This window comes from Protopterus annectens, chromosome 1.part0 (genome assembly GCF_019279795.1).
Source record: "Protopterus annectens isolate FY-2018-M chromosome 1.part0, PAN1.0, whole genome shotgun sequence".
Classification (NCBI taxonomy): domain Eukaryota; kingdom Metazoa; phylum Chordata; order Ceratodontiformes; family Protopteridae; genus Protopterus; species Protopterus annectens.
In genome coordinates this window covers 995,035,622-995,107,710 of record NC_056725.1, presented here as the reverse complement: position 1 = coordinate 995,107,710, position 72,089 = coordinate 995,035,622, and positions in this window count along the sequence as shown.

The window sequence follows — 72,089 nt, the reverse complement described above, 5'->3', positions numbered from 1 at the left end:
TTATTGCTCTCTTGCTCAGCCATTAACCTTGAAACAGTTGCACATAGCTTCATTGTGTAGGTGAGATTTTAATATTTTTTAAACTTCATTCATTGTCTTTCTCTATTGTTTTTATTTCAGTTGAGAAATGATTCCATGTGGCAGGTCACAGGTGGCAGAAAGCTTTTTAAACTGTTCTTGTTTTGAATGAAGGCCATATTAGGAATGTCCACGAAGGAGTGCATTTGTTCACTTAAATGGAGATATTTTTAGAAGGGGGCAACATTCTGTCTTTAGGATTTTGAATCGTAAGCAGCTGAAGAGGTGTGAAGCTCTATGTGTAACTGGGAGACACAAAACACCTTTTATTAGAATTTTCTAGAAGAGCAAATCTGACAATTATTATCTCTGTAATTTGTATTCCCTGTGTATTATATGATCACTGGAGAGTGAGTATTGTTAAACAATATTCAAGTTTATGTAATAGTACATTCTTAGCTGTGGCTGGACTAGCTATGGGTTATGGGAGATATGACATCCTATAGTAAAGTTTTAGTTGTGATAGTGATGTGGGGTGGCAAAGTCTCCCCGGCGTACCCCTGTAAGTAACCCATACCCTTTTCCTCCAGTACCGCTAGTCATACAATGCTTGATCTGGGTTCCTTAGCTGGGGTTTATTTGTGTATGTGAATATATATATATATATATTTATATATATATATATATATATATATATATATATATATATATATATATATATATATATATATATATATATATTTATATCTTCAAACATACAGAGAGACACACACACATATATCCACATATATATCTATATGTATTGCTTGTCTCATGAAACAACAAACGCTCAAATGAGTAAACCAAAAAAGATCCTTTTAGAATGAATAAAAAAATAATGAAATAAGCACCATTTTATGTAGGGGGGCAAGTCCACCTCCGCACCTTCTGCTATCCCAGATCTCTCTGTGCTGCAGTCTTGCATGCAGAGCAGCCAACAACCAGCAAAAAAATGTTGACTCTTATTGAGATTTGTTCTAATAAACTACAACTATTCCTATATATATATATATATATATATAGCTATATATGAAGAGAGAGTGACATACACGCAAATGCACACACTCATGCACGCACACAGACACACACACACACACACACACACACACACGCGCGCGCGCGCATGCGCGCACACACACACACACACACACACACACACACACACACACACACACACACACACACACACACACACACACACACACGGACAGCTCTCAATACCTACCTGTAGTAGGGCGAATAGGTGAACATCCTTTAAAAAACATTCACTTTTTCTTTCCAATGGAAACATTAACTCAACAGAGCAATTCTCTTAATCCATCATTTGTCACAATCTCTGGAGATGAACACATGGCTTACCTTCTGGGGGGGGGGGGTGAGCACATGGCTTATTTGCATTTGCCACTTTCTGGAACAGCACGGCTGCATTTGCATGTGGCTTCACTAGTGAGACTGCTCTCAATTATTACATCCATTTATGTAGTGGCAGAGCTATATATGAATGGCTCATGTGTATGCTGATATGGAAAACTTTAGAGTTAAGGTATTTCTATTGTGGCATGCCTTTCAGAAGGTCAGAGCATGCTTCTCTGTAGCATGCAACTGTTTTTAAATTCTGTTTTTCAGTTTTTTAATAGTCTTTCTATCATATTGTGAAATTAAAAACAGTCTAGCATTGTGGATAACTTTTCCTCCTCTGAAACTCCAACAAAGTAGTGAAAATCCATATTTGTCCTAGTATATTGTCATATTGGGTGGGGGAGTGCTTGCCTAAGACTGCCCAATATTACTTCAAAGCCATAGATGACCAGAACAAATGATACAACAGGATGAGAGAATAAGATTAAAATAAATTAATTTTAAATTAATCTAATTACCAATTCTCTAGGGATGCATTGATAACATTGATTGGCTGAAATATAGAATGATATTACACTGAGCAAAAAAGGTCAAAAACAGTAATTCAGTGGGATGGCAATACAGTAGGGACTGCTGTTTTCCCCTTTCCATTTCCCCACTGTAGTGCAATCTCGGAGATGGTAAATATCATTAGCAGTAGGTATTGGGGGGTGTGCAGGAGGGGCCAGCATAGAACATGTGCCCATTTTTTTTGTATTTTGAATTTCAACCTTTTTTTGTTGAGGCAATGCGTGTATGGATCATGTTCTAGAGCAAGTTGCAGCAAACCTTTGGAGTTTGGCATAACCTCCTTAGCATATACAAAACTACATTATGTGGTTGTGGTGCAAAAAGTTGATAAGGACAGCTGTCTAATTTTTTTCCCTGATAGCTGAAAACCCTGCCATAATATCATGAAAGACTATGTCTACAATGCCCCACTATCTAAATTAATGCATAGGTTGCTATATTTCCATACTAAATACATCAGCAAGAATTACGCACATTCCAGAAGGACACCTTACCAACTAGTTCTTGCAGAAGAAACATCTTGTATTGAAATTTAATGCATGCAGTGATGTAGTAGTGAAACTATAATGGAACAAAGAAGTGACTCCTTTAAAGAGGTAACTTGGCACTCATTACCATAGTGCTTTGCAGCCATATGCAAATCATCGTGCAATATCCACCATGACAACATGTCATGGTTGTGGTTGTGGTTTAGTGAAAATTTGAGTAAACAGTGAAACTAACAAGATTTAACACCACAATACAATCTTCATTTTTTGAAAAATAATTTTCAACTTTAAAATGAGGAGTATAATGAGAAATAAAATTAATTGTAAAACAAATAAACAGATGAATGTGAGCAATACACATTAAGCTTCTTTTCTTCCCTTTGTTTTCAGAAGCTGAGTAAGAGGTATAAAGAAATGCATTTTGTAAGATTTAAGATATAAATCAATAAACTGTTAAATATAAGCAGATAGCATACTTGAACACAAGGACAAAGTTATCAACAAAAGAAAGATTATTTTGTTTTCATTCTCTGAGCTAACAAAGTCAGATATTACTCAAAATGTTCTGTAAAATGTTGGAAATGTAGTCTGCAAGCAATGCTGCCCATTCTCCAATTATGCATCTAGTAGCAGTTTAGCTTCCCTTTTGAATTAACATTGCTTGAAATTTGTAGCTTTCCCTTATGATGGATTAACAGCTTCTCCTGTATATCTATTCATATGGTTAACTACTGCCAAAATGTTCATAATTTTTCAGACAGATGAACGAGATGTCTTGTCACTGAAAGACAGTGTGTTGGATGTCTCTGAATGCAGGTTTATGATCACTGATCAAGTGGAATGACACACGTCTCTCTTCCAAAATGGAAATAAAAGAGTCCCTAAAAACATATTTTGTCATTTTAGAAATGTTATCTATGAAAAGAGGCTGATCTAATTTTATAACACAGCTGCTTATTCAACTAAACTAATCCTGCGTGACATGTTTTTTTTTCTTTGTAGTAAAAATAAAATCATCCTTGAAAGATTACAGTAGCTAATTTCAGCTAAAACATGCGTGATTGTTGAGACAGTTGAATGAGACCAATATTGTACTTAATGCTGCAGCCACAGAAATGGCATTCTATTTTCTTTTCCCTGCATATAATGTACACAACTATTAATATTTGATACAGTTTGTACCTTGATCTGTGTGATGATATCTAGTCACATGTCATTGTGAATGACATACTAGAGGCTCTTCTGGTGAGCAGCTTCATTTCATGGGAAAAAGTGGTATGTAGGAACCAGAATACATTCTGCACTCAAACAAAATGTGTAGCAGAAGTGAATAAAAGGTCTGCAGGATTAAAGAGTTTTTCATTTTAAGGAGTCCATATAGGAATTCTGCTGTTGTTAATGACATAATTAAATAATTAGTGTACATTTACCTCCAGCTGAGCATGGTAACGATCAAAGACAAGAATGTAAAGATATGTGATGGCTGGAGCAACAGGGTCTCAGTACAGATGTAGGACTGTCATCAATGTTATAAACTGTTGTACAGCGTTATCATGAAATGTCACACCACAAGCCAGTTGATAGCTAGCAGGAAGGCAACAAACTCTTAAGGTTCAAGGATAGAAAAATAATCACTTATCAGTGTTTCTCCTCTCATTGTGTAATAAAACCAGAACTAGTTGTAGTAAATGAATGTAGTACATAGGGTTCTCCCAACAGGAAAAGCAACTACAGAATTTCCAGTCAAGCATATGCCATCTGCCCAAATATTATTAATTGTATCAGCTCTTGTCTGGATGTCATAGATATAGAAGGCAGGATAAAGGTCAGAATACTGTTGCATGAAAAGTCAATCTTTCCTCACAAGAAGGTTGTCTTCAGATGGAGAGGCATTGACAGTAGTACCAAACTGCTGCTACTAATGACAGACAACAGTATAGAATCCTTAAAAAAGTGCATTCTGTAGTGATTCTTAGCTCCAACACTGCAGACAAGAATTACGTGCACAATCCCCATATTTTACTTTCTATCCTGTTTGAATGTGCCCTTAAATTAGTACAGGCTATATTGATGAAAGTTAGACAACATGCACCCTCCAGTCACACTTGGCTCAGAATGCCTCTGTCACATAGCTTACATTATGCAGACCACGCTGTTACAATGCAGTGCAACTTTAAATTGTTCTCAGATTGGAATGTACACCATGAAGATTTTCTACCTCATAGGTTCATAGGTTAAGTACTAGGCCAGTTGCCCTTACAGGCCATTTTAAACCTAACCAATTTCTCCTTTTGTGCTTTAAATTTGGTTATAAATTGGCATTACTCATCTGATGGTCAATAATTATATATTTCCCCTAATGAGAATATTTGGGATCATACCACAGAAAATTTGAGAGGACTCATGCATTGGAGAAAGTATTTAAAAGATGCCTGTATTATTAGCAGTACATGGGGCAGTCCTAAAATAAATTTTCTGTTTCCTGTCTATAGGTCTAAGTTATTCTTGAATACGGACAAGGATGAACTTTGCTTTATGTGGATGGGGAGTCTGCTCCAGGGCAGCGTATCCTCTGCGAGATATACCCGTCTATCCAAGTCATTCTGCTGATGTTGCAGAAGAGGTTTAGACCTTAGACTCAGTATTTCTGGTGCCATTTGGCTTGCTGCCGTGCAGTAAATCCATCAGTAATGAGTTGCAGGATGCCTTGTAACACTGCTTAGCCAGTGTAAAATAGTAGCTTAACTGATTTCTCATTCACACTCATACAGGCATACACTTGCACACACTAACACATACACGCATGTATTTTATTTTACACTCACTAAACAGCAAAAGCGCTGCTTGAGTGGAAAATAGTAGCTCAACCTATGTCTCTGTCACACTTACACATGCATACACTTTCACACACATATACACAGTTTCCTTTTTACTTTTATTTTATTTTACACTCACTAAACAGCAGAAATGCTGTTTAGTGAGTGCAAAATTATGGCAGCCATTCCGTTTTCTTAGTCTGAGCTGCGCTGCGGCTTGATATGCTGCAGTGAAGCAGCGGACATGTTTTTCAGTGGGCATTGCTTGTACATTAATACCCTGCTGGCTAGGGTACTGATGGATAGTAAGCCCATTCTCTAAATTCATTTAGCAGAGATACAAGATAAATTAAATATTAGATGACATGTTTAAGTCATATAATAGTTAACATTACTGATAGCTTTTAAACTCATGCAGTTTTCTGTGTTTTTAAATGATGTTTCTCATTCTGCAATCCTCCTTTGATTGACTGCTCTGATATTGAAAGTATAGTCTTCACAGTCCATTTTTATCATGGAAATCAAACTGAATCAGATCAAGTATTACATTCCTATAGAATATTGTTTTTTACAGTTCTAGTTCTGATTTTATTTCAATTCGCACACGACTTTCAGTGCCTGAGTTAGGTACTAGGAAAATAAATAATTAAATGCAAACACACACGCATGCGTGCATACATGCATATATACATACATAAATTAAAAAAACATAATCATCATAGGTTAACATATAAATGATTCACAGTTTTAAATATTGCAAAAAAATCAATGCATTTAACTTACAATCTAGCTTATTTTTGTGATAGTATAACACAAATAGAGAATGTTAACTATTACTAGGGATAATACAAATGATTACGATTGCATCCCTGATCATAACAAACAAATCTGTTTGAGACTTGGGATGCAATTCTAAAAAAAACTTTGGCATGGAGTAACTTTCCCAAATGAATGTGTTATTTCATATGTACTTCGAAAAAACTTGAGTTTCTTTCGTCCCCTGTCAGCATATGGTGATTATTGTTTGGTAGAGCATTATTCCTTATTCCAAAAGGGGAACTATAGGTCATCTCACCAAAATCAGACAGCACTTCTCATTGACTTACTAATATACAACTTGAAATCAATTGTGAATCTCACTGAAATGAACAGACTTCCTGGCAAGCCAAGATTTCCACCTGTATGTTGAATTAGGTACTGCAGGCAGTGCAAGTTGGGTAGCCAATTGCATGAAGTGCCTAGTTCCTCATGCAGCTGGACCTGTACAGCAGGTATTGAGAACTAGGGAGAGACACTTGCCTGGGACCACATGCATGTTCTTCAGTGAGTAGATTGAGCAATCCTCCAAATTACCTGGCAGACAGCTTATTCTTGTGTGCTTCATTAAAACAGACTGAAAGCTATGCTAGGCTAATGGCCCCATGTCTCCATCCTTCTTCACAGACATAAATACAGGCAATATGACCATGCTGGCCAGCATTCCTGCATTCATCAGTCCACTCCACAAATAGAGCTTTTATTCTAAACGGCAGCATGTCCTTACAGCTCCCTGGTTTCAATAACAGCTTTGATATACTCATGAGGCTGCTGTGACTGATAAATTTGGTTGTAATTGGCAGGCCCTACCAAATAGCTCATTTTCAACAATTCCTTCAGAAGATGTATTGATATTCATTAGTAGAACATTAATGAATATCATTATCGTTTTTTGAGTGTAGAGGGCTTCCATTCAATTCAACCCCTTGGTGTAAAGACATATTGAACTGGGCAGGATGAACATTAAAATTCAGTGGGGTGAGAGTGAGATGGTGAAGGTAGTTCACTGTCACTGTGCCTGCTTTATAGAAACTTGCCTGGTCTCTATGTTGCATTTGCATATTGAAAATCTTTACAAGCTACACAGTAGACTATGATGTTGTGTTGCTCCAATTAAATATTATTTTTAGTCTTTGGCAGGGAACTAAGGCTTGTATCAAGGTGATTTCAGGGAAACTACATTTTCAGAGAGAGCAGTGGCAACAGTCTGGGTAAGTGTGGTAACCTAGCACTAAATCAAACTACTAATATATTGGCTATATCCTTGAGATCTGAATATGTGATATTATGGATGGACTAAGTGCGTTGTTGGGCATTTTATTTTTTAATTTACTGATATTGCTGAAGAAAGCTTTGTACTTTTCTTTGATGTCTTAGTGAAAGACTTATACTTTTCACTGTTACCTGTAGTGACCTAAAGCTTGTGCATTGTCTAATAGTGATCTTAAATTGATTGCTGACATTTTTCAGTTTGAACTCATAATTTGCCTTCTTTTGTTATGCATTTGATTAATATGGGAGCTCCTGCTAGAGATTTCAACAAGAATTTAGCATTACATGGGAAGTGATTTTTCTGTGCAGCTGTTTAGCTGCTAGCAAAAGACAGAGCTAAATGAGACCAACCTATGTATTGGGTCCATTTTTGGGGTATTGTTGGGAATTTTCCATAGGTCTTTTACAAGTTGAAGTGGGTTTTCCTAGGAGAACTTCCTTATGATGAACTCATTTGGTGGTGCAGTTATACCACTAAACCTGACAGAAAAGATGACTGATTTGCTATCAGATTTAATGAGACATGATGAGATGCATGATGGATACATTAGTCATTGATGCATATACAGCTGTCTTTGTGGCTATATCAGTCTTCTAAATTTCTTTAATGTATCAGGTACAGGAATTGTCCATTAAATCTGATTCTATCTTGTCCGTAATGGGAACTGTTTGTTTTTCTCTGCATTTAGAGTAGGAAAGGCATTCTATTCTATTCTATTCTATTCTATTCTATTCTATTCTATTCATTTGTGTTCTGTTTTGTTGTATCATTTTTTGGTTACATATATTATAGGCTGTGTTCTAGCATAGATGGATTACCATATCTCTCAACCTCTTAGTGCAAGAAATCTAGACAAGCCAAACAAAATGAGGGGACAATGGCCCAAAATAGGGTTGTATTTTAAATATTGCTCTTATAAACTTATAAAGTTGGTAGAGTAACAGGGTTTGTTTTTAAATAAATTTTCTGTAGGATTTGAAGTCTGAAACCAGTATGTATGTCATTATATAATGACTTCAGTCCTCAGATGATCCCAGTGATTTGCTAGAAAACCAAAAATTTAATGAAGACAGAAATAATATGAGTGAAATAGCTGGAAATTCTGCAAAAATCTGGACAGTTGAGAGCTATGTGGATTAGCATTGTAGAGAGCCTCGGCCAACCTGTAAGATTGTTTAAAGACTGATGGATATCCCAACCACCATGCATGACATCATCCTGAAGGTTGGAGTAAGCCCAAAATAATTCCTTGTAATGCCATATAAGTTACTGCAAGTGATGCCAGTGGCAGGTAATATGATTCCTTACACATTACCCACTTCATGTGTAGCCCAGTCGCTGTCAAGGCCTTAGCAGGCCCATGAAGTCTGCAAGAAGTAATCTAGAACTGCAGCCCCTCCTGCACTATAGTTGCCAACTTGCATTACAGTATAAAATATAGGATAGATGCAAGAATACATGCATTACACTACAACCTGTAGGATGCATACGAGAAAGCTTACACTACAATACAACCTGTGAGATGGATGCAGAAATATATACATTACAGTACAACATGTAAGATGGAGGTACGAATGCATGCATTATAATACAACCTGTAGGATGGATGCAAAAATATATACATACATTGCAGTACAACCTGTAGGATGGATGTGCAAATACATGCATTACAATACAACATTTAGGATGAACGAACAGATACATACTTTACAGTACAACCTGTAGGATAGTTGCACACATACAACCTGCAGGATGAATGAATGAATACATGCATTACAGTACAACCTGTAGTAAGCATGAGCGAATACATACATGACAGTACAACATGTAAGATGCATGTAGGAATACTTACATTACATTACAACCTGTAGGATGGATGCACAAATAGATACATTACAGTGCAATCTGTAGGATGAATGAATGGATACATACATTACAATACAATCTGTAGGACTGATGCATGAATACACATACTGCTATACAACCTGTAGTAAGGATGAGCGAACATATACATCTTGTACAATGATTCTGAGAATGCATAAATCGAGTACAACCTCTACGATGGATGTCAGAATGCATGATTACCGCATAACCTCTAGGGTGGATGTGAGAATTCCTACATTACAGTACAACCTGTAGGATGGATTTGAGAATACTTACAGGTAGCACAGCTGTCATGCCACCACTCTCACCATCCAACCTGGGGTAAAGGCATGTTCAGGGGTTCCTTAATGCAGACTGTGTACATAATGCAAAACTGTAGGCTGGAGACATTTTCATTGAAAATTGGAGACAGCTCCATAATAGACTACTAGGCATGCATATGGTACTTGGCCAATCATCCAAATGGCTTTTATCATTCTTCACAGCCCTACTCATATGTGGAACTTGCTACTGCAAGTAATGTGGCTTCCCATCATGTATTACCTGCAGTACTACTTCCATCTTACAGTGAAAGTATACCAAAGCTGCAAATGAACTTTGATTTCATTGGATTAGTCTGTTGCTTCTGTGTTTTACACTGACAAACACAACCATTTGGAATTTCAAAGTGTTGATATTGTGAGCCTGATTACTCTTTTGGTCTTGGACAATGGGGTCCTCATTAATGCATTTCTAATTATGCTGGGCAAATTCCTTGGTTTATAATGTTGCATGTGTTCAAACACTAATGTACTGTACTTCCTTCAACTGTTGAACTACACATTATATTATATTATATTATATTATATTATATTATATTATATTATATTATATTATATTATATTATATTATATTATATTATATTATATTATACTATGTTATATTATATTATATTATATTATATTATATTATATTATATTATATTACACTATGTTATATATTATATTATATTATATTATGTTATATTATATTATATTCTATTATATTATAATATATTATATTATATTATATTATATTATATTATATTATATTATATCATATCATATCATATCATATTATACTATGTTATAGTGTTACCTATTTCTTAGGTTATGAATAGCAGTCTATATTTAAATTACTTAATTTTTGAAATATTGGAAACACCCTTGTTTAACACTTGTTTTAACTTTTTCTTTTACCTTTTTCTTTTCCTTTTGTTTTGTTTTTCATTGTTTTTTCCAGTCCCTCATGATACACAGTAATATTAAATGATTAATTGAATTGACAACAATTAATTCTACTTGGTGTTAAATCTTTTTATTGATGTTAGTAGTGAGACCAGCTATGTTATATGGGTTGGAGACAGTGGCATTGACAAGAAGGCAGGAGTCGGAGCTTGATGTGGCAGAGTTGAAGATGTTAAGATTTGCACTGGGTGTGACAAGGATGGACAGGATTAGGAATAAGTATATTAGAAGGTCAGCCCAGGTTGGAAGGTTTGGAGACAAAGCCAGAGATGCAAGATTACGTTGGTTTGGACATGTGCTGAGGAGGGATGCAGAGTATATTGGGAAAAAGATGCTAAGGATGAAGCTGCCTGGTAACAGGAAAAGAGGAAGGCCTAAGATAAGGTTTATGGATGTGGTGAGAGAGGACATGCAGGTGGTTGATGTGACAGAGCAAGATGCAGAGGACAGGAAGAAATGGAAACAGTTGATCTGCTGTGGCAACCCCTAATGGGAGCAGCTGAAAGAAGAAGAAGAAGATTGATGTTACATCTTGCTAGCTTTCTGTTTTTACTAGCTGAAATGTTGAAATATGGTTGCTTTAACTGCTGTCCTTCTTCAATGAACACAGCTTACTATTATTTGCAAATCATTCTTTTCCATTTATTTTATCCCTCCTGCACATTCCATTTTTTGTTCCTACTTCCATAAGTGCTGCAAATTCTAATCAAGCCCTATTCCCATTCTACAAAATCATGTGTTTCATTCAGCAAAGCACTGACAGTTAGTATTCTTTTTGATCCACCTTTCAAGCTGTTCAGGTGAGTATCTACACTGTTGTTTTTCTGCTATCTGTGTATATTGATAATCTGTATAACTACATGTGTTATTAGTGCAGAGACTATAACTTTGTAATTAAGGTTTATTGTTGTCTTGCTTGAGATAAGCACATATATTTAGAAGAACTTTTTTCTCTTTCACTCTGTCGATCACTAATGTATTTATAGCTGTGCTTTGTATCAATTTCTTATTTATAAACCACACCAAAGCACTGCAGAGGTATCAAACATAAAAGTTATTCACTGGATTGCCCAAAAAGATGTTGACACATACATTTATTAAAATCAGAACACAATACTTTCTGATTTGGGAATGATTTTTAAGGACCCCATTAAATCTGTGTTTATGAAGGGGCACAACATTAAAGAACTATTAAAACTAGATAAAAGTAAAAAATATATTTCTAGTAAGAAAAGGGTTGGAACATAAGAATGTGGTCCTGCACTCAATGCCCATTCATTATTAGTAATGATTCAGTGTACATTAGAGGTAGAGACTGGTTTATCCAAAGCAATGCTACAGCTAATTGTAATAGTAAAGAGGTGATATATGTGGCCCAGTGTAAAAAGTGTGATGCCTTCCACGTGGGCAAGACTGAGCGTATGCTCAAACGCACGATCTATAAACACCTCTATGATATCAAGACTAAGGATGTAATGAAAGCATTCTAGAAACATACTTTAAGGTGTGAACAGGCTATTTTTACTTATTTTGTTTTGGATGAGGTGGTACAGGATGTGAAGGGGAGTCCTTGGGAAACAAAAATTGAGTATAAGGAGATCTATTGGCAACAAACTCCCAAGCTTGAACAGTCATTTTTCCCTGGCTGCTATCCTTATACTTCGGTTATAAGGCGTTAAGACCCTAATGGTTAACAATAGTTTAGTTTTTGGTGACTTCATTTTTTTGGCCCACTATAAGGATTTGTGTACCACTATTTAATATAATTGAATTGTGTGCACGTGCATATTTATCAATATTAAATATATTACTAGATGAATTGTTATTAATTATTAATTATTTGTGATTTATTATATTCTGCTTAGAAATGTCATACGTTATGGTGTTTTACATATTTTTTACATTTTAGGAATTTAAGAGTATTATAGAAGTTGATTATTCCTTTTTATTTTAGTTTTACATTTTTTAGCCCTTTCTGACACTAGATGGTGCCATTGTTCCTGTTTGAAGTATTATAAGTTTCAGTTTTAAATTTGTTTAAAGTTTTTTATTAGTACATTATAGACAAAATTATTATATTAAATACATATTTTGATGTTTTTATGATTAAACGTGTTGGTCTATTTTGGTCATTGCATAGATTATACTATCAAACAATATATTACATGTTTGTATATATATATATATATATATATATATATATATATAGCAGTATTTATAGGAGGTGTAAGAATATTGCACCTATTTATAGATGTTTTTAGCTTTGTGTTTTGTATATGTATATAAATGTATATTTTAAATGTGTTTCAGATAAAGGATTTTGTTTAGGATAATAAGGTTTTATTTAAAATAACTGTACATGCACTTTTTTTGGTGTGATGTTACTTTTTTAGTGTGATGTTCCTTTAAGGTAATGGTAGGGGTTAACTGCCCCTAATTAAATTTACTGATTGGGACCATTTGGCGTATATAGGGTCATAGTTTAGTACTAAGCTAACTGCCCTTGCGTGCCTTTTTAAGCCTAGCCAATTATCCCTTGTGAGACTCAAACCCTGCATCTTGTGTTTGTAAGGCAAACACCTTAGCCATTATGCCACCCTCCCAACCAATGATGTAAGTAGTTCAGTTTTTTTCTGAAGTCCTGGGCACAGGATGAAAATGATGTGATTAAGTAAATGCCTTAAAGTATTGTGTTCTGGTTATAATAAATTTATGTGTCTACACCTTTTTGGGCGATTCAGTGAATGACTTTTATGCTTGATACCTCTACAGTGCTTTGATGCGATTTTTGAGTTTGCTACAAGCTCAGGCCTGTAGTTTTGCTTTTGTCATTATTTTGTTTTCCTCCTTTTTTCGATTTATCAATTTCTTATTTATAACCTTTGCAGGATTGTAGAAAGTACAACTGTTTTCAAAGGGATAGTAGCCTGCATCTGGGAGTTCTTGCACTTATAAACTGTAATTCTTCCTCATTTTCTGAATGTGTTGTGTCACAGTTGCCTACACAAGTTGCTTCTGTATTATGTATACCTGGTAGTGGATTAATCGACTACATTGATTTGATAGCTTGCTTCATTTTCTATTCCCACCCATGAAATTTTTCTTTTTTTATAATTAGATATATCTTATTCATTATACATCATCTCTATTTCAGAATATAAAATCCTTCCCATTGATCCCTCTGATCCTATCTGTGGGTATCATCTAAAGCTGCATTGACTCCCTACTTTGATTCTCAGCTGTTTCCATATTTCTCTACTGTCGATTCAGTTTTTCACCTGTTTAGACAGCACATATCCTGCCTAAACTTAAACTGTTGTCTTATTTTTAATCCGTGTTTAAAAATATCCTTCTGTGTATATATCTACTACTTTTAAAACTTTAGTAAACTTCTGTCCCCTAAAACATTGTTAAGCCTTGGATCCGTACCTCTCAATCTCTTACAGCAAGAAAACTGGACAAACTCATACATAATGAGGGAACAAAAGCCCCAAAACAGGGGCAGTTTTTAAATATTGCTCTTACAAATTTAGAAAGTTGATAGAATAACAGGTTTTGCATTAGCGTGAATTTTCTGAAGGATGCAAAGTCTGAAACTCAAATATCTGCTATTAGTTTTTGACTTCAGTCCTTAATGATTTACCAGTGATTTGCCAAAAAAACACAATTATATGAGAAAGAGACCCAAAATATGTGGCAAAAATTTGGACTTTCTGAGAAAATCTGGACAGCTGAGAGGTATGTTTGGTCATCAAGTTTTCATTAATTTCCACATGATTACTTCTATAATAATAAATACAGTAGTCTTTTTCCTTCAAGTTGAGATAGCCAATATGCAGTTAGCTTTGTTCCAAATGTTTTCTTTACCATTAGTTGAGAATTACAGATATGTCCTTCAGTACCTTCAAAGTGCCTTCTTTATAGTAGTTTCTCCATTCCTCCCCGATATTTCAACATCAATGTACTTCTGATCTCTGTATTTCTAGAGGAACCAAATTACTTTCTTGCACCATTCTTCCTCTTGCTTCATTATCAGTTTCCTCCACCCACTTTTAGCACACTAAATGACACTTTGGTGACAGCATGACATTCAGAAAATTATAGACATCTTTACTTCTTTCTCTTGCACCACCCCCCATTCTTCCTAATCACTCATTTTTCTCTGCTACACAATTAACTTTTTTATTACTGCTTATTTAACCCTTTTTTCTTATGATGGTTTCTATCTTTCATACCTCCAATCTATGAATTCTGAATATTAACAAAGCCAAGGGTTTAATCAGCAATTAACATCTTTAAAGGAAGAGTTGCAATGAATACTGATTCTGTAATCACATTACCATGGCTGTGACGGCTTCCTTGCTTGCTGTACTTTCCAAAGCCACATTCTTCTTTAAGCTAGTGGCCTCTTTTGCCATCACAGTTTCCCCATTCACTATTTTTCATTAATGTGTATCATCTATATCCTTCTCAGCTATTTCGCTGCTTTTCTCGACTTTCCTTTATTTTCTTTTTTCTTTCTTTTTTTTCTGCTCCAGCTGCTATTCAAACAAAAATAAAAAAGTCACTTTCTTTACATTTGCATCATTGTTACTTTTATGACTTTTTTTCACTTTCTACTCAGCCATTTTCCAAAATGCAGTATTCTAACCACTTTTGTAACTTTGCTTTTACGAATTCTTCAGGTAATAATGCATTTACCTTCCTACTCAAATCAGACCTTTATCTATTTTCTAACCTGGCTATGACATTATTCATTCACAAAAAACGTAACTTAGTACATTCTAAATTTAACATCTTCATCATTTTATTTACTGATGATGACATCAAAATCAGTACTGATCCAGTCTTTTATTCTTGCTAAAAAATGAATGCATTCAACCCCTATACACGCCTTTATCATCTTCCAGTTTTCCATATAAACTGCACATGTTTTTTATATAAAACTGAAATCCTTTATGTCAGAATCATGGGATGTAAATATGCTCTGCCATTATAATAGCCTGGTCATAAGATCAATATTATAGTTCATCATTTATAGAGAATATCTTTTATTTTTATACAGGGAAACACTCAGTCTTCACATGTTTTTAGAAATATTGCTCAGAGTTAAATAAATACTTAATAATGCAATCTTAACTTAGTCATCTACTACCAATCACACAAATCTTTACTAGATTATAACCAGATTTATTGCTGGATATCCCACTGATCTCAATATACATACCACATACTGCTACCCCCATCGTCTCTCCAATGTGTTCACTCCTTTCTTGAACTGCTTACTCCTCACTAAGTGAAATAACTCATAATGCCTTGCAATCTTAATGTAAATTAAATTGTTTCATCTCATTAAAGAGTCACCCTACCAAGTAACCAGCATTTTTTACTTATTACACCTTGTTAACACAACTACTCCTTTAACTTTATCTAATATCTTAACTCTGATGTTGCTAACACATTCTTTTCACTGATGTGCCAAAAATGAAATTCTTCAAACCTTTTCATTTTGCTTACTGTTTTAAGGCTAAAACTGCACTATTATTCATCTTAGTTTAAACTTTGCCATTTCCAAAGAAACTAGCTTAATTTTAGCCAGTGGAAAACTAACATGTCTCTTTTATACAAAAAACAGCTAGGTCTGACTTGTTTCTTACCATCCCAAGTCCTGAAAAGTATAGTGTGAATATACACGTGTGTGTGTGTGTGTGTGTGTGTGTGTGTGTGTGTGTGTGTGTGTGTGTGTGTGTGTGTGTGTGTGTGTGCACGCATGTGAGTGTGGTTATTTTTTTATACATATTTCTCTCTCACTCTCTCTCTCTCTAGATATATATATATATATATATATATATATATATATATATATATATATATATATATATATGTATATATATACATTTGTGTGAGTGTGTGTGCATAAGTTTAAAGATAAAATCGTGACTCATTAGAAGAGCTTGAAATACAACTCCTGTCCTGTTCAGTCCCATAATTTGAAAAATGATTCAAATCTTATAATAAAGTTACCAGATCAATTCCAAGTTAACTGGAAAGAAAGCCAAGCTAGTATTAAAACTTTGGTACCAACATTTTTGGATTGATGAAAGAAAAACCTCGGACTCACCAGGAAATAAACTAAAATGAACTTTAATTGGTAAGCGCTTTCACGTATCAACGATACGCTTCCTCAGACCATGACAAAATGTTAAAAACAGCAAGCTTCTTTTTTTGAGAAATATTGTCTCCAATAACTGGAAGATTCTAACCATTGATCAACCGACTCTCGAATTGGTGGGGAGAAAACCCATTTTTACCTATAGGAATAACAGCAATTTAAAAATGTTGTTGTGTGATAAGCTACCAGAACCGTTACATTTGAAACCGTCCGGTTACACCAGACAAGGCACCTATCCATGTAATAGTTGCAATTATTGCAAATTCATCTCTAAGGAACAATCTTTTAGACACCCCACTGTTAATTATTCCTTTGAACCTAGGTTTGAAGCCACGTGTGAGACTATGGGCTTAATATACTTAGCAACGTGTGTTTCCTGTTCAGCTTTCTACATTGGCTTGACCAAGAGGAAGCTTAAGAACAGAATATACAATCATTATTATGACATTAAGAATAAAAACGAACTGAATGCACTGGCCAAACATGTTATTCTTTTTCCTAACCATTCTTTTGTTTTTAGAGTATTGCAAATAGTTGAAAAGAATGAGAAAAGTGGGGATTTTATGAATTTGTTAGAAACTAAAGAGTTACGTTGGATTTTTAAACTGAAAGCACACTATCCCCCTGGACTGAATTCCTATGTCTCCTTACGATCACATTTAGCCTTGAGAAAATGATTTGTCTCCATGTTTTCTCTTCTATTTTATTTTGTTTCAGGGTGCATTTACATTTTACAGCTTGTCCTTGGTTATAATGTTCATTTGGTATTTAGTATTATATGCATATATACTGATATAAGTTTGGTTATATTTTGGGAGTTTAAGTACATGTTTATGTATACATATGTTATATGCATTAACAATGCTGCACAATTTTATAAAAAAATTATAGCTTCATTGTGCATAATGAAGTATTTTTTACTATTATTAGATTAGTACAGCCCTTTAAATGAGTCTTAACCAGGTGAATGTTTTTATCAAGTTTGTTCTAAAGAAGGTTTTGCTGCTAGTCTTAAATGTATTGTGATTCAACATGTATTCTTTCACTATTTTTTCATCATTTTTTATTATTTATTAAGTTATTCTGGGCATACCCCTGTTGAATTTTAAACTTAATTTCCCTTTTAAAAATGTTGCTTCTATTTCAAGCTTAATTGGATAATTGATTGACTAATGATGCTCAAGTAATTAGGATATATCACTATTTAAGGTTGCTGTTTTTAACATTTTGTCATGGTCTGAGGAAGCGTATCGTTGATACGTGAAAGCGCTTACCAATTAAAGTTCATTTTAGTTTATTTCGTGGTGAGTCCGAGGTTTTTCTTTCATCATTCATTCTCATTATTTACTGAGGACTCCTTGGCTGGTGCAGTGTTTTCGTTTGAAACATTTTTGGATTATAATAATATGACATTTGTTAGGCACAACTGGATCACTTCATTTAGTATCCTCTTCTCCAACTATTATTTGAATAAAAACATATTGTTTAATTGGAGCTAGACCTAAAGAGTATTTTCAGAAAATAAACAAGGGTAGGAATTCTAACAGCAGATTAATTTAAAGGACCTCTCTCTGCAATCATTAAAAAGTAGGTGTAATAAGTGGGCCCATAAAATTACAAAAGGTTTGCCATTTTAGTAGAAAGCATACAATGCTATGAAACTTGTGTTTTAAGATTCTAATGCTAATCTAGTTGAGAAAACAGTAAATAAAACAAATGACCGTGCTCTTGTGGTGAGATCATATTGCTAAATAAAGGTAAATAAAGGGGTGGGGGGTGAAGATAGGATGGGATCAATTAATAAACTGCTGGCAAGACCACATTCTAATACTGTGCTACTGCAAAACTCATGGAGTGCCTAATTGGAAGAAAAGGCAAGAACTACAGGTGCGTTTTGATTCTGGTGATACAATTACTTCAGTATGGGTGCAATACTTCTTTAATAAGAAAGCCATTTCACCAAATGTCCATTGAGGTGGTATGTATCCATGGGGAAGAAAATATGTTACCTGGTTATGCAGGACAAGGTGCAAATATAATTAGGGAAGGTCCTGCACCTAATTACCATGGTTCTCTATGTTATCTATGATGTAATAACTAGGAAAAGCTTCCCATTTTTCAAGAACCACTGGAATAATTGAAAAGGAGATAACACTAGGGAGGCTATAGCGTATGAAGTAGAACTGAAGCCAAGGCAGATCACCAGGCTTCGGGATAGGTACATTCCCACCAGCCTGGAGGCATATGAAATAAGAGGTTCTTAATACCTGGCTAACAGCAGAGAACCCTGGGTGTTAGTGGTGGTGATGGGGGAACTGTGCTTTGACAAATCTGGCTAGAGAAGAGGGGAATGCAAGCCTATAGCATACAGAAGACACCAAGTATGGGGTGCCAAACACCCAGAGAAGAGACAAGGTCACAAGAGCCCAAGCAAGGTTTAAAACCACAGGTTGAGAAGAATGATTAAGAAGAAATACAAAGACAGAGTACAGATTAATGTCAAGGGGTTAATAAAAAGAATCATTTTGAGAACTTGAGAAAGAGGTATTTCCTTGGGAAGAATGGGACGTAGATATTGATATCTGTTTAATATTTATATATTGTGGATATTGCTGTGAGAAAGAAAGAATACTTTCAGGAATTCCTGATCCTGGAGGATATGCTCTGCTTATCCAGAAGTAAATGGTGGTACTGGATACATAATACCAGTAGATGAGATAACTGTGGCAATTAAAATGTTCTGTGGTACAAAGCCTGCAGGAATAGTTGTAGCCCATCCAGTACTGTTTATAGTTTCATAGCCGAATACTAGTCTGACTGCCCTGAAGGGTAATTTTGAGTCTAGCCATGTTATCCCCTTAGCTGCTCAAACTACCCTTACCCTGAATTTTATTCCTGTACTTCTCCTCTGTGAATGAAGGTTTCTGAGATCATATTACTGAGTAGTTAAAGGAAATTCTGATACAGGTTAAGGCATTTAGGCAATGCCTCTGTTTGTTTGTAGCAGAGAGGGACAGTCCAGGGGTAAATTTCCTTATTCCCAACTATTGATTTAAGTTGCAAAGACCTCAAACTCCTTACCTATTTCCATCAGATCAATAACCTCCCACCAGTCCTTTAAACATGTTCTGTCTAAAATCTGGCACTCTTTTCTTGCTCAGCCCTAGGATAAACTATATCCCCAAAAATGAACTAGTACCTATTCATACCTTATACCTTCTTACTCCCCCTTCTTTTCCCACTTCCTAACTTCAATCAATTTCTATTCCTTGACTTTCTAAGTATACCATACCCTTTTTTTCTCTCTCACTTTTCATTGCAATTCCTGTTCATAATGTGTTAACTTCCACTTAATTTATCTAACCTGGCTAACATTTTCTCTAAATATTAAACTATACTGTTGTATAAGTTGTATCTGTTTTAACTTATGTTGTATAATTTTGGTATAATTATATTTATTTATCATTTGTTGACCGGGAAAGTCCGACTAGGTTCCACAGAGCCTATTTTCAGCGGAGGCCCGGGGAGAAATGCTCCAGATTCATGTCTTTGGAATGTGGGAGGAAACCCACGTGAACACAGGGAGAACATGCAAACTCCACACAGAAGGCACCCCAGCCGAGAATCGAACCAGAGAACCTCTTGCTGTGAGGTGACAATGTTAACCACTGCACCACTGTGCCGCCCAATAAACTGTAGATGTATTTACATTATTTTAAAAGTTGTGAAATTATTATTCTTAAAATGTTTTTGTAATACTTTGGAGCTTTTATCCTTGGGCCACTACTGAAAATAGGCACCAGTCAGACTTTACCAGCAATCAAACATCAATAAATAAATAAATCAAAATGAAGGTGACTTACTGCAGGTTAAGTGTGCAATGAAAGCAGAAAATGTATGCTTTTAGCATGACTTTTAAAAGAAAAATCACTGTTTGAAATGCAGATCATGCAGTAAAATAACAATACTCCTACTGTTGTGAGTCAAACTACAGGCTGTGGCACCAGAGCCCACTAAAGTTACAAAAAACTTTGCTTTTGATACACAGTGAGACAAGTGGCAGAAAATGCAGAAATAAATCCATCAAAATGAAGGTGATTGTAAGTACAATTTAAATAAATCATATAAAGAGCCACAAAATATATGAAATGGAAGCTAACTCAACCATTCACAGTCTAATGGGAGGGTCTTCCCAGTTTGATCTGCTGTGCCCAGTAAAATAAGAGGAAGAGATGAGACTGGGAAGAACTTCTAAGACAAAGTATACAGGTATGCGGTAGGGGTGGGTAGCTCAAAAGCCACCAAGTTTAAAACCAAAGGGGGGAAAGAGTGGGTGAGAAACAAAACTGATTGGTAAGATAAATACAGTTGTTTAAATGCACTTTCTTGGAGTGAAATTGAATCCAAATGTTTTGTTTGCTTTTAACTTTGGGAGTGCTTTGGGTTTCAAGAGTCTTTTTTTACTCAAATGATTTTTATTTTGATGAAATAACACAATAATTTAATTAATTCATAACAATCAATAACTATTTCCAATATTTACCTTCAGCCTGACAAAAAAGATTCAGATAAAAGCATTTGTTGTTAAATAATAAGTTAATATATAAACTATGATAGTTAGGAAGAGTTTGGTTCCATCTGTAGGGTATCAATCAAATTCAAAACTTTCCTCCATATGCTATTAACCAATGGCTTAGGAAAAGTTCTTAACTCTTTAGTTCTTTTCCCCATTAGTATGCATTTCTTCAGTGATGATGGGAATTCCTCCATTGTGGGTGCTACATTAGAGTTCCATCTTCTAGTTATACATTTTCTGGCTATAACTAACATTGTCCACAGCAAATACAGGTCATCTTTCTTCATATTATTACTATTAACAACATTCAATAAAATTAAATAAATAAATAATAAAGTAAGAATATTTAGGAGCTGTCTTATAAACAATTAAAGTGTTATATAGATATGATAATTAATTCTTAACACTGATATTATTATATAGAATTCCAAAAATCCAGTTTATAATTTTTGGTATGGTTTTGAAGGATGAGTTATGTATTATTCTACACAGATCCTCAGTGTATGCTGTGACACTCTGAAGAATCAACCAGTCTTTAGGGGATAGGCCATAGGTTGAGAATTTACTTTGTGTGTTTAAAGCTTGTTGGTTTTCAATGCATTGCAACCAACAAAATAGGTTATTATTTTCCCAAAAACCAAACATCTCTCTATGTGTTTTATCAGGGAAATCCCTTGTAATAATAAATGGTATTAAAACTCTATGCCACAGTTTTATATCTAAATTTGTGTTAATGAATTTTCTGAACACATCAAAAATATTATTTATTAGTGTTAGTTTAGTTAATTTTGTTGTACTATACTGTAAGTTTAAACTTAAATAGTGCCATATCTTGTTATCTTTGTTAGTAACCAAAGCATTATTTGATAAACGATTTCCATCCATTAGTACAATGGAGTGTAACTGTTTCCAATTGGAAGAGTATCTAGGATTTATCTAATTCATCACTATTTTAGTTATAGATGCCTTTATATAAGTTTCAAGCTCTGGGAATTTTAATCCCTCTTGTTCCCATTTTCTGATATGATGAGAATATGCCACTCTATTCCTTTTGGGGTATCATAGGAATTTTATCAGAGTTTAAGTGAATTATTTAAGGATTTTCTTTCCTGGTGGAAGTATAAGGGCTTGTGCTATATATAATATTTTAGGTAACAAAACCATTTTATCAGTTGTAACCTATCATCAAATGTTATAAACAAATTATCCCATTTGCTTATTAATGTATTGATTAAGTCTATGGCTTTAGCATAGTTAAGCTGTAAGGTTTCCTCTATATTCTTGCCTAGAACTATTCCTAAATAGTCTAGAGTTGAAACTTGGTTTCCAATAATATGGTTAACTGGAACCTGTATGTTCTTTTTTTTATTTAATAATAAATATTTTGATTTAGATTTGTTGAAGGAGAGCCCTGAGATTTTTTGGAAATTTGTTGTTACTATATCCACTTCACCTAATGCTTTCTTAGAGTTGGGTAAGGTAAGTAAGACATCATCAGCAAACATCATTATCTTAGAAATATATTGGTCATATATATTTTTATAGCTCTTATCTTTGGGTTATTACATATTAACATGGCATGTATTTCTATAGCCAGAACAAATAGGATAGGGGATATGGGACATCTTTGTCTGGTACCTCTAGTGATTTGGATTGCTTTGGAAGTAAAGGGACCTAATTTGACATATACTAGATTATTTTCATAGATTTTTCTTATTATTGTTGTAAAAAGGGAGGGGGTCAAATAACTGTAAGACTTCAAATAAATAACCCAAATTTAAGGAATCGAAGGCCTTTTGAATATCTAGACCTATTAATGCTTCATGGTTTCCTCTATTGAGGTAATCTATCAGAATTAATACTATTTTAATATTATCCTGTGTGTGCCTGTCATGTATGAAACCAAGGCTTCAAGAGTCTTAAAGACAAAAATGGCTGACTGCTCATGTAATATACCAGGTGCGGGGAAGATAGAGACTGGACATAGATTAAAGCTCTAGACAATAGTGAATCTCTTCCAATGAATTGCATAAATACCATGCTGCCAATTGGTTTAAATACCGCAAGTGCTAGATAAAGCTTGCACAGCTTTCCAAAACTGTGTGTTATACATTTGAAAAGTGACTAAGGTGGAGTAATAAGATACAGCAGTGATGATCAATTGACTTCAGAAAAATAACAATGCAAACTGTGAAACCCAAATCAATTTATAACTGAAGCTTCAGATTCAGAGAAGAAATAGTAAAAATGAGTGAGCCTTCTCAAAATTGATATAAATGCCTAGGCATAGCACAGAACCCACTTGATAAAGCAGTGAAAACTGCAAAATGTCTCCTATTAACCTCAGACTGAGGACAATACAAAATAAGAACCACACAAAACTGATTTAAATGGTAAGATAAATGCAGTAGTTTAAATGTACTTTCCCGTAAGCAAAATACATTCCAAATGCTTTGCTTGCTTTTTGTTTCATGAATGTGCCTTTTCGGTTTTACATGTAATAAATAAGTCAGCACCAAGGATGTGTTATTTAAAAACCCCAAGCCAAATATAAAAGCAGAGAGGTAACCAAGGCTTCTCAATAATCCATTCATAGAATGCCTGTATCTGCAACTGGGATGTTTTCCAAAAACCAAGCTTAGATATAAAAGCAAAATAATTTATTTAAATAAAATTGTTGTCAGTGATATAAAAGCAAAAGAATTTATTTAAATAAAATTGTTGTCCGACAACATTCCAGTTGCAGATACAGGCATTCTATGAATGGATTATTGAGAAGCCTTGGTTACCTCTCTGCTTTTATATTTGGCTTGTTCTTTACTGTTTGGTTTCTGAACAGAGGGGGATTTACACCATTGGATACGAATTTTTGGCTATTATTTAAAAACTCCACTTTATTGCACTGAAGACAAAATTCCATAGTATTGCATCCAGCTGATTTCCATATTTGAATGGTAAAAACTAAAAAAACAATGCAGCCAAGCTGGAGTTTGCAATGTATGATTCCTTAAACCTGCGGTATTAGAGGAACATGGGATATATGCAAATGACACTTTATAGGTATTTCAGCTATACGGCAGTTCCGAATGCCCCTGACTTTTTTTTTTAAGTCCATAATGGATAGATTCAGGTCACTAAAGTCAAACCCCACTAGCTATGGACATGCATGTTTCGGCCTTCTTATGGTTTCATCAGCACAGCATAAGTTGACTGTTTGGCTAATTTTTAGAAACACAGTGTTGTCATACCCAGCTGATGTCCATAACCATTAGGGTGTCCACAAAAAATATCCCAACAAACAAACTAAAGCAATGAGTAAAAATGTCACACAGACAAACCAATCAAGACTTAATGTGATTACAAAATATAAGTGGACTGGCTGACTGTGAAATTTCATACTGCAGACATTTCAAAACATGACATAAAGCTTCACTTCTCAGAATATGGTAATTGTGTTTATAATGTTTAGAACATACAAGATGAGAGAGTGTGTACCAGGGTCTGGAAGATTTGTCATTAAATATAACTGAAGGCAGGTTTTTACATGTACCAAGCATTGTAATAATTACTGGCACAAAGAGAAATGTAAGGTATTTGGACTAGCCTAAAACTTTTCTTTTTAAGGAGAAGGTAAATTGGTGCAGGAGTTTCCTAAAATTGGTATTCAAAATGTAGAGTGCAGGGCCATTGCAATGAACTCTCTAATGAAATGTTAAAAATGTAGGAAAAAAAGAGCACAAGTATGTTGATTGCCCCAAGATGCAGAAAAAATAAAATAGTAAATATAGGACAGTCGGGGGGAGATGTAAGCAGTTCAGAGTGAAGAAATTAATTAAAATGAAGAAAATGCAAAAAGCGATATATTTTTTTACAAGATAACATGCACAAAGAAGGTGGTACTGATGATATGGTTGATGAGGACCAGGACAGAAATTCTATGTTTAATTTCAATACAGATAATCAGTCTGGTATATTAAAAAGGGAGGAAGATAAAGATCTATTAAATAACGGGCAAGGAAGAAATACACATGGTAATGGGGTAAGAAATTACAAAAATAAAATTCTATTTAAGTATAAAACACTGCAAATAAATAGGAAATGACAGTATAACTATGGTTTCACTGAATGTGAACTACATCAAGAGTGACATGAGTTGGATCTGCACATGTAGTTGGTATACAGAGGTTAAAGCTTATGTGATTTTTTTACAAGCTACATGGTTATTTCAAGAATAATTGTGAACTTTCTGGGAAATAAATAGCAGGGAATTTTGGAAAAGAAATGTGTTTAGATGCTGATTTTCTTTTTGAAAAAATTATTAGGTAAAACAGTTAAGTACTGTAATATGAATACCAGATATGATGACTATTTGCAACACATGAATAAAAAAGTTTTGAGGCTAGTGTTCACATATGCTTATGCAATGGCAAGTGAAACATTGAGAATGTTTGACAAAATCAACAACTATATCCTGATATCACATTGATCAGTGACATTAATTATAATTAACAAATAAGGTAACAGGGTAAATTGCGACATTATGATACGAAGGGAAATGATGAGATATGGAAGATTACAGCTGGGGGTTTCGGACAATTTTGCATAAAAGGTGGCAGCATTAGAAAAAAGATAGATTATATATTGTATTATGAAAGTTTAAATGGTGTACAGAGAGTAAGGAAGGAGTTGTATGTTTTTCTGGTCATAATGCGATTGGGTTAAGATATGAGAAAAACAAGACATTAGAGAAAGTAAAGGCATAAAAAACAGGCACAGTTGTAGAATCAGAAAGGTTTCAAAAAGAGTTGAAAGCATGATGGTATGAACATGTGCAAGTAAAGCCATTTTATAGTACATGGGCAAAATGGTGAGTGATGTTTAAAAAGATTTATTAAGGCAGATTTAAGACAGAAATGAAAACAGGGACATAAGGAATCATAAATGAAGCATAAACGAAGTCCAGGAAGGGAGAAAAAGAGGTGTACTTAAAAGAATGGGAAATTTAGAAAAACATAAGAAATCTGATATATAAACTAAGATTTGTGCTGAAAGGAAAAATATGTCTACACTTTGGTTTGGGGAGGATAAGAGATATGAAGAAGATTATGTGTTAAAGATGTAAATGGAAGGATAGTATAGCGGCAGAAAAATATTATGGAAGTAATGGCAGGGTATGTAAAAAAGAATGTATAAAAGGTGGCAAGAAAAGAAGGTATGGGAAGTGAAGAGAATGAAGAAAGATGCAAATAAAGAATGAGAAACGGTATTAGGAAAGATGAACTTAATGCAAAATTGTGAAAAGGAAAGTGCACCAGAACTGGATAGGTTGACTTATGAATTTTATGTTTGAATGTTTGAAGAAAATATACCAATTTTTCAGGAAACACTGAATGAATGATTGAGGAAAGGGATGAAGTAAAAGATTTAGTGAAGAGGAATTAAGTTTATTTTTTACAAAAAGGAGAGGAGAAAAGGTAGATCAAATACAAATATGTGACAGGCATATCATTTCATGTTACATAATGCTGTTTAAGAAATATTTATAAAATCTTTGCAAAAATGTTTACTAATGTAATAGCAAATGGATGCATGAAGAGGTGCTTGGCTTAAAGAAAATAACTGAAGGACATGTTGGCCATAAACAAAGAAGTAGTAAATAGTCTAATAAGAGAGATAAAGGAGGTGGAACATAGTGGTTTGTGATAAAACTACAGCTTTTGCTAGTAAGGAGGATGAACATATATGCAAATTGTTAAAAGATTATGGGATAGGTGAGAAAACAGAGAGTCGTTTAAGGATGATGTAAGAGAAAACATGGACTAGGGTTATGGCAAATGAATTATTAATTAATTAAATACACACACAGAAACATATACAACAGGGAATCCTCATGAGTGGATTACTGATCTTGTCATTTTCAAATGCTGTACTCCTATGGTGTCAATAAGTGATAATGTGGCAGAAGGTGAGTTAACAGAGGGGCAAAGATTCTACTTTTATGTGAATTATTTGGATAATCTGGAAAAAGTTACAAAGAATGAGGGATGGATGAAGGAGAGTGTTATAGAAGTGAAGGAGTATATAAGACATGTGGGATTATATCTGAATAAAGAGAAACGGAATGCATTTGAGAAAATAGGATAGGATACATTTTTGAAAAATGCTATTATTATGTAAAGAATGAGTAAGAAACAAGAGATTTATTCAAAACAATGTGAAGAGATTACAGAGGAGATAAGACATACTTTGAACTTGTGAAACCACTCAGCTTTCATACAGAAAACAGGTATATTTAATATACCCATATGTCTTTATGAAAGTAGGTTACTTGAGGGAGTGTGACTTCCGCTGAGTAAAGAGAAGGAACTGTTAGAGGTTGTGTTTGTTATAGTCAAAGTTAAATCCAGTAAAAAAAGAAGTATCTCATACTATAAGAGGGAAGATGGTGGTTTGGTTCAATAAATTCATTGGTACATATTGCATTGTTACACCTGTTACACAAGTAAATAAAATAGAGCAGAAGGAAAAGCATATGGCTAGACAAATATTGTGGAATAAGTATAAAAAGTTTTAGTAAGAAGTAAAAGTACGTGAAAGGAAAAGTTGTTTTAAAAGTAAAGATGCTAGTAGGATTAAACTATGGAATTAGAAGTAGGAGGAGGTAAAATGAAAAGAGATGCCAGTTGTGTAAAGATTATGGAACATTATATTATGGATAGTCATGAAAGGAAATGGGGAGTCTCAGGAAAAGGGCAATGCATGCAAGACAAAAAGGTTTATGGAAGTGGGAAAAGTTCATAGGTTCATAGGTTGGTACTAGGCTATCAGCCCTAGGGCCTATACAAGCCTAGCCATAACAATTCCCTGGCTATTTCTTCCCACATTATTTACTTTCCTGGACCCCTGTCTAGCAGGGCGACTGACATGATCCCCAGGGTGAATTTCCTTTCTCCATCCAATCGTCAAGGTTCCTTTTGAAGAGGGCCAAAGAGGCACTCTGCTTGACATGTATGGGCAATCTATTCCAGAGTCTGGGGAGTCTCTGGTTCAGGAACCTATCCCTCCAGCATGTTTTGTTTACTGTGATGACAAGGTTTAGATCCCTGGAGCATGTGGCTTTGAGGGATTGGGATTTCTTTAAGTGTAGCATGTCCAACAGCTCTGGATTTGACATGGCCTTGTATGTTGAGCAGAGATTGCCTCTGAGTAGACTATATGCGACAGAGTATAGCTGGCGTTTTTTAAGGCGGTCAGCGTAGTGCATCTGCTTTAGGCCTGTGATTCTTTTAGTGAGGTATTTCTGCGGCCTTACCAGTTGTTGCAGATGTCTTGAGAGGTACATACCAAACAGGGCATTGTATTCTATAATGGGTCTAATGAGGGATGAGTACAGAGGGACAATGACCTCCTTTTTTGTGGATGAAAAGCCCTTAGTGATGAGGTGTGCCACATAGAAGGATTTCCTGACTGTTGTGACGATGTGTTTATCGAAGGTGAGACCACTGTCCAACTGTGTCCCTAAGTCTCTTATCACACTTACAGTGTTTAGTGTACTGCCACCTATATGGTAATTCATGGGTACATGTTTTTTCCCAAAGGGGATAACTATACATTTCTTGGCATTGAGCTTGAGTCCATGGCTCTGGCACCAAGCATCTGTTTCTGTAAGGCCCTTTTGTAGAGTATCCACATCATTTGGGAATTCAGTAATGGCTCCCAGTTTGCAGTCATCTGTGAACTTTGTTAGCCAGAGTCCCTTAGTGTTGGCTTGTACTTCAGAGAAGTAGATGCCAAACAAAAGCGTTCCCAGGACTGAACCCTGAGGTACTCCACTTGTCACTTGTCTAGAGCTGGATTTGGAGTTGGCTACTTTTACAGTGTGGGTTCTATCAGTAAGCCAGTTGGCAACCCATTGGGTGATGTAGGGATTAATGCCCAGCTTAGTAAGTTTATCTATGATTCCAGAGTGGGGGATGGTGTCAAAGGCTCTGGCAAGGTCTAGATAGGCTGTGTGGACCATCATACCCTTGTCCATGGCTAGATAAAAACACCAGATCGAAGACCACCACGATGCTATAAAACCTTCTTTTATTAGAACAGAACAAGATAGATAAGCGCTTTCGCATACCAGACCCAGTACGCTTCCTCAGATCTACTTTTACATTGAAAAAACATCACTTTTATACAAAAAACATTAGGCTTAACAAGTATCAATTAACTTAATGAGTATCAATAAATCAATTAAAATAGCCAAAACGGCTAAAAGATGTATAGCTCCATAAATATAACTGCATGTTCAATGAAGAATTATTTACTTGATCCTTTTTTAGTATATGTATCTAATTAAATCAGAATCAATGTATAAAAATGTGTATAAAAGACACAAAAACATAAATCTATGCAATTTTATAAAAAGTGTAGGAGACGTGAGTATATGATATAAAATAGAAAATAATAAAAGTGTATATAATATAAATATTCATTTAAACACAAACCAATTTATGCTTTTGGCTACAACGGACTATATATATACGGAAAAGAATACCATAGGAACCATTCCAAGAATATGTCTCAGAAGATAAAACAAATATATATGTCTAAATTGAATGTATGTGAAAACAACGAGTTAATCATTGTAATATTTCATCATGAAGAATATATATAAGCTTCAATAATAGATGACAATAAAATATGAAACCATTTTCATGTATGGTAAGAAATGTAAATACATATGTATAAAAATAAGGAATGAAGAAAATAACTAATGAAAATAGAAAGGGTTAAAATTATTAGATCAAGCACTAATATAAAATATAAAATATATATATAGTAAATTAATATATGTTGAAATGTAAGTAGCTAATATGTTTGTTGATAGATTAAACATTTTAATTGTATATAGTTCAAAAGAACCATTTTATAAAGTAATAAATCCCAATTAAATAATTATGTACGATTATGAAAAATAAAATCATTAAATGTACCATTTCATAGAAATATATAGTATAAAAATGTATAAATAAAAAATGCTATATGGAGAATATTGCCTAAATATTCTTAAGTAAAACATATATATATATATATATATATATATATATATATATATATATATATATATATAAAAATGTACAATACCTTCAAATTAGAAGTCAAAAACGCTATATAACTCCTCACATTAATATATATTAAAATTCTTATTTCAAACTTCGTTTCTTAAATGTAGATCTGATACTAATGTATTGGTTGAGGCCAGGTGGATGTTATGCTTTAAATCGTAGCATCCAAGATAGCTCTACATTTTCTAATTCATTAAATATATCACCTTTGCGTATGTTAGGTTTAGTGATTTGCAATATCCTAAACCTAAAGGTGTGTCCAACATTATCCTTTATGTGTTTAAATAGTGCGTTCTTAATATCATTCTTTTTTATATCATGTAAATGATTATAAATTCTCTCTTTTAGCATTCTTGTTGCCATGCCTATATAAAACGCATTGCAATGACAACAGTTTGCGGGGTATATCAAATTAGAGCTATTACAAGTACCTTTAAATTTGGGTCTAAAATAAAGGTCCATAAAAGGATGTTTAAATTCTTGTTCCTTAGCGATATATGGGCACATTTTACAGGCATTGCATGGGTGAGTTCTTGTTTTATGTACTAAAGACCTCGGGACAATGGGTGGATCAACTTCCCTAAACTTCTCAATGCATAATAATCTTTTTAGATTCTTGCTATTTTTGTTCACAAACACAGGTCTTTCTCCTTTACATTTTTTAATGTCTGTGTCAGTTTGTAAAATGTGCCAATTCTTTTTGATGATATTAGTAATATATTTATTATCGCTAGTATACCTAGTCTGAAAATTTATTTCATATTTATTAACTTTCTCATTATCGTGTGGCATGTATCGTCGCATACTGCCTTCACATGGTGTCTCGGTTAACTTTAGGGACTGTTTAACAGAATCAATTAATGTTTGATCATAACCTCTGTCTATAAACAAATGTTCTAGATTAATTAACTGTATAGATAGATCTTCAGGGTCGCTACATATTTTCTGTGCCCTCATGAATTGACTTTTTATAATATTCCTGAAGACATGTCTCGGATGCATGCTGTTAAATGCTAAAAGCGTATTTTTCCAGCACGGTTTCCTGTATATGGAGGTATGTAGGAAACCAAGTGCATCTTTTGTGATAGTAATGTCTAGAAAGTCTATCATTGTGTCAGAGTACTCCATCGTAAACCTAAAAAAAGAAGTAGTAGATTCTAAATATGTAACAAAAAGTTTAAATTCATCTATAGACCCCTTCCAGAAGATAAGGACATCGTCGACAAAACACTTATAAAGTAACATTTTTTGAAAAAGGGGGTTGTTAAAAAGATATGTATTTTCCCAATAGTGAACGACCAGGTTCGCGTAAGTGTTTGCTCAAGGAGTGCCCATGGCCACTCCCCACTGTTGTAAAAAAAGTTCCTTACCATACAGAAAGACATTGTTGTTAAGTACAAGTTGTAAAACAGCATTAAGGAGAATTTAGTCCTCATTGTTAAATGATCCACTGTTGTTAATAAGATGTCTAATTGCTTCACACCCATAATTATTCGGGATAGAAGTAAAGAGACTTTTCATATCCATGGTAATTAACAAACAATCTCCAGGGAGACCTTCATCAAAGTGGGTTAAAATCTCTAACAACTGGTATGAGTCCTTAAGAATGGATGGAATCTTATTAACTATAGGTCTAAGTTTCTTTTCAATATAGACGGACATAGTTTCAGTGATCCAACCGTTGCCTACAACAATGGGGCGTAAAGGAGGTGGTATCATATTCTTGTGGACCTTGGGTAAACCTTTTATGTATGGTATCCTAGGGTGCTCAACTAAAAAGTAGGAGTATAAATCATAATTAATTTGACGACACATTAGAAAATCATAAAGCTCTTGGTGAACTTCATATATAATTCTATTTAAGTCAGAATGTTCAATTTTAGTATATGTGGCCACATCTTTTAACATATTCACCATACTAGTGTGATACATATCATAGTCTAACAAAACAATCCCTCCCCCCTTATCAGCTGGTTTCACAATCACATTCATATCCCATTGTAACGAATAAATAGTGTCCCACTCTGCATGTGAAACATTATAATATAAATCTTTCTTTACAAAATTATTGAAAGAACCATAAACATAATTTTCGCAAGCTTTTAAAAAAACAGTCAACAGCAGGAGGTAGCGTAGGCGTAAATGTACTTTTTCTTTTAAAATGAATATCATTGTCATTCGATTTCTCAGGATGTTTAGCTTTGTTAAAACTGGTTTTCAGAGCAATAGAACGTGAAAACAGTCTTAGATCCACTAAAAGTTCGCTAACATTACTGACCTGAGCCGGTATGTATGTCAAGCCCTTGTTGAGCAAAGCTGTATCAGATGCTGTAAGGGCTCGTCTAGATAAATTAAAGACAAGGTCATTTAGTCTCTCTGTCGACTCCTGTTGCTCGGGTAATCCCCCAAGAATTTTCTTTTCGATCTCCCTCGGCTGCTGGATCTGTCTTGTGGTAACTTTCGGAACTTGGAAGGAAGTGGTAAAAAACTTTCCAAGTTCCCTTGTTTCACTTTAGGTTTAGCACCAAGCGTGCTACTATATGATTTTTTCAGAGCTTGCTGGTTGGGAGTGGGAGTGTCTATAGTGCCTTGGGTAGTTTCATTCACTGGCGTGGAACAAGGAACCGTAGTATCATTAACTAAGGTAACAGTTCTTAAAAGGGAAATGCTGGATGGAGGATGTACAACATTAGTTTCATTTGTCAAGGAAACATTCGTTTCAGTAGTACTGTTGTGACCCACAGATTCCATTCTGCTATTGTGATATCTAGGCCAGGAGAATACCTGACCGTTATGGAAGTCCATATTGTCTCTTTGTAGCTTTCTCATTTTAACTTGTTGGAGTTTCTCGCTATAAGAAGATATCTGAGTATGCAAAATATCTAGCCTTTGAGAAAACATTTCCCCTTTAAATTTCGAAACAATGTCTTTAAGCAGTATATCTGATTTATGAGAGAGTTCTTTTTCAATGGGTAAGAAATAGTCTATAAGCAGTCTTATATCGCTAAATCCCAGATCTAAATTCAGTTGTTGCCATTTCCTTAAAAGTTCTGGGTGATTCTCGCCGTATGTCGGCATACACAGCACTCTCATTCCTCTGGGGATTACTTTGAAGTGCAAACAGGCTTCAAGATGACGCCTTTGCCAGCTTAATCTATAGAGCCTGTAGAGTGCATTTTCAAGTTCCTTAAAGGCTATATTAAAGTCTCTTTGAGTGTCTATGTTAACATTTTCACCAATAGCAGCAGGTAACAAAAAATCCATCTCTAATAGCGGATTATTCTTTGACTCTGTTAAACCATACCATTTTCGTGCCAGAATGTGTTTGTCTGGCATATAGTCCAACTCGACATTAGCAGCATCCATAATGTGAAGACAGCTGGGACGTAGAACAAAATACTATAAGCCCAAAGAAATACCAAGTCAGCTCAACTTCCAAAGGTCTCCTCTGTAGTAAACGGTAGCAATGTAGATAGATAAAAACACCAGATCGAAGACCACCACGATGCTATAAAACCTTCTTTTATTAGAACAGAACAAGATAGATAAGCGCTTTCACGTACCAGACCCAGTATGCTTCCTCAGATCTACTTTTACATTGAAAAAACATCACTTTTATACAAAAAACATTAGGCTTAACAAGTATCAATTAACTTAATGAGTATCAATAAATCAATTAAAATAGCCAAAACGGCTAAAAGATGTATAGCTCCATAAATATAACTGCATGTTCAATGAAAAATTATTTACTTGATCCTTTTTTAGTATATGTATCTAATTAAATCAGAATCAATGTATAAAAATGTGTATAAAAGACACAAAAACATAAATCTATGCAATTTTATAAAAAGTGTAGGAGACGTGAGTATATGATATAAAATAGAAAATAATAAAAGTGTATATAATATAAATATTCATTTAAACCAACAAAACAATTTATGCTTTTGGCTACAACGGACTATATATATACGGAAAAGAATACCATAGGAACCATTCCAAGAATATGTCTCAGAAGATAAAACAAATATATATGTCTAAATTGAATGTATGTGAAAACAATGAGTTAATCATTGTAATATTTCATCGTGAAGAATATATATAAGCTTCAATAATAAATGACAATAAAACATGAAACCATTTTCATGTATGGTAAGAAATGTAAATACATATGTATAAAAATAAGGAATGAAGAAAATAACTAATGAAAATAGAAAGGGTTAAAATTATTAGATCAAGCACTAATATAAAATATAAAATATATATATAGTAAATTAATATATGTTGAAATGTAAGTAGCTAATATGTTTGTTGATAGATTAAACATTTTAATTGTATATAGTTCAAAAGAACCATTTTATAAAGTAATAAATCCCAATTAAATAATTATGTACGATTATGAAAAATAAAATCATTAAATGTACCATTTCATAGAAATATATAGTATAAAAATGTATAAATAAAAAATGTTATATGGAGAATATAGCTTAAATATTCTTAAGTAAAACATATATATATATATATATATATATATATATATATATATATATATATAAATGTACAATACCTTCAAATTAGAAGTCAAAAATGCTATAGAACTCCTCACATTAATATATATTAAAATTCTTATTTCAAACTTCGTTTCTTAAGTGTAGATCTGATACTAATGTATTGGTTGAGGCCAGGTGGATGTTGTGCTTTAAATCGTAGTATCCAAGATAGCTCTACATTTTCTAATTCATTAAATATATCACCTTTGCGTATGTTAGGTTTAGTGATTTGTAATATCCTAAACCTAAAGGTGTGCCCACCATTATCCTTTATGTGTTTAAATAGTGCGTTCTTAATATCATTCTTTTTTATATCATGTAAATGATTATAAATTCTCTCTTTTAGCATTCTTGTTGTCATGCCTATATAAAACGCATTGCAATGACAACAGTCTGCGAGGTATATCAAATTAGAGCTATTACAAGTACCTTTAAATTTGGGTCTAAAATAAAGGTCCATAAAAGGATGTTTAAATTCTTGTTCCTTAGCGATATATGGGCACATATTACAGGCATTGCATGGGTGATTGTCCATGGCTCTGAAAACTGATTCAAAAAAGTCAATCAGGTTCAGGAGACAAGATCGGCCCTTCACGAACCTAAACTGGGTGGGGTCCAGTGTTTGAAGGTTGCCAATGTCTTTGTTTATAGGTTTCATGATAATACTCTCCATGGCCTTGCAGATAAGGCTCGTCAGACTGAAGGGACGGTAGTTTCCAGGATCAAAGGTGGATCTCCCTTGTGGAGTGGGATAACTGTAGCTCTGCCACCACTCAGTGGGCATGAAACCTGAGGTGAGGCTATGATTAAACATGACATTTAGGTGAGGTGCAAGTTCATATTGTAGTTCATGTAGTACACAGCCCGGGATGTCATCTTGTCCCATGGATGCTGTATTTTTAGCTTTGGAGAGTGCATTTTTTACCTGTGTGGCCATTATTACTGGAATTTGGCAATGTTCCGGTATTGAGATGGGCCATTTAGGGGGTGGGGGGGGTGAAGTTGGCACTGAATCGATCTGCCAGGATATTGGCAATATCCTTGGGATCAGTATATTTAATGCCATTCTGTTTTAGCTCAGAGCAGATCTGAGCATTGCCATTTAGATTCTTGACATGGTTATAGAATGCCTTGTGGTTGTCATTGGAATCTTTGGCAATTTTATTTTCATAACTAGCTTTGGAGGATTTTATGAGGGATCTCAGTTTTTTACTGAGGCTGCTAAGGGAGTTCTTTGCATCCTGGGATTTTCCTCTTTTCTGCAACAGTTTCTTCCTTTTGCTGTAAAGTTTGTTTATGGCAGGGGACCACCAGACTGGCTTCCTTTTTTGGATGAGAGCATGTTGGTTTTATTTGGGATGGCACGATTCATGCATGAGTGGATGTGCTCATACAGTGCCTTAGTGTAGGATTCAGCAGTTGAACTTTCAGTTCCCGTCTGCATGGGTGTCATGAAGTTTGTCACTTCTGACTTGAGTAGCATGAAATTGGCTTTGGAGAAGTTTTTTATGGAGGTTTCCTTACTGGGGGGTGGGGGGTGGGATGTGGATGTTAGGGGTGATAAGAGTGTTGTTAGGAAAATGCCTATGAAAGGAAAGATGAAGCATAAACAATTAACAGAAAGATGATATATATTTAAGGTAGAAAAAATGGAATATGTACTGGTAGATTTTTAACAGGTATAAAAGTTTGGGTATATGTTTGAGTAGAATATAATTACCAAAGATTTAGAAAACATGAATCTGCTATATGTTGAATATGGGAACAATGTAAAACAATTTAATGAAAGTGAACAAATAGTTTCATGTATTATGGTACCTTTGTAGTTCCAGATGTCAAAAATGATTATTTAACAAATTAAGTGATTGTGAAATTATGTTGAAAAAGTAAGAATGTTGTTATGGAAAAAGAATGGGGGATAAAACAAAGCAGGTTAAACATGGTATGCATAATTCATTTAGTACAGAGAATAAGGAAAATAATATTTGTTATACAAAGTGGAAATCATATTTGAAGATGTGAAAATAAATCTTCATTATTTTTTTAGTAACTGACATGGATCTGTCATATTCTCCAGAGCTACCACCAGCTCAGACAGACACAGCTTTCATTTAACAACTCATCTAAAGAATGGTGCACTCAGGAGTGCCATTTCCACTTATACTGAACTGCAGTATCAGTACTAGAAAATAAATCCAAACATTCAGGTTGGGAAAATGACTCACAGTTTTAGAATCTTTCAGCATCAAAGCAGAACATGTTTAATAGTTAACATAGATGATATCCCCTGGTGGACTAGTGCCTATGTATTCATGTCATCATCTGTAGACAGTGACAATGTATAGATGATGGTCATCCTACCTGTCATATATGCAGTCTCCCTTCAGTCATACTGATACTGTTGTGCAATATGGCTTCTTGGTCATGCAGTTGTACCTGTATGGCAGCTATGCTACTGTCAATAGGCTCACTGCCTGCAGGATATTGGCACCTTACAGGTAGATCTGTACTGTCAGACTACTTTTGGTAGACTCAGCAGTTCCAGTGACTCCTCAGCTGAGATAATGCTATGCCAACCATAATTAATGTATTTTTTTAGCATGTCATATGACATGCTTTGACCCTTGCAATGATATCATGCCCAGGGAAAAGAATGCATATGAAATTTGGTATAATGAGCTCTCTCTGCTACCCTAAACTTCTTGAGATCTGACTGACTGAATGCACTTCTCAAGAGAGTATTCAGACTGTAACTCCAAAAAATATTATTTATGTAGCAAGTTATGTTAGATGCTATTGTTCAGAGAAAATAAGTACAAAGCTACATAATGCAAATAAATGTCTAACTTGAAATGTAGAAGTTAAAATACTTGATATACTTGATAAACATATTCTTTTTTTTTCTGCAAATAATGTAATTTTTTATGTTTTATAAAGTGTACATGGTACCGTTAGAGGTGAGATGTTGACATGACTTTACATGAAACGGAGTGTTGTTAGCAAACATAACAATGTGTGGCACCTCCATGGATAAAAAATAAATAATTAATGTGAATACTTTATTAAAGGCAACACTCAGTGGCTTTGAATTAATAGTGTTAGAGGTAACTGATTTTACAATTTGGATAGATGTTTTCAGTTGTGGCTAGTGACTTCAAAGTAAGTGGAATCTGTATACAGCAAAGGATTTGGTGGGTCTAAATGTAAGGGAGTGGGGTTACGCTACATCAGGTCAATGACCATTTCACTTTGATAAAACAACAGCTGGGGTTAGTCACTTTCATTTACAGAATGCCTTAATACCCGTTCATTCAAGCTATTGTGTTTATTATATATACATGCTAATGTTTGTGAGAATAAATGAAGAAATTACAGCTACTTGTTGCATTTAGATACTCTGCAATTCCCCCATACACTTAGATGCACTATAGCTCCTCCCACACAAAGACACACAGACATGTACACAGTTATCTTTATCCACATACTTATACTGTCTACCTTTAATTGCAACCAATTTATTGACTGTCGGTATCACAGATTGCTTATTTTGTTTAAAAATAGCCAGGGCAATTATTCCAACTTGCTTCATATTAAAAAGCAATGTTAGCTTTGAAAGGCCAAATAAATAACTGTTTAATAAGTGCTGCAGGATCAGTCCTTGCCCTCCTCCAAATATATGTGTGTGTGTGTGTGTGTGTGTGTGTGTGTGTGTGTGTGTGTGTGTGTGTGTGTGTGTGTGTGTGTGTGTGTGTTTGTGTGTGCATATGTGTATGTGTATATGAGTCTGCAACCATCTAAATATCCTTCCCTGATCTCACTGATGAAGTGGTACTGTCCTACAAGATATCTCCATTTTAAATAACCAAAAGCACCAGTTTGTGAACATGCAGCAAGCTACCACAATGAAACAAAATACTAGGCTCATGTAGTATCAGTTACCCAAAAATGTCACTGTACCAAAATATCCATGTAATAAGATGATCATGAAATATAACTCTTAAATAGTCATGGACTATACCAAAATGAACCATAAATAGATAAAACCTGAAGTAAAAAGTTTAATCCATCTGAAACATATACACGGTTAAGCACTTTCGTCCCTGAAACCACTTCTTCAGAACCAGTACATTCAATCAATTAAAGATTTAAATAGAAAAAATAAGTGAACATGTGACTTAAAAAATTAATTAAAAGCAGCATGAGAAAATCTTATTTTACAAATACATAAACTTAACATCAATATAAAAAGAGTATGCAAAGAGCAAAAAACATGTAAAATACTAGAAAAACTGTTTAATCATGGTATGTTGCAATAATTTGTTATAAAATTAAACTTAAATTGGGTGATAGAAACTTGTTCATTCAGTCCTGGCTTTGATAATGCATTTAATCTCAGTTGCCAAGTACGCTCCCTAAGTTCAATATTTGTTTGCCAAGGGTCTCCACAGCTGTTGTATGGAACACAGCCATGACTATTTAAAGGTTATATTATATGGACATTTTGGTCCAGTGACATTTTTAGGTAACTGACACTACATGAGCCTAGTTTTTGTTTTTATCTCCATTTGGAAGACAAATGCCTTATCTACCAGGACAAGGCCACACATGCACATGGTGAAGCCTTATACTCATATCATGTGGCTGAAATCTAGATCCATTTGTTATCTGCCATCAGACAACCTCAGACTCAAAAGTTTAAGAAAAACATTTTCACATGCATCTCCTTAACTCTAAAGTCTGCAATTGTTCTTACTCTTTTGGTTAATCAGTTGGTTCCCCTACCTCTTCTTTCTATCAAACATCAAAGTTTCTCCTCTCATTAGTCAGACTAGACTTTTGCTCATTTCCTAACTGTTGACATAAAACCTTAACTTTTTATTTCTGTAATCTTGATCATACAGATTAATAATACAATCCCCTTTACCCACCTTTATACTCATTCTCTAGATTTGTACATGTTACTGTAGATCTCTGTAATCACTTAGACCTTCATGTCTTTTTCTTCTTGCACTCCCATTCTAACTCTTCTATAACTGGGCACCCTAAATGCTACCTGTACTGCAGTCCCTCTTTTTATTACTTTTTCTGCTTTATTTATATTTATTTATATAAATAAATAAATATAAATAAATAAAAATAAACACTACCTGTACTGCAGTCCCTCTTTTTATTACCTTTTCTGCTTTATTTATATTTATTTAAATAAATAAATAAATATAAATAAATAAAAATAAACACTACCTGTACTTCAGTCCCTCTTTTTATTACTTTTTCTGCTTTATTTATATTTATTTATATAAATAAATAAATATAAATAAATAAAAATAAACACTACCTGTACTGCAGTCCCTCTTTTTATTACTTTTTCTGCTTTGACAACTGCTGATTGTTATATTCACCTAGATGCCTAGCTTATGTTGAATCTGCAATCACTATATTTCAAATATTGCTTGTACTCAGAAATGGTCTAATATAATCTCTCTGTGTGCTCTTCTCTCACTAAATATTTTTGGAGCTTTTCTTCCCCGGCCTGTACTGAAAGGAGGTCTTACCAGAACCACTCAGATCTTCCCATTAAATGAATACAACTAAATTAATAAATAAAGACAAATAAATTATCATACAACCCCATACCCAGTAGTTACAGCAGTTCAATCAACTGTGTAACAAGTACATTTTAGATGTCTGTTATAAAAGTAGCTGCAACAGTAATGTGTTTCAGCTTTGTTTTACATAAATAGTAGGAACTCAGTCCTGCAAAGGCAGTTTGATGGTTTAACTTTAGCAAATGGCACTATATTTGCATGTGCATGTGTGTATGTGTGTGTGTGTGTGTGTGTGTGTGTGTGTGTGTGTGTGTGTGTGTGTTTGTGTGTATGTGCATGTGTGTCTCTATACGTGTGTATGCATGTGAGAGTGTGTGCGTATGAGTGCGCATATGCATCTTAGTGTCCATTTATGCATGTGTGATTGTGAGTGTGTGTGTGTATGTGTGTGTGTGTGTGTGTGTTTGTGTGTGTGTGTGTGTGTGTGTGTGTGTGTGTGTGTGTGCATGTATATGCATTTTCATGTGTGTGTGTGTATATATATATATATATATATATATATATATATATATATATCAGTGTATGGATGTATGAGCACCTGTGTGTCTATATCTGCATATATGCATGTGTGTGTGTGTGGGGGGGGGCATATTTTCATTCTAATTCACAAATATGCAATCAAAAATCTGAGGTGTATGAAGCAAAAAATGTGAAAGTTTGTGAAAATCATGAACATCAGCAATTTTTCTTTGCAGAGATGCAAGTTTCCCTGCACCCACTATACCTAATCTGAGAAACATGAATCACTGAATTTGTATGTCCAGTTTCCCAGATTCTGTCTCATTGTTCTGGAGCTCACAATTAAATGACTTAAAATTTACACCTGTTGCCTTATGTGTGTCTATGTGCGTTTTTGTGTGTGCCTGTTTTTGTATTTGTGTGTGCTTGTGCATATGAATTTTGTGTATGTACGTGTGCACCTGTACATGTCTTGGTTTGTATATACACCTGTGCATGTGAATGTCTGTGTGTGTGTGTGTGTGTGTGTGTGTGTGTGTGTGTGTGTGTGTGTGTGTGTGTGTGTGTGTGTGTGGGTGTGTATGTGCCCTATACCAGCAAACCTTATTTTCATTATTCTCCATTGATATGGATGATATTTTCATTTCTTTATATGATTTTGAGATCATTTAACAGTCTGTATCTTTTTACCTAATTCCAGTAAAAGCTGCACTGTAGGGAATTAAGCTAGTGTTTTGAGTTGTGCTTGCTTTAATGCAGTCCTAGGACATTCAACAACTGAGATAAGTATCTAAGAATTTTCCTACTCTTGTATGCTGTTTCTGTTGCCCTCTTTTAAACTGCTGCTGGTTTACGTTAGTTCTAAGACATCCAATGACAGAGATAAGTGAAAAAAATTTAATATCTTTGTTATCTGTTTTTAAGTTCATTTTAGGAGTCTGTAGGTTCATAGGTTCATATGTTCATTCTAGGCTATCTGCCCTAGGGCATTTATAAGCCTAGCCAGAGTGTGTTTGGCTTTCGCCACCCATTTTAAATTTATTTTGCTATGCCCTTTTTCGAGGTTAGTATACTGTGCCTCTGTCTAACAGTGACACAGAAGTGATACCCGGGGTAAATTTACAATCTCCCATCCACTCATCAAGATTCCTCTTGAAGAGAGTCAATGAGGGACTCTGCCTAACCTGGACTGGGATTTTATTCCAGAGTGAAGGGAGCCTCTGGGTTATGAATCTGTCCCTCCAGCATGTCCTATTTATTTCAGTGCTGAGGTTCAAGTCTCTCGAGTGCCTAGCTCAATGAGATTTGGATTTTCTGAGGTGCAGCATGTCCATTAATTCCGGGTTGGACATGGCTTTATACGTCAGGCACAGATCGCCACTGAACAGGCGGTATGCCACTGAGTAGAGCTGGAGTTTCTTTAACCGGGCAGCATATGGCATCTGTTTGAGCACTTTGATCCTCCCGGTGAGGTACTTTTGGGTTCTTTCCAGTTGCTGCAGGTGTCTGGTAAGGTACATCCCAAAAGGGGCATTGTACTCAGTTATGGGCCTAATGAGGGATGAGTAAAGAGGCACGATGACCTCCCCTGATCTAGATGTGAATCCCTTCATGATTAGGTGGGCTATATAAAATGTTTTTCTAACCACTTTAGCCACGTGGTTGTCAAATGAGAGATTGCTATCAACTTGGGTCCCCAGGTCCCTAATTACTTCTTCTGTACTTAATGGATTACCACCTATGTGGTAATTTGTGGGCACTTTGTTTTTGCAAAAGGGGATGACTATACACTTTTTGGCGTTTAGCTTGAGGCCATGGCTCTGGCACCAGTTGTCTGTTTCTATGAGGCCCTTTTGGAGGATGCTTGTGTCGGCTGGAGAGTCGATTATGGTGCCCAGTTTGCAGTCATCTGCGAACTTGGTCAGCCACAGTCCTTCTGTGTTGGCCTGTACCTCTGAGAAATATATACTGAACAAGAGAGGTCCCAGGACTGAGCCTTGTGGGATGCCACTTGTAACTGGTTTGGAGTCTGACATGGCTCCAGCAATTCTAACCATGTGGGTTCTGTCCTTGAGCCACTTTGTAACCCATCTAGTGACATAGGGGTTTATATTTAAGCTGGTGAGCTTATCTATAATGCTCGAGTGGGGTATTGTATCGAAGGCTTTTGCGAGGTCCAGGTAGGCTGTGTGGACCACCTTCCCCTCGTCAATGGCCTTGGTGACTGTTTCAAAGAAGTTGACCAGGTTTAAGAGACAGGATCTGCCCTTAACAAAGCTGAACTGGGTAGGATCCAGTGTCTGTAGGTCCCCAATATCTTTATTTATGAGGTCCATGATGATCCTTTCCAAAGCTTTGCAGACCAAGCTACTCAGACTTATGGGGCGATAGTTTCCAGGATCCATTGAGGCACCACCTTTGTGGAGAGGGACCACTGTTGCTGTACGCCACTCTTTGAGTACATATCCTGTCATAAGGCTGAGATTAAACAGTAGTTTTATGTTTGGGTTTAGCTCTTTTTGGAGTTCATGTAGGACGCAGCCCGGGACACCGTCTGGTCCCATTGATGCTGTGTTTTTTGCTTTGGAGAGGGCGGCTCTTACCTGAGCATCTGAGATGTCAGGGGGGCAGTACTCTGCTGGAATAGATATTTGCCCTTATGGTGGTGGGGGGGGGGGGGTTTGCGCTGAACCTGTCAGCTAGGATGTTGGCAATGTCTGTGGGTTCGATGTATTTTTTGTCATTTTGGACTAATTCTGAGCATATCTGGGAATTCCCACCCAGGTTCCTAACATAACTAAAGAAAGTCTTCTGATTATCCTTAGTGTCCTGTGCAGTTTTTCTCTCAAAGCTGGCCTTGTGATTTTATGAGTGCCCGTAGTATTTTTGCTAATACTGATCAGAGATGCCTTCCCTTTTTGGGATTTTGCTCTATCATTTAGTAGCTTCCTCCATCTATTGTATAGTTTGTTTATGGCTAGGGTCCACCAGACAGGACGTCTGCCTTTGGAGGATTGGGTCTTGGTTTTATTTGGGATCGCATGATCCATGCATTCCTGAAGGTGTTCATAGAATGCGTTTATAAAGGATTCTGCGGTCTGGGCCATATTTTCCACAGGCCCGGGGGCTTTGAAGGATTCCACCTCGGTTTTGAGGAGTGTGAAATTTGCTTTAGAGAGGTTTTTCACTGTGGTTTTCTGGGCAGGGGGTGGGGTCGGGATGTGAATATCCAGTGAGATTAGTTTATGGTCTGATCTTACCAGTGAGGGATACACTTCTGGTCTGGAGCATAGAGTCCCCATGTTGCTTATGATCAGGTCCAGTATGTTTTCCCCTCTTGTGGGAGTGGTAACAAGTTGTTCCATAGCATTTGAGTTTATAAATTCTAGGAACCTTTGGGCTAGGGTGTTGGAGCTAGAGTAATGCTCCCAGTCTATGTTTGGGTAGTTGAAGTCGCCCAATATAATGGTGTTTGGAGAGACCTTCATATTTTCCAGTGTTCTCAGAAAGGCCGAGTGGGGTTCCTGGGTTTGAGAGGGTGGTCTGCAGCAGGCTATAAACTGGAAGGCAGTTTTACCCACTGTTAGTTGCACATGGATAGTCTCTGATGCTTCGTGCTTTGCCACCAACCTGGAGGTGTGGGTATCTTTGATGAATATCAATACTCCCCCTCCATTTGTGGTTCGTTCCAAGTTCTGGGGCTGAAAGGCATGGTATGAGGTATAACCTGGTAGTGCTGGGGTGCTCTCGGGAGCCTTGAACCAGGTTTCTGTTACTGCACAGATATCGATGTTCTCCATGCTAAGGAGAGTTTTGAGTGCATGCATCTTGAGGTTTAGACTTCTCGCATTGAGTAGCATTACTCTTACTTTCTTATCCTTTGTGATACCTATGGAGGTGGGTTTGTCTTTTGAGCCTTGCCTAAAAAAGGCACTATGGGGGAATCAAGAGCCTTTGCCAATATCCGAAAGCCCAGGGGTGACAGGTGCAAGCCGTCCCTAGCGAAGCATCGTGGCTTGTCGAGCATGTCATCCCAGGCTGACAGGCATTGGATCTCCTTTGAATGACACCAATACTTAAGCCATTTGTTGAAATTGATCATCTTGTCTTCATATTGTGGCATCATTCTTGGTAAGGGTAAGATGCTACTCAAGGTCAGGGTCATACTGGCCTGGGCTACATGCTCAGAAAGCTCCACTATGTCTCTTTTCATGTAGTCCAGGGAGGTACATCGTATTAGTTAGTTGTTTAAGCCTATATCTAGTTTTCCAATAAATAGGTGCACTGTAGAGAATTAAACTCTGTGTTCTTTCTTGTGAGAGGAGTGAATGCCAGGCTAATTTGGGAGTTCTGAAAGATTCAATGAAGAACTAGGCCATTCGACAAAAGAGTTAAATGTCATTAAAATTTTGCAACCCTCCAATGGTGCTTTTGTTGTGTTCTTTTAGACTGCTGGTTTGAAATAGTTATAAGCCATTCAACAACAGAGATTAGCATATTTTTCTTCATCTATTTGCAAATTCATTTTAACAGTCTGAGTCTGTTTTGAATAAGCTCTTTAAGCCTATATTCAGCATGTACAAAAAACATTTGCACTTTAGGGAATTAAATCCTATTTTTTTTTGTGAGAGGAGTGAGAGCCATACTAATTCAGGAGCTATGATTGCCCTAAGGCAGTTTCAGGCCATTTAAAAACAGGCCTAGGTGCCTAATAATTTTCCTACAACCCCATCTTTTTTTTGTGTGTGTTCTTAAAACCAGAATATCTCTTGCATTCTGCCCATTATGGACATTTGACCACATCATATCTCCCTCCTTTCCTCTCATTAGCTGTAGTTAATACACACAAAAGCATTATTTTTGTGAAATCACCACCTTAAACTTTGTCATACATTTACCCTCCCATTGTATTCTGCAGTACCACAATACTGAGTGCCCACCAAGCCAATCAGTGCTGGCCTTTTTAACATTGTGTTTCTTGTATTGACTGCCCTTACCATAAATCTGTCTTTGGAAGTTCCTCCTGGTATCACTGTATCTGCTCACACTAGTGAACACTAGAACATTAAACTGGGTCATTCCTCATTTATAACTGCTAAAGTCTGAGATAACTTTTTTTTCATATCATCCTACCAATCAATAATAAAATCTTTATCTATCTTACTTTTGAAATATGCAACATATAGAATAAGAGTACAAATCATTGGTGAGCAGTCTGTAAATTTTGTATTCTAGAATACTTATGTACATCCTTTGCTCACTGACTCTCCTTGAACAAACATTTAGTCTCATCTAAGCACTGCACAGCCTGCTAGTTTCACCTCTGTTGCCAGCCTTTTTGCACCAGGTCTCCTGAGACAGTGTGTACAAACTGTCTTATAGTCACAGTTAATGAAATAATATTCAACACTAATAATTCCATCTTTGAGAGGTTTAAATACCTGATTAATCTAGAGTTCTATCCTAAATTAAAAGCTTGCCCTATGGGCTTCATATTCCTCTGTAACAAGCCTTCTCTGATCACATCAAAATGTCTTATGCTGAAGCTGTAAATGAATCATTCCTGAAGCCTTACAGAAATAAGATGATTAAGTCATAGAAACAATCAGACCACTCATCCACCTCATGCATAACTCCTATAAAGAGAAACGCTGAGGAATGAAAGACTAGAGATATAAAACCCTGAAGAACATGCAGAAAGACATGCCAGAATATTCCATGCATGTTACGAATGAAGGTGTGAGTCTAGTCCTATGTGGAATCCTTCCTTCACCTCAAATGAAGCCTAGCTACAAGGAAAAGACAAGTGATCTCAATAAATAGCTGGAATCATCCTAGTGGGAATCCAGTTTGTGTCAGCACTGGACAAGATGCCCAGTAGTCCAGGTTTCTTCATTAAAGATAGCCTGTACCTCTCAGTCTAAGACTTCTGCATACTGGCTGAAGCTGTTTCTGCTCCTAATGCCTTTTTTAGCAAAGTTCAGTGGTTGGACATTCCAATGTAGCTAATATATCAGTCTCAAAATACAATCACATTAAGTTGTCCCTTCTCAATGCCAGAAGTCTAAACAATAAATTGCTTGATCTTGAGGCACTTCTACTTTTGGTAAACAGCAACATCTGCACAGTTACTGAGACTTGGTCTAAATGTAAAGAGAACACTTACCCTACACTGGTGTCTTGTACTTTGCATGTGTTCTAGGCAGATCCCTGTGGACTCACAAATTGAATGCATTGAAGTACAGATGTCTATAAACAGGATGAACTTATTCACTGGAATGGAGCTCAGGAAGTTTGCACTGTAATTTCTAAGCCTTTTGACATAATCATATTATGTCCCCACATTTCAAACAAATGTGCATATCTCTGGAACCATAGGGATTAGGAAAGAAGTATAAATGGCAAACTCTTAAGCACAGACTATTTTTATATTGGTAGTATTCTTTAGGTTCTAGGTCTTAAACTGAATTTTATAAGTCACAGTAAACACAGTAACTATTACATTTGTAATATTTTGTAAACAACTTACAATATCTCAGTGACAACTCAAGTTACATACATACTGTTAGAACATTTTATTCATGTAGCTGAAAGTTTTCATATGAGGCTATGTAATTCTGTCTTTGTTACTTCATTGTTGAGATATTTAGAAAAATGTGAACATTATATCTATATAAATTAATATCATAAAAACAACAGTTAGTATCTATTCACCTGCACTAGACAGAGGTCAAAGATTAATGCAGTTGAGTTTGGTATTGTGTAAGCTTTAACATGAAATCTTTAAAAAACTTGTACATAGCGTAGTTTTGGAATTATTGATGCAAATATGAACAAGCAATATTTGACACCTAGAGGCATTAGTAGGAGTTAACTGCCAATGCACCTGGAGGCATCACTCTGATGTAATGAGTTAATTACCAGCTAAATCAGCTAACAGCTTGTTACAGAAGAACTTCCTTGTCTCTTTAGTTTTTAAATGACCTCAGTATTAGCAAAAAAAAAAAAACAATTTTAGATGAATTTAACCATTCTTCAGTAAGCAGGGACACCTATACCTCTAATGTATGACAAGCCCTAGATTTACTAGACGTCATATGCAAAACCTGAGCAGTTGGTAAATAAACCTCCTTCAAATATAAATGCCTTTTGCCCATCTCATCTGATATCTCATTCCCCACTGAAGTCTGATCACAATTTTGTGACCTATTCTTTTAAACGTCCCTGAGCACCTCCAACAAACCAGACAAATTTTATGAATTATAAACATTCCAACCTCATTAGACTCGATGATGAAATGTCAAAATTCACTTATAACTGCACCTTCTGTGACCTTGATACAGCAGCAGACTTCATTAAGGAATTCTACACCCATTTAGAAAAAAAAAAATTGCAGTCCCTACCAGAACCAAGTAGCATGGAAAATTTAAACACAAACAGCTCTTTTGGACCACCACCATAAGTAAACTTTAGAACATAAAAAAGAAACTCCTTTTTTATTAGATTCAAAACAACTCTTTTCAAGGATAATACCAAAAGCGTACAAAAAATCTGAAGAACACTAGCAGGTCCACTAAAGGAACCCATAAAATTAGCATGACCTCTTAAACAAAATATAATTATAAATCCTTCTTTAGCTATGGTGGAGAACTAAGAATCAATAATCCTACATCTTTCTGTACTTATTCATAATGACATATCCCATTCTGACCTAATATATTGTGCCAATATCCCTGTAAACAAATTTAGTGCCAACTTCATCGCTGAGATTTCAGTCCAAAGCCCTGAAATATCTGATAAGACTTATTCCCCCAGTCAGCTGAAAAGATCATTTAGTAAAAGTGCTAACCAAGCCCAAATATTTTTCTTTCATGGGATCTGACACTATATCCAGTTGTTTAATTAATAGTGCTAAATATTCCTTAGTAAATATACTCATCATACTCATCAAGAATGTTTATCCTCAGTTTAGCTATTGGTTTTGCAAACTCTAGTGCAGAGGCCCCTCCATTAATGTGGCCATACAACACACACCCAGAGCATTCAAGTAAAAAAATGGGAAACTTTGCTAATAAAACATCTGAAATAAAAACTAAGGGCTTGCGTCCCTAAACATATCATGGGAAAAAAAATGGAAACTTTAGTAATAAAACATCCAAAACAAAACAAAAGTACTTTCATCCCCATAAAACTTGGGTAATTACATGCCCCATGAGCAAAGTTGTTCTAACTGGTTTCATAAAATATGATATCAAGAATCTTATTAGACTTAACTTCAAGAGTTTGGCTTTGTGAAGGGTAGATCCTGCCTATTGAATCTGATAAATGTCTTTGAGGGAGTAACAGAAGATGTAAATGGTGGCTGTACAGTACACATAGTGTTTCTTGACCAGGCTAAGCCCTTCAACACCATTCCTCATACTAGTATCTTACAAAAGCTAAATATTTAAAAAATCAACAAATATGTGGTAAAATGGATAGAATTTGATGAAAGTCAGAATCCATAAAGCACGAGTTGCAGGTACCTCAACAGAAAGCATGAAAGTGACCAGTGATATCCCTCAGGGCTCAGCACTGAGACCTACATTTCTCAGAATTTACTTCTCAGATCTAAAAACAGAAAACTAAGACCTCTGGCTAACAAAGTTTGTAGATGACTGCAAAGCAGGGGTTGTTATTAAATTGCTGTTAAGTTATCCTTGACTGCCCAACCCTCCAAAATTAACAATACCTGGTAAACTCTTGATGTACTAAAATGAGTTCAAATTACATGCTTAAAGTATAGTAGTAACATCACATTTGGTATTCATCTCTCTTCTTATTCTGCTTTATAAACAATAACATCACCGCAAAATGAAAATGTAGTCAGGAACTCAGAAACTTGTGTTGATAGTTTCCTCATTTTTGTTCATCATGTGAAAATGGTTGTCAGGAAATTCTTTTACTTAGCACAGGTAATCGTAAAATTAATATTTTCAAACTATAAAGAGGTAATCACTCCATTATACCCAACACAGATCAGATCAAATAGTGAGTTAAATGCCTCCTTTAGGATGTATCTCACTAACATGTGAAACAAATAGAAAGATCCCAAAGATTCCTAACCAGAAAGATCACAGGCCTGAAGTTCATTAGCTACCAAGCAAGAATTTTTTCCCTTTATTCAGTGTAATTTATACTTTTGGCAGGAGATCTTTGTCACACTTTCTGTTCCCTTAAGAGACTCAGTTGTTCTGGACCTCCTTTATCCCTACATGTCAAAAATCTATACCAGTATTTAATCCAGACACTTGACTCTTTAGCAAAAGATAAATAAAATATGGTGGAGGGGCAACACCTCCAAAACCACTAGAATAAACTTTTCTAGTATGTTAAACAATGTGACTCAATATCTTCCTTTAAATATAATCTATGTAACTGGATAGATATCTAGAAATTTACTCCAGAACTGACTGGTGAGACCTTTCATGAGAAAGGAGGTGAAGGAGGTGTGGCCTCAGAGAGGGTACTGGAAAGGTGTCATTAGTCATAAAACTCAGCTGGCTTGGAATAACTATAGATCTATGAAACTGTAAATCAAATAATGTAGCAAGTGACGTAAGTTATATAGCTAGCAGTCTCTGCTATGTACATGCAGGTAGTGCATAAGAATGTATGTTAGTGGTGTTTTGTTTTTGGAGGTCATAACATGGTTCATACTGTGATAATTTAGCATCAAATTAAAAAAAGAAAACTTTACCTGTTTTCCCTTGCTTTTAGTGTTCTGCTTTATATGGTGAAGTAGATAGTCCTATAATTATGATGTTTGTGCATCCCTGTGAATTGTTTTCTCACTTGGTTCTATTAAATGTTTTTTGGAGTAGTGCTTAATTGTATGTTTTCCCCATACAAAAATCTCACTCTTATTTACTATCATCACAGCTGAGTGCTTCTCGAGGCATTTCTGCAGTTACCTCCTACTGCACCAATAGGCATCAAGTATTGCTTGTTCATATTTGCTTTGATAATTCCAAAACCATGTTACATACAAGGTATCAGAGTATTTTATCTTGAAGCATACATGATGGCAGACACAACTGTATTGATATTTGACCTCCATCAATGAAAATCTGTATCATTTATCCAAAGAGATAATAGCAAACATTGACTTAATGGAGAAGGCCTTGGGGAGTAGCCATTGATTTGACTGAATTTTCCATTACACTAGATCTGTTTGTTTATTTATTTATTAATTTCCTCATTGGCACATATGTGTCAGTTGTACTACATTATTTTCAACCACACTTTGTTCCAAAACCTAAAAGTAAGTTTTCTGTAAGTTATGTGTCATCACTGGATGCTATTGCATTCCTTATATTAAAAATGATGTTGGAAACTATGCATTTTAAAATACATAAACACCTTAACCACTCCTATTACTTTTATTTTTTTCTGAATGTTTTAAGTTGTGATGTTAACCTTTCATTACAGGAAGGGTTATTATGCACTGTATATAGCTATGTTACACAAAATAACAGAATGTATACTTTCATGTTTTTGGATTTTTTGCCATGTTTCTTTGAAACCTCAGATACTTTTGTTAACCAGTTCCAGTCAACATCACATATATTAAACAACTTTAGGTATAACTAACATTCTTTGATATTATAAATTATGTTGCATGCAGGAGTGAATGGGACAGGAAGATATCCTGGAGATAGGATGGCTTTCTGTGTAGAACTTTTGGCATTTGTTGAAATTTAAAACTACCAAAGATGGTGTAGTCAAAACGCATTAACTTTTTAAATCTTAGATTTGGCAGTTGATTTTATTGTGAACAGATTGTGGGCAAAATTCTTCTTTTTATACATGAATTTCCTCATTCAGTTTATTAGTTTTCATTACTGCACCAATTTTGATATTCACTTTTAAAGTTAAATGGCATTAGCTTTCTCATATTGATACATCAATAACATTCAAATATCATCTAATACAAAGTTTTCTAATGCTTACATAATATTAATAAGTTCATAGGTTCATAGGTAGGTTCATAGGTAGGCACTAGGCTATTGGCCCTAGGGCCTATATAAGCCTAGCCAAAAAGGTACCCTGGCTTTCGCCAACCAAGAAATTATTTTTCTATGCCCCTGTCAAGCAGAGCCACAGAAGTGATCCCTAGGGTGAATTTCCAATTTCCCATCCAATCATCAAGATTTTTCTTGAAGATTGCTAATGAGGAGCTCTGTTTGACATAGATAGGTTGTCTGTTTCAGAGTATGGGAAGTCTCTGGGACAGGAATCGATCCCTCCAGCATGTTCTGTTTATTGTGATGACAAGGGTTAGGTCCCTAGAACGTGTAGCTCAGAGGGATTGGGATTTCATTAAGTGGAGCATGTCCAACAGCTCTGGGTTTGACATAGCTTTGTATGTTAGGCAGAGATCGCCTCTGAGTAGGTGATATGCGATGGAGTAAAGCTGGAGTTTTTTGAGACGGTCTGTGTAGGGCATCTGTTTGAGGCCAGTAATCATCTTTGTGGGGTATTTCTGCGGCCTTTCCAGTTGTTGTAGATGCCTTGTGAGGTACATGCCAAAAGGGGTGTTGTACTCTATAATGAGTCTAATGAGTGATGACTAGAGGGGAACAATGGCCTCTTTTTTTTCTGGATGAGAAACCTTTTGTGATGAGGTGTGCCATGTAGAAGGATTTCTTGACCACTGTGGTGATGTGATTATCAAAGGAGAGACTACTGTCCACCTGTGTCCCAAGGTCTCTTATCACACTTTTAGTGTTAATCACACTACCACCTATGTGGTAGTTCATGGCTACAGAGTTTTTACCAAAGGGGATGACAATGCACTTTTTAGCATTGAGCTTGCGGCCATGGCTTGACACCAGGCATCTGTCTCAGTGAGGGCCTTTTGTAGGATGTTGACATTGTTAGGAGTTTCAATTATGGCTCCTAGTTTGCAGTCATCTGAGAACTTAGTTAGCCAAAGACCTTCTGTGTTAGCCTGTTCTTCAGAGAAGTAGATACCAAACAGGAGAGGACCCAGGACTGAACCCTGTGGTACTCCACTTGTCACTGGTCTGAAGTCAGATTTGGAGTCTGCTACTATTAACAGCGTGGGTTCTGTCAGTAAGCCAGTTGGCAACCCATCTTGTGACATAGGGATTTATACCTAGTTTAGTGAGTTTATCTATAATTCCAGAGTGGGGGGTTGTGTTGAAAGCCTTTGTGAGATCTAGATAGGCTGTGTGAACCACCTTACCCTCATCTATGGCTTTGGTGACTGCTTCAAAGAAGTCTATCATGTTTAGGAGACATGATCTGCCTTTTACAAACCCGAACTGTGTGGGATCCACAGTCTGGAGATTACCAATGTCTTGTTTATGAGTTCCATGATGATACGTTCCATGGCCTTGCAGACCTGGCTCATCAGGCTAATGAGGCAGTAGTTCCAGAGGTCTGTCATGGCTCCCCTTTGTGAAGTGGGATGACCGTTGCAGTGTGCCATTCAATGGACACAAAGCCTAAGGTGAGGCTATGATTGAACATGGTACTTAGGTGGGGTGCCAGTTCATTCTGTAGTTTGTGGAGAATGCAGCCTGGGATGTTGTCAGGTCCCATGAATGCTGTGTTCTTGGCTTTGGAGAGTGAGGTTTTTACCTGTACAGCTGTGATTACAGGATCTTTGCATTATTCCGGTATAGAGATGGGCCCTTTAGGGGGTGAGGGGGGGTAAAGTTAGCACTGAACCTATCGGCCAGGATGTTGGCAATATCAATTGGTTCTGTATATTTAGTGCCATTGTGCTGTAACTCAGAGCAAATCTGAGTGTTGCCATTGAGATTCTTGACATAGCTATAGAATGCTTTGTGGTTATCTTTAGAATCAGTGGTGATTTTGTTGTCATAACTTGCTTTGGAGGATTTTATGAGGGATCTCAGCTTCTTACTGAGGCTGACCAGGGAGTTCCTTCAATCATAGGATTTTATTGTTTTTTTGCAACAGTTTCTTTCTTCTGTTGTAGAGCTTGTATATGGCAGAAGACCACCAGATTGGCTTCCTTTTTAGGAGTATAGCAGCATGGTTCTGTTAGGGATAGCACGATCCATGCACTCATGTAATTGCTTATAAAGTGTATTTGTGTAGGATTCAGCAGTCATACCTCTATTGTCCATCTGCATGGGTATTGTGAAGTGTGCCACTTCTGTCTTAAGAAGCGTGAAGTTGGCTTTGGAGAAATTTTTTTATGGTTGTTTCCTTAATGGGGGTTGGGGCATGATGTGGATGTATAGGGTGATTAGCTTGTGATAGGATCTGACCAATGAGGAATTGACCTCTGGTGTGGAACACTGGTCGCCCATGTTGGTAAAGACCAGGTCTAAGATATTGCTGCCCCTGGTGGGGGTGTGGATAAGTTGATCCAAGGCACTGCAATTTATGAATTCCTGAAAACATTGAGAAAAAGTGTTGGTACATGAGTAGTTTTACCAGTTAATGGTGGGGTAGTTGAAATCACCCATTTTTAGGGTGTTAGGTTGTACCCTAATATTTTTCAGTGTATCAAGAAAAGAGGAGTGAGAATCCTGAGGCCTGGTGGGGGGGTCTGTAGCAAGCTACAATTTGGATTGCTGTCTTGCCCAGAGTTAGTTGCACTTGGATAATCTTGGATGCATTATGCTGAGCAAGTAGCTTGGAGGTGTGGATATCCTTAATGAATATGGACACTCCTCTGCCTTTAGTGTTTTGGTCCGGGTTAGGTGGCCGAAAGGTGTGGTATGAATTATAGCCTGGTAATGCAGGGGTGCTCTCTGGAGCTTTGAACCAGGTCTGTCACTGCACAGATGTCGATGTTCTCCATTTTCAGGAGTGCCTCGAGTGAATGCATTTTGAGGTTTAGACTTCAAGCATTGAGTAGCATTACCCTCATATTTTGCTTGCTTGGACCTCTTATGGTGGTGAATTTGTCATTTGAACCTTGCCTAAAAAAGAACCTATGTAGTTTACAAGAAACCCACATAGTTATATAATAATGAGAATCATAAAAAATAAATGTATACCAGAAATATTTTACTGCTGATAATTCAACTAGCATATGTCAGTCAGCAGTGCTCTTCCAAAATATGTGTATTCTGAAATTAACATGGTTATAAGTAAATCTAATGGCAAATTTGTTTTTATTGGTAGTTTATACAAGACTTTAAATAAACTCTTTCTTATTGTTTCAATATATGTCCATTATAGCAAGCTTTCAGTTCTGAATGCTATGTCATTGTTCTTATAAGAATTTAAGAATCACAGGATCATGGAGGTGTTGCCAAGATGTCAGTCTGATATCAACAGAAATCCATAGCTCTGCTTAGATATTAATATCCTGACAGGAAATATACTTTATTTTTTAGAAAAATCTAACTAAAGGTATACTAAAAGTTAGGTTAACAGAGGCTTTTTATTATTTTCTAAAAATTAATACATAGTCAAGAGAATTTTTTAATTATTCCTGTCAAGAAGTTTTCTACTGGAGATTTCAAGATGAGCAACTCGAAGAACCCACACCAGGAGAGTGCAGTGAAGAAAGAACTACATCTTATAATAACAAACATCCAAGAACTGTCACTAAAAACATGAGCAACGTGAAGAACCCACACCAGGAGAGTGCAGTGAAGAAAGAACTACCTCTTATAATAACAAACATCCAAGAACTGTCACTAAAAACATGAGCAACGTGAAGAACCCACACCAGGAGAGTGCAGTGAAGAAAGAACTACCTCTTATAATAACAAACATCCAAGAACTGTCACTAAAAACATGAGCAACGTGAAGAACCCACACCAGGAGAGTGCAGTGAAGAAAGAACTACATCTTATAATAACAAACATCCAAGAACTGTCACTAAAAACATGAGCAACGTGAAGAACCCACACCAGGAGAGTGCAGTGAAGAAAGAACTACATCTTATAATAACAAACATCCAAGAACTGTCACTAAAAACATGAGCAACGTGAAGAACCCACACCAGGAGAGTGCAGTGAAGAAAGAACTACATCTTATAATAACAAACATCCAAGAACTGTCACTAAAAACATGAGCAACGTGAAGAACCCACACCAGGAGAGTACAGTGAAGAAAGAACTACATCTTATAATAACAAACATCCAAGAACTGTCACTAAAAACATGAGCAACATGAAGAACCCACACCAGGAGAGTGCAGTGAAGAAAGAACTACCTCTTATAATAACAAACATCCAAGAACTGTCACTAAAAACATGAGCAACGTGAAGAACCCACACCAGGAGAGTGCAGTGAAGAAAGAACTACCTCTTATAATAACAAACATCCAAGAACTGTCACTAAAAACATGAGCAACGTGAAGAACCCACACCAGGAGAGTGCAGTGAAGAAAGAACTACATCTTATAATAACAAACATCCAAGAACTGTCACTAAAAACATGAGCAACATGAAGAACCCACACCAGGAGAGTGCAGTGAAGAAAGAACTACATCTTATAATAACAAACATCCAAGAACTGTCACTAAAAACATGAGCAACATGAAGAACCCACACCAGGAGAGTGCAGTGAAGAAAGAACTACCTCTTATAATAACAAACATCCAACAACTGTCACTAAAAACATGAGCAACTCGAAGAACCCACACCAGGAGAGTGCAGTGAAGAAAGAACTACATCTTATAATAACAAACATCCAAGAACTGTCACTAAAAACATGAGCAACGTGAAGAACCCACACCAGGAGAGTGCAGTGAAGAAAGAACTACATCTTATAATAACAAACATCCAAGAACTGTCACTAAAAATGGGCACATTCAAAAACAAAATGGATATTATCAAACAGGAATGCAGCAAACAACTGGAACTTCTAAATGGAATAGTAAAAAACAATCTGAACAGATTTTTGCCTTAGAGGAAACAGTAACTGACCTGGATACTAGAGTGACAGAAAATGAACATCACAATGAATTTCTTCTGAAACAAAACACCAGGCTGATTGAGAAACTGGAAGACCTTGAAAGTAGATCAAGGAGGAATAGCATACGAATATATGGAATTCCTGAGAAAAAAGAGGGTGCTAACGTGATTCAATTCCTCAATAAGTGGTTTTCATCAGCACTAAACATGCCTGAATTCCTCTCTTTTGGAATTGAGAGGGCTCATCTGTCCCTGGCAAATTCAGCTTCATCTCTGAGTTCATCTAACCCCAGGTCTATAATAGTTAGATTTATTTCCTCGCAAGACAAGGACATAGTGCTGAAATCAGCTTGAACTAATTCCCCTATCAAGATGGGTGAAAAAGTTATTCATTTTGACAATGACTACACCTCTACAGTCATATCCAGAAGAAAGGAATGTGTTCCTCTAATTAAGTCCTTGAAAAAAGTCAATATTAAAGCTCAAATTCTTTTTCCTGCAAGAATAAAAATCACTTTGCCGAGTGAAGATCTTTGATTCCCTACAAGAAGAGTAGAATTTATCCAAAAGAAGAAAATACTGTCAGACATAGAAGAAGTGGAATGGTCATCCCAGAGTTTGAAGAGACAGGCAACAAAAAAATGGATGGTGGTGAAGGAATGAACAAACAAAACTAAGAAACTAAAGGACAAATGAATAAATTCCTTCTAATTTTAAATGTTTTGTTTTATGAATCATAATATATTTGATTCTGGAAAGTATTTATGCTGTAAGGTAATGTGAATCATTTATATTATTAACTTTCTGTTTTCCTTTCTATATCTACTTCTTCTAATTATATATAGTGCTAAGTATTTAAATAACATTCTTTCTCTCTCCTTTCTTCCTATTCTTTTTGTTACCAATGTTCCTTTTCTCCCTTTTCCCCATTATAAGTACTTTACATACTTTTCCCCTTTTACATAACTACAAATAAGGTATGTCTTCTAATTCTTCAGTAATAGTAAATTTGACTTAATACCAAAGTACATTTTTTCTAGTGGGTCAGTGGTGGAGTAATAAGGTGTTTCTGATTTGTGTTTCTAACTAGATGTTTTAGACTCTTTGTATAGATACATTTAAACATTAATACAGTACATTAATGGTGTTTTATAGATAGCTAAATATAAGTTTTATATATATATATATATATATATATATATATATATATATATATATATGTGTGTGTGTGTGTGTGTATATACACACACACATATATATATATATATATATATATATATATATACACACACACACACACACTAGGTTCCTTTTTTCTCTCTCTCTCTCTGTCCTGGTTAACTGGTGGGTAAATGATTGAAATGTTATAATATGACTTCTGATTTGAGGCAGCTGTTGTTACTTCTAAATAGTTGTTTTTCATATGAAAGGGTACTTTTTTCATGATAGTGATGTTTTGTGAGAAAACTGGTGGTCTGTGTGATTGTTCTCATTATGGAGATTCATGACATGCACTGACAAGGCAGCTTGAGTGTTTTTTTTTTTTTTTTTGCTTTATGTAAACTCTAAAAGCTTCAAGATCTGAATTTCCTGCCAAAAATGCTTTTTATCACTAGAGGCAACTTCTGTTGTGCATGAGCCTATTTAGATACATTTTAACAAGTTTGTGATGCTGCAGCTTGAAGAAACAGCAGTGATGACATATTTGACCTTTTAAACTTGTTAAATGCTTGTACTTAGAATTCTTTTCTCTTGGAATTCTGTTATCCTTCACTAGATACTTTAAATGGTAAATAATTAGTTCTGATAGAAGTGTTTAACTCCTTTGAAAATGCCTATGTTTTCTTATAGATGCAAACATTCTGCAGATACAATGACACTATTAGTAACTAAATGGCATCAAGTGAACTAGGAGCTGCATTAGAAAACTTATTATGCATATTAACATCAGACTTATGTTATATAACTAAACCTTTAGTAACTAAATAGAGGGTTGTGAGGCTCCTTTGTGTCTCTCTCTTTCTCTCTCTCCCCCCTTCCTGATGAACGACATCAACATAGATATTGTTAATACATACGAGCAATATGTGTATAATTGCAAAATATAATAGTTATGTTGTAATAAGTGTTTCTATATATATATATATATATATATATATATATATATATATATAGTTATTCAACAGATCCTTACATGAAAAATGTTAGATAGATGACTGACAAAAATGGTTAAATTATCTGATGTTTCTTGAAAAGTCTTGGAAATAATGACAATCTTCTTAACCTTCAGCTTCTAATGTTTATACATATTTTGATCTGATGTGTATTTCTGGCACATCTATGTACTAGAGTTGCTATTATCATATGTGACATATTCATATAGCTTCATTCTCACTCTAATGTATATTTCATGGATTCAGATTTCTTTAGCTGCTTTCATAATGCTTTTCTTTTTTTTTTTTATACTATATTCTAAGCAGAGATGGATAATTTCTGTCATTTGGTATTGAAGAGGTGGTGGATGGATGGTTTAGTTAAGTTTTTAACTAAACCAGGAACATTATGTTTCATGTATGTGTTTATAAATAGTTTTGGGTTTTTGAAAGTAGTGCTTAATTCATGTTATGCATCCATGATAAGTAAGTTTTCAGTAGATTTCAAGTCAACATGGAAGAAAGGCCTTTCAGTTAGTAATAACATACACATTATAGTCAATGGCTTATAAATGTTTAGCATTAAATATTAATGATTTGAACAATAATGTCAAAAGAGTCAGTTTGCTTAAATATATCAAAATGCGTAAAGCCTAGATCATCTTTTTACAGGAAACCCATCTATTAAAAAAATATCTACAAAAATACTCATTCAATGGCTATACCATTCTGGCTGATTCATGTTTTAAGACTATGAAAAGGGGCACTCTTATTCTATTGAAAAATACTTATACTATGCCAAGAATTATAGATAAAATTTCAAATAAAGATGGTATCATAAGCATGATTATTTTGAAAATCAATAGGAAGTATTATACTTTGATTAATACATACTGGATACCAGGACTGAGTATTAAATATGTTGACAAATATCTGGACCTGATTACTTTAAATGCAAATGGGGAAATTATGGCAACAGGTGATTTTAACTGCCTATTATCAGGCAATGATACTTCTAAAAATAGTAAAATAAAACTAACATCTCAAGCCAAGAATTTAAATGACCTTACAAACCAGATGAATCTTAAAGATATACATGGTCTAAGAGAACACTATTCCTTATTCTATATTGGTTTGGTACACAAACAAACATTGATAAGGTTTGCATATCAAATAATATATACTCTAAAATAAGTGACATATCTTTAATGACGTGCCCATTTTCGGACCATAATGCTATAAACTTTATATTAACTGCACCTACAGATGATTTAAGACTTCTACATAAAATTCCTGCTTACATAACTAAGTTAAATGACTTTAGGGAATGGATAATGAAAGAATTAGACATGTTTATGGAAACATGATAATGGTGAAGTGACTGATAATATACTATGGGACACCTTTAAAGTTTATATATATGGTAGAATAAAATCTTGGTAACTTACAAAAAGGAGAGAGTGGGACAAAGAACTTTTAGATTTATAAAAAAACATAGACAAGATAAAAATGGATGCAAAACCAAATAACAAAGTAGCATATAATGAAATTACTAAGTTAAATCAAAATACTTAGAAGTTTTGAAAGATAAGGTAGTCATAGACTGGCAAATTATTAAATTACAATCTTATGCTGTAAATCCCAAATATCTACATAAAATAGTGGTAAAATCCAAAAAATAATAAACAATCAAAATCTTATTAATGAGATTAAATATAAAATAGATCTAACTTAATGGGCATATTAGAAGTGTTCAAAAACTACTATAAAGATATAAATAATAAAACACCACTTTTGGAGACAGATAATGTAATAAATACTTTTATTCAAGAAAATATAACTACTACGATGTCAATGCAACAAACATATTAAATAAATAAATAATACTAACAGAAGTGAAAGAGCAAATAAAACATTTAAAAGATAATAAAGCTCCAGGACTGGATGGAATAATTCCTGAACTATATAAGATTTTTCCTGAATATATAATAAAGAAAATGATGAGTGCCTTTACTATGGTTAAGCAAAAATGTATAACACTCCCATCGTGGAAATACTCAATTATCTCCCACATACTAAAACAAGGCAAGGACCCCAAATCATGTGATTCATATAAGCCAATTTCATTACTAATCACTGATTATAAAAATAAAATTTTCATGACAATATTAGCTAATAGGATAAAGAAAATATTACCTAATCTAATACATACTGATCAGACAGGGTTCATTCTTCATAGAAAAGTACAAGATAACATTATTAAATTACTATCATTAATAGACACATCATACAAATACAAAAAACAACTATTATCAGCCTAGACATAGAAAAGGCTTTTGATTCTATTAGTTGGACTTATCTACAAATAATTCTGATTGGTTTTGAATTCTCCTCAGATTTTGTCAACTTATTAATGAAAATTTCTAGTGGGGAACAAGCTTATGTGAAAATCAGATCATGTCTATCCTCACCACTAGAAATCCTCAAGGGAACTAGACAAGGTTGTCCTTTGTCAAAATGATTGTTTGCTCTTTCAATGGAACCTTTTGCTAAATATATCAGAAACAAGCAAAATATAAAAGGCTTTCAAATTAATAAGGACTGTTGTCTTAAGATACAATTATTTGCAGAAGATATGTTGTTAATGTTGGGTGATATTGATTTTTTTTGCATGATGTTATAAATATCTTAAGCAAGTTTGAAAGAATTGCAGGGCTTAAATTTAATCATGATAAATGCAAAACATTACAAGTTAACAAAAAGACCAAGAAAAACCTAAGAGAGAATAGCCTGTTTAATTGAGAGGATGATGTTTTAGAATATTTGGGTGTCAGTATAAACAGTACATAGAAGGAGTCTGTCAAACTAAACTACAATAATTTAATAACCATCATTAGTGAACTAATCAAAAGATTGAATAAAATTTTCTTTACAATGGAGGATAGGCTCTCTTTAATTAAAATGATAATTTCAACTAAAATGTTGTTTTATATATAGTCAATGATACTACCCCCTCCCAAAAGCATATTTAAAAAAATTAGATTCCATGCTACTTAAATTTTTATGGCTCCGCTTAAAACTTAGGATTGCATATAAATGTCACATTAGAGCTTGGAACAGTAATGGGATAACTTTTCCTATCTTAGATCTTTATTCCAAATCAGTTATAATTAATGTAATAATGTAACTGATGTGAATAGCGTTTATGTTTTGGTGTTTGTGCGTGCTTTATCAAATAAACTGTTGGAACGGTGCTGCTTTTCGCTCTCTGTGGATTTACATGTTTGGTTTTATAATTAATGTAATATTACATTGGATCATACCTACCTATATATCTGTCTGGAAAGCAATACATGCAATTCATATAACTGATGTCAGAACTATAGAAAATCAATTTAAGGAACAATATGGAATAAGTAGAGTTCATTGGCTTTTACGTGAATTTTGTTTATTTAATAAAAAGTTTGATCATTTTCTTATGGCATTAATCAAATATTTAATAACTTTAAAAATATAATTGACTGTAATTACAACATTAAACAATTTCTATTTCTTATACTCCCTATAGCATATTCCCCTGATTGCCTAGATTATTTCAACATCAATGCGATGCAAAAATTAAAGGAAAATATCTTGATATTATGGCATCAGTTTATTGAAAATAAGAGTATTAAACCACTAAACTCTCTTTTATGTAGTTTTGATAATAGTCAAGACAGTTGGTTGTTTATACACTTATTACAGCAGTTTATAGAAAACAAAATGAGTGTATCAATCAGCCTAGAGACTGAATCTATACCTAGTTTGATTCAGCATTTTATTAGGTGTCTTGAAAAGACAGATAATCAAAAATGAAGTATCTCACCTATCTATAACATACTAAGAGAAGACATTCTACAGTCTGACTCAGATGTTTGGAATTACTGTGTAAAGATTAATGGTAAACTAATATCTGATGAATCCAAAAAATTATTGAATTCCACATATGGTACCTCTTCCTCATTATATTGGAGATTGTGTACATGGAAATTTATGAATAGGAGTTTGTATACACATAAAATAAATGATATACTCAAAAACAGTGAAAGTAAATGTTGGAAATGTGATGAATTACTAGAGGCCAACTGGGTTCACATGTTCATTGAATGTAGAAATGTTGTTCAGTACTGTAAAGACTTCAGATATTTTGTAAACGCCTTATGGTCTGATAACTGTAATATTTCTCACTCACTAATCCTATTCAATGTTCCTATACCTAATGTAATACCTAAATCCCAGATTCAGTTACTCTTGTCAATTCTTGCAATTGCCAGAAGAGTTATTACTTTGAACTGGAAAAGTAAACAAGATTTGATGTTTAAAGATTTTATTAATTTAGGAAAAGTTGTTTGCAAAAAAAAAAAAAAAAAAAAACTGCAAACCATTTGTTATAGAACTTATAACACTACTCATAAAAAAACAGCATGGGAAAACTGGAAAACTTTTTGAACAAATACTGATAACTTTTCATGGATAAAATGATTGTTCATCATGGATGAATGTAAATATTGTAAATAGTTTAGTTACTGTTTTATTGTATTTGTTATATGTACATTTGCGTATGCTTATAATGAAAACAAAATAAAAAAATGTTTTTGAAAAAAAAAAAAAAAAAAGACTCACAGGCATATTAGGTAGGGACTGAAATCTTACTCTGGACATCCTTACCATGGAAAGTCCTCTGAATCATTGACCAGTTAGAGACATCTACCCTTGGTAAAGAACATAATGCAGATCTATGACTTATTTAACTCAACTCTGAAATGCTACCTCAACTGCAAAAAGTAGTTATTATTCTGTATATCTTAAGTCGTGGACAAGATTAGATTTGTTTCTTAATTTCATCTGCTTCAGCCTCATCCCTGTTAAGTTTTAATTCCAAGGGTAGGCTGTTCACTGACTATTCATTAACATCTCTTACCCTTAATTCCATAAATGAACCTCATATCCCTAGCTTGAAATTAAATCCTCAACTCTTGCATGATTTCCAGGTAAACAGTACAAATGAAACTGAACTCAAGTTATTTCTAGCATGACAGCAAGATGTTCAGCAGCATTTTAATGTCAGATGAGCCACTTATACACTGTTAAAAGAGAACAATTAACTACTGCAGCCTCATATCAAGTGAAATATAATCATGAAACTTTAAATTTTCAGCAACGAATGTCAACACAAGACAGTGATCTCCAAATCATGTGTGACAAATCAAAGTATTCTTATTTGCTACATTTCTACAAAAAACTAAAAGGCATTCATATTAGTAATCTGCCATACTGTGAGGGAATAGTTCAGTTAAATATTCCTAATTATTTTTCTAAAACATAAGTAGCCAACAGATAGCAGTAGAAAAAATGCAATGTTCATCCTCACAAGATGCACTTATATTCTTTTCTGTTTTCCAGACCAATGTTCTCTTCAACAAACTTCAATGTTTCTTCACAGGATATTGATACATTTTTAAATTCCTTTCAATCTTGCATTGCTCTGTGATGGCTGATGCTTAAATTAGGGCTACGTTTTACAATCTCTGAAATAATGGATGCAATCAATAGATTGAAACCACCTAAGGTGCCAGGACCAGCTTGCTTTATTTAGTTTTTATTTACAAACAATCTAAGAACTCATCTTTACTTTATTTTATTTATTTATTTGTTTTACATTTGTTTGCAGGGAAACTCCAACTGGGTGTGAGCTCATTTTAAGCAGAGACCCAGGATGAAAAGCTCCAACATATAAAATAGACAAAAAGTTTTACTTGAGAACATTATTACAAAACCAAGTTGGCCCATATGTAAATAAAAATGTTATTAACAATAATTAAAGGCGTAAAAGACAATTTTTGTTTCAGTGTATACAAGCATAGTGACAATAGTAGGAGTGTACAGTTGAGTAAAATACAAATAGACATAACAGTATTTTGCTTGGTTTAAAGTGCCATTTGATAGGAGCCAAAAAAGAACTGAAAGTATAAGCAAAAATGAGCAGAAGAAGTGCTTCATTTTATCAAGTAGAAAGTTCAGAGTACAGTGTTAAAGTAGAACAATACTAAGAAATTAGGAGCTGCTTTATTAGAAAGCTAAAATTATGAATAGTGATGGGAATATTATGGCTGGTGGGATAGCAGTTAGAGTGTAGGAACTCAGGAAGTGATTTCAGATATAGTTAATAGATTCTTATAGTGTGATTAAAGTAGTAGGATGGAAAAGTTTTAGTTGTGGATAGTAAAAAGTTATCCTGGAGAATTACATAAGCAAAGCCTGCTTGTCAGTTGGTCTTTGAGCATTTTTTAAAGTGGGTGATATTAGTTAAAGTTCTTATTTTTAGAGGTAAAGAGTTCCAGATTTTGGCTACATAACAAAAGTAGAGAGCATTGCCCAGGAATTTGTCGATTTGGTAACGTTGATTTAGGATTTGTTGGTGGAGCATAATATTCTAGGGTTAGAATAAGATTCTAGTATTTTTTGTAGGATAAGTGTTGTCCTGGTTGGTTAAGAAATTTGTGTGCCATTGCCAGCTGGTTATAGTGAAGAAGGTGTGGGAATTCTAGCCAAGATAACTTTATTAGTACTCGACAGTGGTATGTTCTGTATGGGGAATCAGTGGCAAATGTAGCTATTTTGTTATAACATGTTTCTAGTTTAACTAGGTCAGATTTTCTGAGGTTCATGAGTATGGGTGAGGCATAAAGAAGTGTTGAGAGTAGGTGAGTTCTCACAATGGCTACTTTGGTATTGCCGGTTAGGAATTGTTTGATTTTATATAAAGTACCCAATTTTTTGTGCACTTTCTTAATAGTTTGAGATATGTAGTGGTCAAATCTCATGCTGTGATCAATGATGACAACTAGGGGTCTCGTCTGTGGGTTCAGTTGTAGTGTTACCTGCAACAGTTATGAAAAAGTTGGTGGGGAGGGTCAGTGGATCTAGTAGGCTGGAAGATTATTAGTTTGGTTTTATTAGGGTTGAGTATAAGTTGTGCAATGGAAAGCCATGCTTCTACTGCTGTGAATGATTTTTGTGTTTTTTCCTGTAGTTCTTGAAGGGTGTGGGCTGCACATATTAGTGTGGAGTCATCTGCGTATTGGACTAAAGTAGCCAAAGAGGTTGCTGTATAGAGATTGTTGGTGAAGATATTGAATAGAAGGGGGCCAAGAATGGAGCCTTGAGATACCCCTAATGTGACTGGCAGTAGTGATGAGATGTCTTGTGACCACTTTACCGCTTGGTGTCTGTCAGTTAGGAAACTTTGGAACCAAGTGAGGGCAGATGGGATAAGATTTAGTCTGGCGAGGACTGTAGTTTTTGATGGGAGACTCTATTAAAGTCTTTGGACATATCGATGATGACTGATGAGACTATATTGCCTTCACTCCTATGTAGGGTGATAGCATTAGTGAAGCTTAATAGGGCTGTAGTTGTACTATGGTTAGGTCTCAATCCATGCTGGCAGCTGGAGAGTAGAGTTCATACTTCATCCAGCCATCAACAATTTTATCCAAAATCCCAGTTCTAATATATCACTATTTAAGAGTTATATACCAGTCACTCTCATCAATATAAGTATCAATCAATGGCAATGATTTTTTCTAAAAACTCTCAAAAGAATATTTCAAATTTCAGCCTAGCTTCATGGGGGCATGTGAAATACAAGTCAACCACATAATGCTCAAACAGGTCTATATCAAAATCTCGAATGTTTACTTACCCGAATACCTAAACACCGACACATGTTCCACGAACCACAAATACACCGAACACCCTAAACCACGAAATTCAAAAACTCGAAATGCCATAGTGTCCCATCCCACTGCCCGCTACATACTTCTTACACAAACAAACTAAATAAACCACTTGCATACACTAACCAAAACCCTACTTCTAACCCTAAACTAAACCCTACTTTTAACCCTACACTAAATCTTTCATATGCCACCAAGTATGCACTTAACTTAACCTGCACCCTAACACTAAGATCTATAATTATCGCACACTTAAATAGCTATACCCAAACAAACTAAATAATCCACACCCATACACTTAGTAAAACCCTACTTCTAACCCTACACTAAATCTAACATACATTACCATCTATGCACTTACCTTAACCTGCACCGTATCCCTAAGGTCCGTAACTATTGCATACTTACCTTACAGAGCTATACTGCAGAAGGGCCAACCATGCCAAATCGACGTTTCAGATTTCACACTTCAGGACGATCAATGTTTTTTCAGTTCGATGAAGACGTTTCGGCGTTTAGGTGTTCGGGTAAGTAAATGTTCGACTTTTTAATATAGACCCTGTTCAAACATATTTTGTTTATCCAGATTCAGCAGACAGATAAAAGTGTAAGGCTGTGGAGGATTTATAGGTCATTATTTTGCCAGACATCTGTAGGCCAGCAGTGCTCTTCCAAAATTTGAGTCCTCAGAGGTGAAATTTTATTTTACAAAAATAAAGATGCTGCCACCTTTAGTGCCTTTATCTAGTGCTGTGGGCCTGAATGCACAGTAAGTGTTGAATCACTTCTCTAGAAACTGTAGACAAACTACTCATATGGAGTATGAGTAAAAGGGTAAGGGTTAAATGTCATAAAGTAATCTTTCTTTATAACAGGTAAACAACATGTCCTACCTGAATAAAAGATATAACAGTCATTAGTGCTAACAGTGAAATTCTTTGGCATGTGCAGAGAAAAATGAAATGTGGTGATTACATTACTAAAATGTGTGTGCAAGTAAATAAGATATGGATGAAGTTATTAATTGCTTCTTTCAAGAGTACAGTTGTCATGAAAGCAGAGTTCCTGTGTATCCTTTAAGAGGATACTTGCCTTTACAGGAGACTTTTCTGCACTCCTGAATCTAGTATACCTGTGAATTTTTCAAACTCTAATTTCTGAAGTCCTGTTAAAAGCACAAACATAAAACTAAGGCAGAACTTTGATACTAATACCAGTAAATAAAATATTGTCTTCTAAAGATATATCATATTTTACATTTCTTTTGTAATTTAAAATGTTTAGTATCAGATGTTATAAGTTTAATCAAGTGTATTTTCAGTAGAGAATTTTGGAAAAAAACTTTGAGAAAATCAGTGTTTTCTTGGCTCATAAGATCTCAGGAAGCAATGATGTTAATTGACCTCCTGCTGTTCAACATTAAATGAGTTAAGGTACATTCTACTATTGAATAAATAATACAGTGGTAAACATTGAGATTTCCCTGATCCCAGTTCCCCAAAGTTACCTTTTTCAGAAGGTTTTGACATAGGCCTGCTCTTCAGCAAGATCATAGTTGTATAAGCACTTTTTAAAATGTCTTTTCTCCATTGATTCCAGTGGTTGTGGAACTGTGAAATATAGCACATTTATGGTACTCCGTATGTTATAGTACAAAAGTATTAGCCTTAACAGAATGCCTTAGCTATCATGAATGGCTAAAATGTTTAGACCTATTTTTCTTAAGATAAAAATGACCTAAAGGATACTGAATTCTAAAATACATTCCATGTAAGGATCATTTTTAACTATATGGTACTATCAAAACTGGAAATGATCACTAATTGGGGAGGCAAGATTTCAAAATAAAAAAATAAAATGAGAATAAACTGACAATTTTGTGAAACTGATATTTTTAGTTAAAAATCTGCTTGCCTTTTGGAGTAAGGTCACATTTTGTATTAATATTTATATAATAAATATTAAGATAACACTTTGTATTAATATTTATATAACAAATATAGCTTCTTGAGGAGTCAGGAGAGATGCACATGAGCAAACTGTTTATTTTCATGCATAGTATGACTGTGCTTTAAAACCACAAGTCTTAGTTCAAGAAACTACCAGGGTATATTTATTAACTAGAGCAATACTTCACTGTCTTCCAAAACTACTTCATGCAGTTACCTATATGAATTGTTCTTTGGTCGTTTGCCAGCACAGCATTACACGTCCAGCTTTACTTCCCCATCTACCCATACAACTGTCAAAGCATTCAGAAGGTGACCACCTAATTTTTCTGCTGCTGTTTCACAACACAGTATTGATACCCAACATATTTCTTATCTCTTATACCTACATCTTTTGACGCCTGGATTATCATACTTTTAAAAGTCCAAGATGAATTTGCAAACCATTTTATTGTCCATAAAAGATATCTGCTTCTGGATTCCTAATCCATCCAAACACTTCTTCGTACAATGGAAACCTGCACCATAATCTGTTATCATGTCCAACATACTCAAATGTATGAGAGGTATAACTGACAAAATACTATGCAATCATCCATAGTATGGACAAGTAGGAGCCTGGACTCAGCACTAAGGTGTTCTCCTTTTTATATCACAGGCTTGGTTCTTACTTGTTAGAGAGAAATATTCCATTCTTCACATATGTTCTCCTTTCAATTGTTTATGCCTAAAACTAAGACATTCTAAAGATTAAACACCACTTGCCATACCTCTCAACCTCTTATACCAATAAACCTGGACAAAGCCATAAATAAAAGTAGGACAAAGGCCCAAAACTAGGAACAATTATTAAATATTCCTCTTACAGACTTAGGAAATTGATAGAGTAACAGGTTTTGCACTAGCATGAATTTTCTGTAGGGTGTGAAGTCAGAAACTCAACTGTTTGTTATTATTTTCTAATTTCAGTCTTTAATGATTTGCCATTACTTTGCTAGAAAACCACGATTTTATCAAAAATGGACCAAAAATATGAGGCAAAAGTCTGAACATTCTGCGAAAATCTGTACAGTTGAGAAGTATGCAGTGCTTGCATAAACATCTGTTGTTTTGTTCTCACAGTACTCAAGAATTACACAATTATGTAAATTAAACATTGAACTAATATGGGATTCCAGTTTTGCACTATTGTCAATAAGTAACGAGACAATTCAGAAAAAGTTAACAATTTCCCTTTCTTATTTACGTCCACACCATTCATTGCCATTAGCAGTCAATTCTATGCAAATGAGGGGAATGATACTGAATCACAGATTTCCCCTCATTGCTAGCCACCACCCAGCTGTGTAGGTGCAGGCCTAACAGTTAGCTGACATCATACAGGGGTGTATCAGGCATACTGTAGGCTTATTGGAGCTCTATGGCTCGGGTTTGTCCTTAGCTTAGCAGAGCTAAGGAAGGGGGTGTGTCTGAAGCTGCCTAGCAGTCTTTACATTGCCTAAATGGGTATGTGTGCCACACACCGGGTTTTAAACAAAAAAATAAATAAATAAATAAACCAGGAAATAGCAGCTCTGTTCACATCTGAGCACTGGTTTTGCATGGCGCACCTCAGAGCTTAAACAGGAAGGCAATGGGAAGGGAAAACAGCAGTAGGAAGGCAATCAAGGAGAACTAACATAGCTGGCAGGTGAAATGTATCAGAATCAGCCAATTACACAGGCAGCAGCCCAGCCCAGTACACTACTATAAACTATGTAAACACCTTTCACTCTGGTTTTTCCCACAAACTTTATACCACTGGTGTACACAAATGGGCACATTATACCAGGGGCGGCCCATGCTATTGAACTGCCGGACTGCAGCCCCCTCAACTTCAAATTAACAAAATAAAAAAAGAAAAAGAAAAAATAAGAAAACAATATTTTAAAATTTTGTGGACTTCGCGCATGCGCACTAGTCCAGACTGCTGCTGAGACAGTCTGGAGCATGCGCAGATTGTCTCAGCAGCAGTCCTGATTGAGACACGTGAACAGGAGCGCTCCCACAAGCGATGGGCAAGGTCAGATTTGCGCGGGTGGAAGTAATGGTGGTTTGCGGACAGGGATGTACTACAGGACCAGGTAAGTGTGTGTGTGTGTGTGTGTGTGTGTGTGTGTGTGTGTGTGTGTGTGTGTGTGTGTGTGTGTGTGTGTGCGTGTGTGTGTGTGTGAGTGAAAATGCCCCTGGTGCAATATACTGGTGGTTAGGCTCATGGTGGTGTGGTAGAGGAATACCTCAGGCTTGAAACCTGTACCTTGTATGCAGGTGTTAAAGACCTGAATTCCCTACCCACCACCATTTGTAAAAAAATTGCACATTTTTGCCTCATATTTGATCTGAACTGTTCCTCATAATATCTGTGGTTTATAAATGTTGCAATACTTGATATTTGATGGTGCAGTGGTAGCATTGTTGCCTCACAGCTGCAGGTTCTCAGGTTTGCTTCTTGGCTGGGGTGCCTTCTTTGTGGGGGGGTGTCTGTATCTTCTCCCTGTGTTTGTGTGGGTCTGCTTTTGTGTCCTCCCATGTTACAAAGACATGTCTGCATTATTTCTTCCTGGGCCTCTGCTGAGAATTGTTTTTTTTTGTTCCAAGTCAGACTGTCCTGATTAACAAATGTTAAATAAAATTGACAGGCAGTGGAATTTCAGACTTCAGGTTTCTGAATGTTTAGTTCCTTACATATTTGATGGTGCAGTGGCAGTATTGTTGCCTCACAGCTATTGGTTTTCTGGTTTGATTTTTGGCTGGGGTGCCTTCTGTGTGGAGTCTGCATCTTATCCCTGTGTTTGTGTGGATTTGCTCTGGTGTCCTGCCATTTTACAAAGACATGTGCCTACAGTATTTCTACCTGGGCCTCTGCTGAAAATTGTTTTTGTTCCGTCAGAAGTAAAATTGACAGGCATTTGAATTTCAGACTTTATATTCTTCAGAAAATACATAGTAAAACAACATTTTATTCTAGCAATAAATATATAGTAACACAACCTTTTATTATAGCAATTTTTTAAGTTTATAAGATGGCTATTTGAAATTTGTCCTTATTTTTGGGACTGTAATACCCTTTTAGTGGCTTTGTCCAGGTTTTTTGTGCTAAGGTTGACAGCTATGGCAAGAACTGAATTCACTGAATATGTTTGAGGGCCATATTTCCTCATTACTGGGTTTGTCCAGGTGTTTTGTGCTAAGAGGTTGACAGCTATGGTGAGAACTGAATTCATTAAATGATAGCCATTTAAGTTTCAGT